Raw genomic sequence first — 72,089 nt, forward strand, 5'->3', positions numbered from 1 at the left:
CCGACGGATCAACCATCATGAGAGCAATGAACAATCCCGAAGCCGCTGGACGGATGGCCTTGTGGGCAATCGAGCCGAGCGAGTACGATATCCAATACCGGCCACGAACAGCCGTGAAAGGACAAATATTGGCGGACTTTATTGCGGAATTCACTACACATTTGAGGAGCGGGGGCAAAAGAGGAGCCCACATGGAGAATTCACACAGACGCATCCTCCAATAAGCACGCGGGAGGAGCCTGAGTTGTACTCCATACCCTGCATGAGATAAGATTGAATGTATGATCCGTCCGGAGTTCCCTACTACGAATAATGAAGCGAGTATGAGGCCCCGATGGCGGGATCGAGCTTGCAATAGCGGCCGGGGCCGGAAGGCAAGGGTATACTCCGATTCCCAAATCGTAGCTAGCCAAGTTAACGGGAGTTATGATTGCAGGAGTGAACGAATGAGAAAGTACTTGAGAAGTGAAGGGTCGAACTAATGACCTCCAATTCACAATAACTCAAATCCCGAGAGAAGAGAACCAAGAAGCGGATCGACTTGCAAAGGCCGCTCGGCCGAACCTATGGTTATCCTGCATCAGTATTATCCTTTGTCCAATATTCGTCGTTGCTAGATAACGTTCAGTGTGCAAGAGTTAACCATCAAGACGATTGGACGATTCCAATTGTGACATACCTCAAGGACGGGAAGCTTCCAGACGGAAGGAAGAAGCTAGAAACTGAAGGTTAGAGCTGCCCGATTCATACTAATCAAAGGCATCCTCTACAAAAGAGGATTCTCCCGACCATATCTAAGATGCCTAGGCCATGACGAAGCAGATTATGTAATGAGGGAAGTTCATGAAGGGATTTGTGGAAACCACTCAGGATCGAGGTCTCTGGTACACAAGCTACTCAGAGCTGGGTATTATTGGCCGACAATGCAGAAGGATGCCCATATTTACGTGAGAGCCTGCGATAAGTGTCAACGGTTCGGCAATCTTATTAGGCAGCCAACAGAGGAACTCACACCCATGACGGCCCCATGGCCGTTCGCACAATGGGGATTGGACATCATGGGTCCATTTCCAATGGCAAGAAGACAATCGAAGTTCCCGGTAGTAGGAATCGACTACTTCACCAAATGGGTGGAAGCAAGTGCTCTTCCGCTACAATCACGAGAAAAATATTCGCAACTTTGTATGGAGAAATATTATCTCGCCGATATGGGATCCCGAGAGTACTCGTGTCGGACAATGGGAAGCAATTCGACAACGATGCGTTCCGAGACTTTTGTTCTCGCCTAGAATCAAGAATCACTATTCGTCACCCGCTCATCCACAAAGCAATGGACAAGTCAAGTCACGAACCGGTCCTTGTTAAAGATCATCAAGACCCGGCTCGAGGGGGCAAAGGGCATATGGCCGACGAGTTACCAAGTGTCTTATGGCGGGCGTAACGACGGCAAGAAGAACGCCAACGGAGAAACACCGTTTCGATTGGCCGTTTGGTGCCGAAGCCCTCATACCGGCAGTAGGTTTGACGAGCTACCGCGTGGAAAGCTATGACGAGAATGAGAATGCCGAAGCATTACGTCTAGAGCTTGACCTTGTTGACGAAGTCGTGGCAACCCGGCGGCTCAAAGACCGGCGCTTACCAGGACATGATGGCAAAACACTACAATTCTAAGGTTCGGCAACCGTGACTTCAAAGCCTGAGATCTAGTGTTACGAAAAGTGCTTGGCGCTACGAAAGATGCATCCCCGGAAAGCCGGGTCCCCAACTCGGGAAGGCCCGTACCGAATCATTTCATGGCGCAGAAGGGAACGTACTACTTGGAGACATTAGACGGAAAGAAGCCGAGCCATCCTCGGAACACCTGAGCACCTGAAGAGGTACTACCAATAGTGCAGCAGTCATAATACCTAGGCTGCCTTACTTTTCAGTTTAGTTTTAGACAGTTGTAGTTTTTACTCTTTAAACAGCTTTTCTTTTTCATGAACAATTTGGTTTATTGAACTTATGGGAGGAATTTTTTAAATAAATGCATGCTGATGAAAATCTACGAGTCCACATAGTGGACGGATCCACGTAGTGGACGGATCCACGTAGTGGACGGATCACCCAAAGGGTGAAAAACCTACGAGTCCACATAGTGGACGGATCACCCAAAGGGTGAAGAACCTACACATCCACATAGTGGACGGATCACCCAAAGGGTGAAGAACCTACACATCCACATAGTGGACGGATCACCCAAAGGGTGAAGAACCTACGAGTCCACATAGTGGACGGATCACCCAAAGGGTGAAAAACCTACACATCCACATAGTGGACGGATCACCCAAAGGGTGAAAAACCTACGAGTCCACATAGTGGACGGATCACCCAAAGGGTGAAAAACCTACACATCTACATAGTGGACGGATCACCCAAAGGGTGAAAAACCTACGAGTCCACATAGTGGACGGATCACCCAAAGGGTGAAGAACCTACAAGTCCACATAGTGGACGGATCACCCAAAGGGTGAAGAACCTACACATCCACATAGTGGACGGATCACCCAAAGGGTGAAGAACCTTCAAGTCCACATAAGTGGACGGATCACCCAAAGGGTGAAAAACCTACGAGTCCACATAGTGGAAGGATCACCCACAGGTTGAAGAACACACCAGTACACATAGTGGAATGAACAACCAAAGGGTGAAGAACCTACACGTCCACATAGTGGACGGATCACCCAAAGGGTGAAGAGCCTACAAGTCCATAGTGACGGGTCACCCATAATACAACTTCATAAAATAAGGCAGACCACAAAAAGATTGGAAAATCGAGTTCATAAAGTGGACGGTTAGTTAAAATGGACGGGTTATCTCGAATATATGACGGATAATAAGTAAGCAACATACCATTTAAGGTTTGATAAGTCAAGTTTAAAAATTACAAATGACGGTTCAAACAAAAAGTTCACTAAACAAAGGATAAATTTTTACAAAAGGGAAAGTGTTCTATTTGTTCTTCGGAGATGAATTCCCGTCCAATGGACCGTCGTCTTGCCGAGTAGGAGGTTGAACTTCACCTTCATCGGCTGGAGCAGTGACGGCCAACACTTCATCTCGTACTCGACCGGACGGATTGCGCGAGTGTTTGCCCTTGAGCATCAATGTTGATGTGAGATAAGTCCAACTCGTGGTACGACGACTTAACCTCGGACGGATAGCGTCGTCGAACCCGTCCGCAAAGGAGTTTCCGAGCTCCGTTATAAGATTCTCGAATCACGGTATTCTTGGACTCGGCTATCTCCTTGGCATTGTCAAGCTTCGACATCGTCTCCGCTCGCCGTTTATCTTTATTATTCAAAAGTTCACGTAGATGCCCATTCTCTTTCTCCACTTCGCCTCTAACTGCTCCGAGCACTTGAGCTTTCGTCCATGTTAATCTTATAGGTCTTCACCATGTAACTCCTCCTCCATCGTCTTGTTTTTCCGTCTCGTACGGTCCATGGATGTCTCGTGGTTAAGGCAACGGCCAAAAAGCCCCTTCATCATCACCATAGCCTCGGAAACAAAAGAAGAACGATGTCAAGATAATAACGGGCATAAAGTAACTTAGCAACAATAGTAGACGGATCCAAAATTACCCGAGCAAGGGTGAAGAGTCCCGTTTCACCCATCGCTTCCGTCGAGTGGTTTCCAAGGTCCGCGTAGTCGTCGCGCCATCGCATGGACGACATCTTCTCGAGAGCATAGCTCGAGTCTTCTCGGAAGAGGACGGGTGGTTTCTCCCCTGAAGGTGTTGGACCCTTCATTAAACCCTTGCCTTTCCCGTGTTTGACGGGAGTTTTCTCAGCTTGTACGGCCACGACGGGTTCAACGGTAGTCCTTTGTTTCTTCGAGGACGGTCCGCCTTCTCATGTTGGATCTGCTTTGACGGCACCGTATGGGTCGTCCCCCTTTGCTCGACCCCCCGTCCCGTTTTTTCTTGTCGCTTGCCGTTTAATAAGGGCTCTCTCTCCCGGCGGCGTCCATTTCGCAAATCAAAGACTCGGACGAGAGAGGAAAGGTAAAAAAAAAAAAAAAAAAAAAAAAAAAAAATGAAAGACGGTATAGTTTTGACGAACTTACGTTTTCGAACTCTCGTTATCGTATGACGGGCAGCGGATGATGGTTCGGTCCGTCACAATACCAATTCAGAGTATCAAGCGTGACGAGTTGAGCCCAAGTTCTTTCCCCGCAGTTTTGTCTTGTTAAAAATTCTCTCCAAAAAACTCCACCGCTCCAAGTCAACCCGAGGACGGTCCCGAGCTGCAATAAAGGACTAGACTTAGAAAATAAATTAAATTGACTTTAAAGATTGGACGGAAGCAAAAAGGGGTACACATACCCGACGGAGGCATTATGCCCCATGTTGTGTCGACGGGCATGTTAGATACATCTCCCGGACCCGCACATCCATTCGTCCCCTTCTAAAAAGAAGTAACGACTCTTCCAAAGCCTCTATTCGAGTCCGGAGTGTCACCGACGAGCCTCAATAAGGGACTTCTAGCTACAAAGCTATACATCCCCTTGGACTTGACGATCTCTCGTTGACGGCACAATGGAAAAATTCTTCCACCGTCAACCTTCGGGCACCTTCAGACATCGCCCCATACAAAACCTCAACCCCAATGAACACTCTCCAGGCATTTGGGGAGATTTGGGTGACGGATAGTCCAAGGTATTGAAGAAGTCGACGGTGAAGAGAACTCAAGGGAAATCTGAGCCCCGCCTTTAAAGCTTGCTCGTAGATCCCAACACCGTCTACCCCCTTGTAGTAGCATTTCTCGGACTTGTTTGGAAGACGTAGACGGATCGACACTATCATTGACCCAGCTATGACGGTTGGGTGTTGCTTAACTCTAGCACTCTAGGGTTAAAGGAACAAGATTCTAACTTGACCTTCGGAGGGTATTCGGTCGACACCACACCGGTGCTCTCTTCTAGGTTCTTCGTTTTACTTTTGCAGGTGTTGCTTTCGTTTGAGGAGTGCTTGGAACTCACTGGTGATATTTTCGGCATCATCAGTTATTTGCTAAAATGTGCAAATGTGTTTTTGGGTGTCATGAGGTAGAGTATTTGGGCCATTTGGTCTCGGGTAATGGGGTTGGAACTAACCCTAGGAAGACAGAAGCTATGCAAAATTGGCCTACCCTTACCTCAGTTATAAGGCTCTCAAAGGTTTCCTTGGCTTAACAGGCTATTACAGTAAATTTATCAAGGATTATGGGGTCATTGCTCCATTGGTCCCTTGATCTTTATTGCACTCAAACATGCTGTCTCCAATCTACCAGTCCTAGCTCTATCAGATTTTTCAAAACCCTTTGTTGTTGAGTGTGATGCTTTCGGATATGGTTTGGGGGCTGTCTTAATGCAGGATAATAGACCCTTAGCTTTCCATAGTGAAGCTCTCAAAGGAAGATGTTTGCATCTATCTACTTATGAGAAGGAGCTCCTATCATTGGTGCAGTTATGAAAAGGAGACCATATTTGGTTGGAAATCTTTTTCTCATCAGAATTGATCAGCAGAGTCTCAATTTCATTCCTGAACAAAGAATTGGTACTCCACACAGCGGAAATGGATCACAAAGCTGTTGGGTTATTCATTTGTGGTGGAGTATAAAAAAGGAAGAGAAAATAAGGCTGTTGATACTCTTTGTAGAGTGGAATCCTCTGTTGATTGTCTTTATCAGACTGCATCACTTTATCTCATTTCATTTCCTTGTCCTTTATGGTTGGATTTGCTTAGGGATAGTTACAATTCTTATGATACTTATAAGAATTTACTCTCCAAGCTTGCTGCTGATCCCACATTCCCTCCAATTGGTTATTCCCTCCAGAATGGTTTAATTCTTTACAAGAAGAAGATCTTTCTCAGCCCTTCTTCTCCCTTGAAACCTTTGATTCTACAACATGTGCATAATAGCCTAATTGGTGGTCATTCTGGTTATCTAAAGCCCCTCCATCGGGTTAAGCAGGATTTTTATTGGCAGGGCATGAAATCTGATATTAAGTACCACATTAAGTGCTGTGAGGTTTGTCAAAGAACTAATGGTGACACTTCCAAACCTGCTGGCCTATTGCAGCCTCTTCCGATACTTGATAGACCTTGGTTGGATATTAGCATGGATTTTATTGAGGGGCTACCTAAATCACATGGTTATGATGTTATTTTAGTGGTGGTAAACAGGCTTACCAAGTTTGTGCATATCTTTTCTCTTCATCATCCATTCACTGCTGCTAAAGTTGCTGTTGTCTTCATGCAAGGAGTTTTAAAGTTACATGGCATGCCTAAGTCAATTGTCAGTGATAGGGGGGTTGTTTTTACTTCTGCTTTCTGGAGAGAATTGTTTAGGTTGCAGGGCACAGAGTTGGCTATGTCTTCAACTTACCATCCCCAAACTAATGGGTAGACTGAAGTTGTAAATCAGAGCTTGGAGAAGTACCTAAGGTCATTTGTGAGTGACAAACCACATACTTGGACTGATTGGTTGCATTTGGCAGAGTTCTGGTTCAATACAAATTACCATACCTCTACCAAAATGACTCCCTTTGAGGCCTTGTATGGTTACTCTCCACCTAGGCTTTTGGATTATGTTCTAGGTATCACTCAAGTGGAGGCAGTGGACAACTTCTTGCGCTCTAGACATGAGCTTATTCCTCTTTTGAAGCAGAACCTGATTTTAGCTCAAGCTAGGATGAAGCTTCTAGTTAATCAACACAGGTCAGATAAGTCCTTCAATGTTGGTGATTGGGTTGACCTCAAGCTTCATCCTTATAGATAGCTCTGTTTAAGGATGAAGGGTTTCAATAAGCTTTATCCTAGATTTTTTGGTCCATTTGAGATTGTTCAGCGTATTGGTGAGGTTGCTTACAAGTTGGCGTTCCCTGTGGACTGCCCAATTCATCCTGTATTCCATATCTCTTGTTGGAGACAGAAGTTGGGGGATCAGATTACTCCCCTTCCTACACTTCCCTCTTTGCCTTTTGAAGGTTCACTTTAGCTAGAACCTATTGCCATTTTACAGCGAAGGTCTAAGCAATTGAGGAATCGTAAAATTATTGAAGTCTTGGTTCAGTGGCAAGGGCAATCTGTTGAGAATGCATGTTGGGAGTCCCTTTATGCACTCCAACATTAATTCCCTCACCTTGTGGGCAAGGTTCCTTGAGATGGGGGAGTGTTTGGGCTATCTGAAACCTTAAGAACTATTTGGAAACTTGAGGACAAGGTTTTTTAAGGGGGATGGATTGATAGGAGCAATTGATTGAGTTAGTGACTTAGTGTTTAGTGTTTAGTATTGATTGAGTCAATGATTGATGGAGAAGTTAGTGAAAAAGTTAGTTAGGGTGACAGCTGTATACAGTAGTCAGGATGGCAACTAGGAATGAGCTAATGATTGTAACTAACTAGAAATGATTGTAACTAACTGAATGGTATATAGAGAACAGATGTGAGAATGGGAGGGATAATAAAAAATAACACAAGCACATTCTTTGTCTCTTTTTTTCTCTCTAATCTCTCTAATTCTTCTATTTCATATTCTCATTCATTAGGCGGCCAGTTCCCTCAAAGATCTGCTGAATAAAACCATCACCATTAAGGTGATTTCTATCATTTTAATAGAGGATTAGGAAATTTTTTGAAAAGTTAGGGGGGCCATGGCCCCCCCTGGCCCTTTCCTAGTTCCGCCACTGCTTATATAGGTTGCAATTCTTAAGTCAAAGTAAATTTCCAATGACATAAATTCAAAGTAACTTGATTTGAAGTGAGTTATTTCTAAATAGACTATTGTGAAGTGCATTGAAAGTAAGTAAATTAATTTGAAGTAAACTAGGGTTGATTAAATCTTAAGTCATGATTCTAACATCAAATTGATTAACGAGCATAATTCTAGATCAAACTCAGACTGTTCGTTTTTAGACCCCTTAAAATACAAGTTGTTTAACCTCGTTATTTAGCCAAGTGATTACTTAGTTAAATTATTCAGATCTAAGTTAAAACAATAACAATCATATCATGTAAAGTAGTGCAGAAAAGTAAATAACACATGATATGATAACCCAGGAAAACCAAATCAGTAAAAAACCTGGGGAGGATTTAACCTAGTTATCCTTAAGGTAAAACAGATCTACTATGAAAGAATTGAAGTTTTACAAAAGGACTTAGACCACTAACATCCTAATGCTATCTCAAGTAGAAAACTTACTACCATGACCACGTGACAGCTCTGAGTCCAAGACTACTTCTTTCTTAGATCCACAGTAGCCACAAGTACTCCCACTTGTGTTTTTCTTTAAACTCTTGAAAAAGCAACTAAAGAGATCATCAAGTTCTTAACACCAATCTTGATCTTGATAACCCTAAGTGTGTATGAAAGTAAACACCTCTAGTTTTCATAGAAGATTCATACACACAGCATATCAACAACCTCTAAAACGTGGCAAGGGTTTTCCTATTTATATGAGACATAAGACATAAAGCCCTATAAGTCAAACAGGCTTGGGCTGAGTTGGAAATTTTGCAGAAAAAACAATCTGCACGAGGTTCAATCGATCGAGTCTAATTTTCGATCGATAGAGCCTTGCAGATTTAGTCCAATAAATCTTGTAGTACACTTGATTCCAACTTTACAAATAAACACACTTTGAGCAACCTGAATCTAGACTCTAAGTTTTGATCATGGTTTGCCAACATTACACATTGAAGTTCTAATAAATTTAGATCCTAAAGTCTTAGAACCTAACACAGACTAACAATAAAATATTGCACTAAACTTGATTAAATAAGATCACAATTTACAAAGGAAGCATATACAAGCATAAATATCTACTTTGCAAATCATAGGAGCTAGAAGATCTCCTAAGAAACAAAGTATAAATGATCTCAATAAATTCTTTGGTGTGTTTGCAGTACCATTTTCTTGCAAAATGAGCCTCTATTTATACTTGAGGCTTTAATGGTGATCATTAGTTATAGTTTTCATGTGTTCCTTCCTTGTAGAATTTTTGTGCCCTATGTTGTACATCTAACAGATCTTAGTAACCTGTTATAACTGCTTTGAGGCAATTGTTCCCATGTTGCTTGTGTCTATTTGGCACATGCCTTTTCCTCCATCTATTTTCATAATCGTTCAAGGTTACCTTTAACTTCATATAAGTCTTGTATGCTTCAAGACCAAATGCTTCAACAAAAAGTGTCATGACTCTGCTCAACTGCAACCAAAGTATCACATGCACTCATTTAGTTTCACACTTGGTATGTATTCTCTTGCTTCTTGACTATACATTTCATCCGAAACTGGCAATTTTTTCAATCCACCCTACAGATAATTGTAGCTAAGTTAAATGAAAGTATATAATTTGTTTTGCACTTTCTCAATGATATAAGTTAACATCAGTCTAGGTTTTAAAGGATATCACTAATTTTTTTCAACCTATCGTAGACAAGTATCTATTAAATAAATATAACAATAACAATAAGAAGAAAAGGCATAATATCTCCCTGTTTGGAGCTTCTTAAAAGTAAAGTTATTGAAAATCCGCCAACAACAAATTATTTTGGATAATAAACCATAAAGTATAATCAAGAAACAAGGAAAGAAGTTCAAGTTCTCAAAGATACACACTAACATAAATTTTATATATATATATATATATATATATATATATATATATATATATATATAATTACAGTTTTAGCACCAAACTAACATGAAAAATCCAAAAGTTCACAAAAAAAGAAAGCAAAATACAATGAAATAAACTAAAATTTTATGAAGCATTTCATCAAACATCTTCGGTGCCCACCCAAAAAATAGCAAATCACATTAACTTCACCCTTAGCCAGGGGTGGCCCAACAATATATTTAAATGGAGATTTTTTGTTATCGCTTAAATAATATTTAACTAGTATTTAATATCATAATTTTTTTATAACAAAAATCTATTCCTTTTATTTTGTAATATGCTTTTTTTTTTTGGGGAAAAATGCTAATGCTATAACAAATTTTACTAAAAAAAATTTCAAACAATGTAGAAATCAATGCGATTAGTGACACTTCAAGAAGAAATAAACAAGTATTTTGTTAGGGACATTATTAATGTAATTGGCTAATTTTTTGACAAAACACACTTTACTTGTAATTGGATAAATCTAAGATAGTTTAAGACTTCAAGAAACATGTTGTTCAAGTCAAGTGTTAAAATCATGCAAATTTGTTCAAGAAACAAGTGAAGAAGTGATGTACATTAAAGCTTAACAGATGTCTCAACAGAAGCCTATCTATTGGGATTTAATGTTGAAGCTCAATAGAAGTTGTATTTGTCGAGAATTACGAAATTAGACTTTTCAAATTCGATTACACGCATATCCTTGAGTATTTGTGTAGGGTTTCTTTTCTCACAACCCTAGACATATATAAAGATTATTTTAAGGGCCGTCTCAAGTAATGAAAACAGAATACACGCATATTGTGACCGGAGACAAAAATTACCCTAATTTATCATTCTCTCTGTAAAAGCTACTGTGCCTTTGCGCCAAGGGTTTTGTGATCAAGGAGTTTCTTGACCTTCATGTTGATGAATTTAAGAACTTTGCAGCCAATATCTTCCTCAAGTTGGTGTGTTAGTCACGTATTAGGATTCATGCATCATTGGATAGTCATGTATTGAGATTCGTGCATTGAAAGGAGAAATTGGCAGTACAATACAAGTCCAATTGGGTATTGGGGTAAGGGTTCAACTGTAGGTTGATATTAAGTACTGGGATTTCTTTTACTTATAACCGCTTGTTTTGATAATAGTGGATTCTCGAGAGTGGTGACCTTAAATTCATCTGATGGGGTTTTGCCTCGGAGGTTTTCCCCATTCATAAACAAATCATTGTATCAAATTTATTTTCCATTGCATTTAGTTTAATTGGTGATTTGTTTGTGTTACCACACTATTGTATATTAAATTTACTTAATTAATTAACTTGGATAATTAATTAATTAATTATTTTGCCAAAGGGGTCAATACATTTTTGGCCTATCCTATTTGAATGAATGATGTTAGGGATATTATAAATTTTACAACATGAGGCTTACAAAGATGTATCACTAATCACAAAAAATAATTCAAAAATGCATTTAACAAGTTATTGACATTCACATATCATATTAATTGTCACATCAATTTGTAAAGTTTTCAAGTAAAATTAATAATATTTCTAGCATTTTCCTATCTGAATTATTTCTTGCGATTAGTGACACATATATTTGTAAGGGAAAATACTAGAGACACGAATCCTTTTACAAAAACTTTTACAAACTAATGATGTGGTGAATGATTATAAATAAATAAAAAAATGATGTTATCGGTGGGTCCAGATGAAAACCAGTAAGAATTTGGTTACAATAACAGTTTGTAAAAATGTTGTAAAATAATTTGTAACTATAGCGTTACTCTATTTGTAAGATCCATGTATTTAAAGTTGTATTATTTCCAGCATTACTCAATTCTTTGAAACTTCTTAAATGTAGATGAAGAATATAAAACTAATTTTTTTCCTATATCTCTATTTAAAAAATATATATATATATATATATATATATATATATATATCAAAATATATATGCCTGTTTGTGCATTGTTCAATGTGCCTGTTTGTTTCAACTTTCCCAGCCAAAAAAGCGCGTTTTGAAAACGCCCAGCCCAAAAGCCCGTTTGGTTAGGTTCAAAAAGCAACTTTTTGTTAAAAGCTGTGTTTTGGGTTTGTGAAGAAAATGTGCATTTGTAAAATAGAGCTCAGAGCTCCAGTTGCAAAACGTGTATAAACACGTTTACAGAACAGTAATATTACTGTTGGTGGGTTTTTTTTTTCCTAAATTGCCCATAGTTTTTTTTTTCTAGCTCCTTTATGCTGCTGTGCTGCGGCATCTCATCTTCTTCTTCCTCTTCTTCTTTTTTTGTGCTTCTTCTTCCTCTTCTCTTCTTCTCTATTTTTTTTTTATTTACATACATATCTAATCTAAAAAAAAAAAACTTTTGAATTTGGTAAGAGTTTTTGATAAATGGAACCTTTGGAGACATGGAGTAGAGAGAGGGAGCTTGAGAGAGAGCTCAGACTTCTTTGTGTGTCGGAGACATGGAGTAGAGAGGGAGCTCGAGAGAGAGCTCAAACTTCCTTGTGTGTGTGTGGGTGGGTGTGTGTGTGTGGAGGAAAGTAAAAGAAAAGGTAGATAAGAAAATAAGGATGAACTGAACGTGTGGATGAGAAAAAAGGGAAAGAAAAAAAAAAGTTTTTGGGTTTGGTTATTCAACGTGGAAGAAAATATAATAAGTAAGAACACAAATTATCTTACAACTTTTTTTTCATAACTGTGATGTTATAGAGTATGCAGTGGAGAAAAAATTGTGGGTACTAGAACAACTCATTTAAAAGATAAGTGTTAATAAAATTTTATTTTACAAAGATTAATTTTAAATTAGTATTGTGAAAATATTGTGACATTTTATTATATCTCTAAACTTTTTAACTTAGTTCTATTCTTTTTTAGAAAAAAATAGTACTAGTGACAGAATATTTTTATAACAATTTCATAATAAAGTTTATATAGTAATTTGTTATTAGTTCTCATCTAGACCTACTAGTGACATTTTTTTTTCCTACCATTAACAACTTGTTATATAGACTTTATTGTGAAATTTTTGTGAAAATATTGTGTTCATAACTTGCATTAAAAGAGATAATTAAAACAAAGAATTCTTTTTATATAGACATTATCATTTTTAGTAATTTACCTCTCAAACTGCCACTTTTATAAGTGCTAGCCAAACATTCAGCCTTCTAAAAAGCACTTTTTAACAGTTTTTACCAAACACTCAGTTTTTTGAAAAATTACTTTTTCATACGGCACTTTTTGAAAACTCCACTTTTTCAAAAAGTTTAGTTTCAAAAAGCTGAACCAACCATACCCTTACTCGAACCAACTTTATTCAACTTTAGCCGCTATCACTCTTAATCATGCTTTACTAGTAGAATAATTATTCTAACAAATAGTTCAAGGTACAGGTGCCACCTTAAATAAAGGAAAACGGCTCACTGTGATATTATACCAAAAACAAATACAAAAAATAAATGCAAAAATGTACTTCTTATCTTTACATTTTGGCCCGATTCTCATTTTGGTTCATACTTTTTATTTTTACCACATTTAGTCTTTATTTTGAAAAACACCATCTGTTTTAGTCTCTACCGTTAATTCCCTAACATAACTATCTTACTTGGCTAATGGTGTGCACTGTTAGTATTCAGAATACTTATGTGACCATTAAAATAATAATAAAAATTTAATTAACATTAAAAAAAGTCCATGTTAGCTTTTAAATAAATAAAAAAACATATTAGACATAAAAAAGCAAAATTGAAAATTTCTTATTAAAAAAAAAAATTAAATTATTTTTTTATTTCATTAATTAATTTTTTTTTGAAGAACATCATGTTCTTTGTATTCTTCCCCCAATAAATAACTTATATTCTTAGCAAATTAACCCTTATTTTCTTGTCTTTTATTTATTTATTTTTTTTGCTTTTCATTATTTTATTAAGTATTTTCTTGGCAACCAAACAAATTCTCATTCACAAACCCAGAAAATTCTCTCTCTCTCTCTCTCTCTCTCTGAAGAAAAACTTTAAAGTTTAAACCCAACACTTCCTTATCAAACTGGTCCCCCTACCCTTCTAAAACATTCTCAAACCTTCCTCTTTCTCTCTCTCTTCCAAAACTCTCACAAATATCTTTCGAACTCCATGGCTAGCCTCCTTCCCTCATCATTGTCGCCACCACCACAATTAGCAATGTTCTTTCTTTTCTTTCTCTGACTGACCCTCTTCTCTACAACTCTCAATTCGCTCAAACTCAGACTCAAATGGCTCAAGCTCATCATTTCTAGATTCTATCTCACAGATCGGTGTCTCTCTCTCTTAGATCGGTGTTTTTCTCTCTCAGATCGGTGGGTCTCTATCAAATTGGTGGGTCTTTCTCTTTCATCTCTCTCTCTCAGCTCGATGGTGGAGATCACCATTGAGATAGATGGTCGTGTATTCTGATGATCTGGGTTTGTGGCGGATTGGTGAGTGTGTGGGTTGTGATTCCGATGAGTGGGTTTTTAAGTTGGAGATCTGGGTTTGTGGCGAAATGGTGGGATCTAGACGATGGTGGAGATTAATGGGTTTTCGAGTTGGAGATCAATGGAGATTAGTGGGTTTGTGGGTTCAAATTTCTGGGTATGTAGATCGGTTTTTGGGTTTGATTTCTAGGTTTGACTTTGGTTGGTGAATGTTGATTTATGGATATTGGTGGGTGTATGGTATAAAGAAAGTACTAGAAAGACAAAGAAAAGAAAATAAAGATTAATTTACTAAAGATAGGAAGAACACAAAGAACATAAACACAGGCATGGGATGAACACAAAGAATATAAATATATGAATATGATCTTCCAACAAAATAATGAAAAGAAAAGAAAAGAAAATTTTACTTTAATTATTTAGTTATTTTTTAAATAATTAAATAATAACTAAAAATTTATTTTATTTTAAAATAATTAAAGAAAAGTAAAAAGAATGACGGGGCTTTTTTAAATATTAAAACGCTTACGTGGCATTATTTAAATCCCAAATTAAAGTTTATAATATTTTTACAACATTTTTATAATAAATTACATGTGATTAGTTGTTATTTGTTCAAATTTGAATTTAACACTAAGATGAATTTTTTGCCCCAACAATAACAACCAGTAACAATCTACCACTTAATATTTGTTGTAAAAATATTATAAAAATGTGATGACTCTTGTGTTATCCACTGCGTGACAACATGCATTTCGTTAGTTAAAAGGAGAATTGGCTAAAATGTAGTCACGAAAAATGTATTTCCGTCCAAAATAAACACAAAAAAACCAAACGTACAAAACAGTAAGAGAGGAGGGCACACAGGCATGAGCCGCCGGTGGCAGTGGCGTGGGATTCAATGGCTGCTAGCTGCAGCCATGGATGTCTAAGATAGAGTTGGTGGAATGGAAGAGAGAGACTGAAAATTTGAAACCAGAAAGTGAAGCGGAATCGCTGACGTGGCTTGAATGATGTGTCAATTTATGAAGCATTGGATTTAATAGATGGTTGAGATTTGAGTAATTCTCAATCCTTATCTTTCGGTGGCACTGGCAGACTGTGCGTAGCAGTGGAACTGAAACTCAGACGGTTTTCCTTGTAGCCAAATTGTTCCTGTAAGATCAAAAGCTTGTTTGAGTTTCTTAAAACTTAAATTCTCATCAGCCTCCTTTTGTTGTTGTTTACGCTTTTTGCAATGGTATTTTAACGAATGCGCAAATGGGTGTCTCTTAGTTTGAAAGAAATGGTATTTTTGCTTCGAATTGTACCTGGAATTCGTTTTCTTTCAATGGGGTTTTGATTCCTCGGAGACCCATCTTTCCTATTGGTCTAACTGTGAAGAAGGTCCATGTTTTTGGTGTTAAAGTACAAAACTATAGAGCAATTAATGCTTTGTTGGAGGGAGATTCTGATAACGATAATAGGTTGGTGGGTGGTGGGATTCTGGAGAAGGAGCCTCAGTTTAAGCCGTCCTTCAATGAGTATTTGAAGGCTATGGAGTCTGTTAGAGTTCGTAGGGAATGGAAGCACGCTGATAATAATAATAATAGTAACAGAAGCCCAATGATACAGAAAAGGGTCTTTTTAGGACACCAACAATGGAAGGAGATAAAGGAAACGTAGAAGTGAAGGAATTTGAGAAAAAGAAAAGTATTTTGGATCAAGAAAAGGTGTTAAAAGTTGTAAAATATGAAGGGTTATCTAAGAAGGATTATGGGATCACGAGCAAAGAAAGTCAGGTTAGAAGGGGTAAACTTGGTTACAAAGGGAAAGCAAGTAAAGAATTTGTCGATGAAATTGATGCCAACGAAGGCCATATAAGTGGAAAATTAATGAAGCAACATCAGACTAGTAGTATTCAACAGAAATTGGAGGACTCCAACTTGGGTAAAAGTACAAAGGCTTGGAGGGTACAAAAAGTGTCAAAGGCATCAGTTCCTGCTCAAAGACAGCGCCATAGTATCAAACTAGAAGGGGAAATTGTTAGTGATACAAGTTCCTGGGGGCATGTTGAGACAGAACAGGACTGATAATAGCCAGTGGGATGACAAATCAATCAATAAACGCTTGAAGGGAGAGAAAGTTGGTTCTGGAATTGATAGGCATGGCAGATAAGAGAGGAAGTACTTGAAGAAGTTGCTAATAATGATTTTGTGCATGAAAATGGAACACTAACCAGAAGAGGTCACTCTTTCTCTGAAAGAATTGATGGTAATGGCGTAGACGTGGAAAGAGCTGCCTTCAAGAATTTTGATGAATTCAGTGATGTTGTGGACAAGCCACGAGTTTCATGGATGGAGATGGAAGCGAGAATCCAGAAGCTAGCAAAGCAGTCTGTTGCTCTCCTTTTTTTTCCTCCTAGTGTCCCTAGTTTGGATGAATTTATTTCTATTTTGTTTTGTTTACGATATAATGTTTAACTCATAATTAGATGTAATATTAACAACTTTTGTTATGTCTTGCAGTTTGGTTTTAGTACCATCTAGTTGGATGTAGACCTGCATGCTCCAAAATATTGTAATGGGAATATAGTCTGGTCTTTTGTTAGATAATGAGGTCCATCATGTGTATCTTTATAAAGTTTTGATATGTTAGTGTCACTTGTATCATGTGAATCCATGAGCTTCCATATATAGACTGATTTACATATTATCTGTGAGTTCCTTGCGTCGTGAATTGGAATTTTTGTCAACTATATTATGGTGCCATTTTCCAGTTATGAATACTATAGTTATGGTGGACTGGTCAAGGGAACTTTTGTAATGTTGATATTATCTCACTAATTTTGGCAAACAAAATTTAGGTGTTATGAAGAGTTATGTATGTAATTTTATTTGGTAATGTGATCCATAATCTGAAATGATAAAACACTAAAATGAACTTTTTGGGTATTTGTTAAGATTTAGTACTTGTGTGGAGAAATTTTACTGCTATGAAGCTTGATTTTTCAGAAAGAAATCATTGTAATTTTTAAACAGTACTGTCTGCAGTTTGTACCCCCCAAAATGCATATTGATGACATTTGCTACTTTGCTTGTCATTTCTTGGATAAGTCTTATCTTTCTTTGATTTATGTACCAATCTAAATATCTCATTGTCTAATTCTAAGTTATCTTAAATATTGATTCTCATGATTTGGTTAATGTTAAAGTAGTTTATTTTAACAGTTTGAATGGTGCAGATGTAGACATGCCTGAATGGATGTTTACAAAGACAATGCGAAGTGCAAGGATCCGATTCTGTGATCATTCTATATTGAGGGTTATCCAGATATTGGGAAAACTAGGAAACTGGAGGCGGGTGCTACAAGTCATTGAGTGGCTTCAGATGCGTGAGCGCTTCAAATCCCACAGGCCCAGGTATCTTTTTCCTTTTTTTTTTTTTGTCTCTCTAATGAACATTACACATGTTTTGAAAGAGCATATTCTTTTCTTTTGTGTAATATTTTTTTTTTTGATACTCTTCTTTTCTGTAATTAGTATTATGAATATTAAGCATTTGAGTAATGAATTTTGTTAGGTTACATGTGTTTTGAAAGGGCATCACAATTTCATTGAGCTCAAAACTTTCTTTAAACAATCAAACTACATTGTTTGAGATTACTTATATTAAAAAAAGAACTACATTGTTTCAAGTCATTTTACAGGTTGTACATAAATGTCATGACAGAATTTCGAGAGAAACTGTTACAATTGGATGATTTAGCTCTAGCTATCTTAGAGAAAAGAGTCAAGCCTTTTATTCAATGCATCACAGGACATTAATACAAAGTTTTGAAGAACTACGTATTTGGATGAAGCGTTTGATTACAGAGCATGTTCTAAGGGGTTTAGAGTAGGTAGAATGGATTAAATTGGATCTGGTCAGGGTGGGATTGATGATCTTTTGTAGTTAGTTGCACTTTTTGTATTTCTGTCAACTGCATCAGAGCAGGCCATGGTAATTGTTGTCGTGGTGTTAGGATTTACTAACACTGGCCCTGGTTGATGATGTTACTGTAGCATAGAAGTTGCAATATTGATGGTGAAGGTGGTAGTGGCTTTGGTGGTAATGGTCCGCATGGATGTACCAATTAAAACTTGAATCTTCAGCAGTCATCTTTAGGAAGCTGCTTCTTCTTCTTTTTTTTTTTTTTTGGGATAAGTGTCATCTTTAGAAAGCTTTTTTTTTTTTTTTAGTTTCCCACAGTGTTTCTCAAAGTTTTCAACCAGAAACTAATCACTGTTTGCACTGGGTGGGCCCACGAAGGGGTAAAGTGTTGGCCCAGGAAATTCTTTTCAAAGTGCTGGTAGTAGGACTTGAACTAGGGAGCACATCCAGTCGAGCCCAGTACAAGCACCTTGAGATTGAGAGCCCAATCAACTCAGCCAACCCCTGGGTTATCATCTTTAGAAAGCTATTCCTTAGAGATTCCCTTTTATTAATGAAAATCTTTATTACTTATAAAAATATGGAGGTATCAATAGAATAAAGGTCCTGATGGAGGTCCTTACATATTTATGAGGAAAATCTGTTTTGAACTTGCTTCAACCAATTTTTGGCTTGTTTCAGTATTTAAAATTTCAAAGTAGTTAATCAATATTGTAGAAGCTCTAAAGTCATTGATCAAACAATACATATTTCAAAATATTTTATCCATTGTACTTATATATATATATATATATATATATAAATAATCTATGGTTCCGGAAATACTATTTGGCTCTAGTGACTTAAGACCATGGTTGTTGTATAGAAAGGGTCTTTTGACTACATTTCCTCGTCATTTTGTAGATTTATATACACGACTGCACTTGATGTACTTGGAAAGGCAAATAGACCTGTGGAGGCACTCAATGTCTTTCATTCAATGCAGGTATTATACATTTATTTTTATTGCATATAGCATGCTTTTTGCTTGTGCACTAAACCTTGCTAAGAGGAAAGAGAAAGCTTTGAGAGAAAATACAATTCTTTTATTTATTTTTGTTTAATTTCTCTCCAGCAACAAGTGTCTACATATCCTGATTTAGTTGCTTATCAATGTATTGCTGTCACTCTTGGAAAAGCGGTGTATTTGAAGGGACTTTTTGATGTAATTGATAGTATGCGATCTCCTCCCAAGAAGGAGTTCAAAACCGGGGTAAGTGGGAAGTGGAACCAAGAGTTGGAACCAGAAATCATGGTCTACAATGCGGTGAGTAATACTTGATTGAATTCAATCTGTAAAAGATAATGGTCTATATTTGCTTCACTGGTGTATTCCTGCATAATTGGATAGTTTCTATACCTGTTACATGACATACTTATGAAGATAGAAATTAAAAATTATAATTATTTTAGAAATGGTTAAATCTGTGAGCTGCAACTAAAGTATGACAGAATTCTTGAAATTGTCAGATGGTAATTTTATTTCATTGATTCTATACTTTCGAATGTGTAAGTGATTTTTTTTTTTTTTAATTTTATAGATAAAATAAATGATAATATATTGAGGCATAGCCCAAGTTTATAGGGAGTATAGTCAAGTTATACCCACAATTAAATTCTTAAAGTGCAATGATCCATCTGATCTGAGAGAGTAGAAAAAGACAACCAGCTGTATGCAACCATCCATTTAAATAAAGTTTGAAGAAACATCAACTTTAGATCCAATAGATTCCATTAGCAGCCCTCAAAACATTTGGAATTCGTCTCCCGCCAAAGACACCACATCAAATAATGAAGAATCGCCTTCCAAATTTCTATGCATTGATATTGCCACAACCCAACCTACCAACAAGCTAGCAGCTCTGTTACTCCTTTAGGCATTGCCCACTGAATTCAGAAGATGCTAAATTCCATAGACCACAACTCGCTAGCACTAGAAAATGTAACACTAAATGATCTACCATCTCGACACTCCTCTTACACATACAACACCAATTTATCACAAGAACATGTCTTTTCCTCATATTGTCTACGGTTAAAATCTGCAACAAAGCTGCAGTATACAAAGAGAATGCCACTCTTGATGGGACCTTAGAGCATCCACAGCAGTGGAGCTAAAAAATTAGCTTTTTAGCTTCACCAAAAGTTACTTTATCTATTTTACCTATACATATCTACACATATACTGCAGCAGTGGATCTATTTTAGCTTTCAATACAATAAAATAATATAAATATTACAATAAAATAATATATCTCCTACAATAAAATAATATATCCCACAACTCAAAAAACATTCCTAGCACCAACCACAACCACCTTTACCATCAGCCACAGTCACCACCACCACGACCACCACCACCAGCAGTCCACAGCAGCAAAAAAAAAAAAAAAAAAAAAAAAAAAAAAACAACCGAAATCTCCAATCTTTTTTCCTCAACCTAGACCAAACAAAATCACCAATTATAAACAAAATAAAAAATCACTAATCATAGAGCTGTGCTTCGGTGAGGAGGACAGTGTCGGTGTGGGTTTGATCGGCGGAAGAGAAGTGGATCTGAGGCGGAGGTCTGATCAGCGGATCGGCGGTGAATCAGCGTTGGGTGAGCATTGAGATGGTGGACTGGACAGAGGCGTGGGTTTGATTGGCGGATTGGTCTGATCGACGGAAGTGAAACAAAGAGGTGGGTCTGAGCTGATCAGCGGTAGGTCTGAGCTGATCGGCGGTGGGTCTGAGCTGAGAGGGTTGATTGGCGTGGGTCTGAGCTGAGAGGGCCGGTGGCGGTGAGCTTGAGAGAGTTGAGAGCTTGGACGGCGTGGGCTGAGGCTTGATCGGCGGTGAGCTTGAGAGAGTTGAGAGTTGAGAGCTTTGAGAGGGTTGATCGGCGTGGGCTGAGGCTTGATCGGCGATGAGCTTGAGAGAGTTGAGAGCTTTGAGAGGGTTGATTGGCGTGGGCTGAGGCTTGATCGGCGGTGAGCTTGAGAGAGTTGAGAGTTGAGAGCTTTGAGAGGGTTGATCGGCGTGGGTCTCAACTGATCGGCGTGGGTCTCAGCTGACGTTGAAGACTGCATCGGCGGCGGTGAGCTTGAGAGAGTGAACTTGAGAGACTTGAGAGTTCTGATCAGAGTGACTGTGAGAGAGAAAGAGAGAGGGGAGCGTGAATAAAAAAGAGTATTATTTTTTAATCCCAAACCTGAATAAAAAAATCTTTTTTTTTTTTATAGCTCTCAGCTACAGTGCTCATGTATTGATACATGAGCACTGTAGCACAAAGCTAAAAAATTTTAGCTTTGCCTCTACTGCAGCAGGAGGGTTTTTTGGGTTTGAGTGGAGCTAAAATAGCTATATAGCTATTTAGCTCCACTGCTGTGGATGCTCTTAGGCCTCCAAATGCTTCTCCAAGGGAAAACACACACCGCCATGTGGGGCTAGAACTTTGAAATAAGATTTAACCTCAGACCTCCTTTGTTTAGAAGGGGTTCAACACAATTTATCCTCTTCTTGGTCTATTACTTAGGTGACAAGGAAGGAGGTAATGACCTACTACCATGACCATTATTCCCCTCCTTGATATTTTAATTTTGTTGTTGTGTATTATGATGTCGTAGATTGAATTAGTTGAGTGTGTGTTTTGTGATTGAGTTTAAAGTCTCACATCAAGATTTATTGTGCTGATCTAGGTTTTATTGTCAACGTATATAGTATTGTGGGCTTTAGACCCAATTAGATTACTTGTAGAGCACACATTCTTGTACTACACTCTTATTTGTACTGTACTCATATGCCTTCTATATAAAGGCACTCATATATATTCTTTCACTGAGAAATACAATACAATTATTCAGTATTTCTAACATGGTATCGGAGCCACTGCTCTGACCTTAGCAGCCTTGTCTTTATTAGTGTTACTCCATTCTCAACATCGCTTCCGCTGTCATAACAGCTACTGTAGCCTTTCACCGTAGAACCTTCGACGCCTTCCAGCCGTTGTCCTTGGGTTCCGGGCTTGCAACCGCCGTCGTTGAGGAGTCCTGCACCACACAGACCACTGCACTTACTGTCTTCGTTGTGCATCTTGCTTTGATAAGTATTTTGTAGGTACCACAGTGATTGTCTCGCCTCAATCTACTCAATTGTGGAAGTCTCGTAGTCATTGGAGCTTGCACACTCTGCCAAAAGAAGCTGTGCCTCGGTTACGTGCTTCAAGCACCTCATGTGTCGGCCTCTGTTCTTGCTGACATCATTACTGTCACGTTAGCCCTAGCTGACGTCATCTTCCATTCACCTGCTGACGTCACCTGCAACGTCAGTTGACGTCATTGTTGACCGGACCGTTGGCCCACGTTGACCAGACTGTTGACCAGCATGACTAAACCGTTGACTTTGACTGAAGGTTGACTTTGACTGAAGGTTGACTTTGACTGAAGGTTGACTTTTCTCTAGATTATCATCACATTCTCTCCTTCGGTTCTGCCCGTTTCGTTCTTCTTTAACCACACGAGCATAACAAACTTGAGCCTCGGTCAAGGTTTTGTTGTTTTTTTGGCTATGGTGAAACTCAAAAGAGGTATCGGTGTTATGATCTTGTTTCTTATCATCTTCATATCTCCCGCAATATTGTCTTTTGGGAACATCGCCTTTTTGTTGAGCTCTCTCACTTCCGTGCCTCCTTATCTTCCTCCTCTATCTTAGATCTTTTTCCAAATGAGGCACATATTCCTTCTGTTGCTGCTCTTGATCTTCTATAGTTGCTTCTGATTCTCCTATAGACTTCTCTGTCCAACTACTAGATATCATTGATCCCTTTCCTAGTTCACCCTTTGATGAATAGGTGGAAGATGAATAGGTTGAAGACGAGCTACCCAACCTCAACCTTGAGCTTGGGTCCCCTGCTCCTACTTTGCCTGAAGATCTTGCACAAGACATTCCGCCTCATCACTCAACTCGGGTAAGATCCATTCCTGCACATTTACTTGATTATCATTGTTACACTACCCTTGCTATATTGCACGAGCCTCACACCTATCGTGAGGCTTCTACTAACCCTTTATGGCAGATTGTAATGAAAGAGGAACTTGATGCATTATTTAAAAATCATACTTGAGATTTGGTGACACTTCCCCCTAGGAATATGTGGTTTGTTGTAAGTGGATTTACAAGATTAAGACCCGCTCTTATGGGATCATTGAGCGCTACAAAGCTCGTCTTGTTGCAAAAGGTTTTACATAGGGGTATGAGATTGATTATGAAGAGCCTTTGGTCCAGTTGCTCGTATCTCATCTATTCGTGCCCCTCTTAGCTGTTGCTGCTGCCAGTAAATGAGACATTTTTCAGATGGATGTCAAAAATGCATTCCTTAATGGGGATTTAAGTGAGGAAGTTTATATGCAACCTCCTCCTGGTTTCTCTGTTGAATTAAACAAGGTTTGTCACATTTGACGTGCACTTTATAGCCATAAAAAGCTCCATGAGCTTGGTATACCAAATTCGGCTCTACCATCTCTTGCTTGGATTACATGGCCAGTTATTATGATTCTGCCTTATTTTTTCGTCGCACTGACAAAGACACTATTTTACTTCTCCTATATGTGGATGATATGATCATAATTGGTGATGACCTCAGTGACATTTAAGAACTCAAGGATTTTCTCAGTCAGCAGTTTGAGATGAAAGATCTTGGACATCTCAACTACTTCTTGGGTCTTGAAATCATTCATTCCACAGATGAACTTTATATTACTCAAGCTAAGTATGCATATGAACTCTTGTCTCAAGCTGGACTCACTGATAGCAAGACAATTTGACACTCTAGTTGAGCTTAATGTGCATCTAACTCCCTCAGGGGGGAAACCATTGTCTAATCCCTCTCTTTATAGATGCTTGGTTGGCAGCCTATTTTATCTCACTGTTACTTGTCTAGACATTTCCTATGCTGTTCACCAGGTGAGCCAGTATCCATCTACTCCACGATTGACTCACTATGCTACTGTTCTACGCATTCTTCGATACCTAAAGGGCACTCTCTTCCATGGTCTTTTCTACTCTGCTCAGTCTCCTTTTATTCTCCGTGCATTTTCTGATGTTGATTGGGCAAGAGATCCCACTGATCGCAGGTCCACCACTGGTTATTGCTTTCTTCTTGGTTCTTCTCTGATTTCTTAATAAAGCAAGAAACAAACTCATGTGGCCCGCTCTAGTATTGATGCAAAATATCATGCCTTTGCTGATACCACATCTGAGCTCCTTTGGCTACAATGGCTGCTCAAAGACTTAGGTGTGTTTACATCCTCTGCTACTCCTATTTATTGTGACAACCAAAGTGCCGTTCATATTGCTTACAATGATGTCTTTCATGAACGGACGAAACACATCGAGATCGATTGTCATTTTATCCGTTATCATTTTATCCATGGTGCTCTCAAGCTGATCTCAATCTCCTCTAAAAATCAACTTGCAGATGTCTTCACCAAGTCACATCTTAAGGGACGCCTTCGTACTTTGGTTGACAACCTCAAGTTGGTCTCATATCCACCTTGAGTTTGGGGGGCTATTAACGTGTATAGTGTTGTGGGCTTTAGGCCTAACTAGATTACTTGTATAATACACGTTCTTGTACTACACTCTTACTTGTATTGCACTCATATGTCTCATATATAAAGGCACTCATGTATATTCTTTCATTGAGAAATACAATACAATTATTCAGTATTTCTAACATATATAAACAACTACAAAGAGCTTCAAATGTTATTAGATTAGTCATTTTGAGGTATAGCATAAATGTGGTTACTGGTTAACGTTTTTCCTTAAATCATTACTAATGGTATCCGAACCAACTTAGTAATCTCTATGTGTGCCTTTTGTGTTTAGAGCTCTTTGCCTAAAATAACATATGTGTAATGTGGTTCCCCAAATTCATGAACGTTATCGTCTAAGATAGTGAATTTGGGCTCCCAATTTATATGTTGGTGGATTTCCTCACAGTCCTACTAGTTTTGCTTCAAACCTAGCCTAGACAGCCCAACCTTCAGTATTCTTGTGACCTTCAACCCAAACACTCTCTTCCCCTGACTTTTCTTCTTATTTTCTATGCTCTCTTTGTTCTTTCACCCCTTCTGTCTTTTTCTCCCTCTCTCTTTCTCCTCTTACTCTTCTCTCCCATCCTTGAAAAACCAACCCCCAAATCTATATGCCCTCACTTCTTTATATAATCTCCCCTCAGTGGGATTCAAATGATTACTCACCAGTTCCTATACAATCCCACTTTCACCCATAATCTCTAAGAAAATCATGTCTTTTGAAGATTCTCTCGAAACTTGTTCCTACCGCCAAATTGCGCTCGGCAGCGAACTCTCCAAAGGCATTACTAGCACTCGAGGCCAATCTGAATTTATCTATCTCTTCGTTGATTTCTCACCGTTTTATCAGTTATAATGGGTCGAGATCGGTCCAAACACTTAGCGAATTCTTTGAACAATGCTCTCTAGATCCTGATACACTTATTGTTGGGTCGAGCCCATTCCCATAGGGTTCGGGCTAGCTTTAATCCCCCGGTTTTGCCTTGACTAATCAAACCGCTCTCGGACCTAAGTTTGGTGGGCCGGTACTGATCATTTGAGCCCAATTCCCCTACACATAATATAACGGGAGCAAAAACATCTTTTTGGTCCCTATACATATTTTGGGGCTGTTTTTATTTTAGTTCTCATGTTTTTTACACTTTCAATTTAGTCTTTGAAATTTTGAACCTATATAAAGGTTCGTTTGAGATCTGCTTATTTTACTGAAACAGAAATTTTTTTTGTTGAAAGTACTGTAGATAATGGTAAATGTTAGTTGAAATAATACAGTGAGACTCATGAATAGTATCAAAAAGTGCAATGAGACCGATGAATAGTACCAAAAATAAGTTGAATAGTAAAATAAGTTGGCAAAAAATAAGCTAGCTAAACAGACACTAAGCCAGCATATGGGAGAGGATGTTTGCACGTTTTGCATTTGGGAGAGGCATTGTTAATGGAGCAGCCATGAAGTGAAAAGCCTAATAAGTTTTTAGCAACAGTGTTTTACCTTTTTAAAATTATTTTGCTACAGTATTTTCAATAATAATTTTCAGTTTTTAACAAAATAAACGATATCAAAACAAACCCTAAGTAAAAAAAAAAAAATTACCTGGCTACATACCGCACAATTGGCACATATCTGACTAATTCACGTAATAATTTATTTATTTATTTCAGCTTCTTGGCTACCGATTATACACTGCAAAAACCAAATCCAATCAAACCGTAAAGAAAAAACAAAACCAATTAAAGAAACCAAAAAAAAAATTAAACAATATAGAAAGACAAAAAGCGTGGGGTGAGGCAGATTTTTAACATCTGCCTTTGCTAACTTTGCCTTTTCTGACTCACGTCTGTCTGCTGGCTGTCTTCCTTTCAACTTGTTTCCTTTTCTTTCCATTTTAATAAAGTTTACTTTTAAATGAGCTTTTCCTATTTTGATACCAATCAAGCCCCACTGCGCCAAGTATCCAATGCTACAATAATTGAATAGCTTTGTGCATGAGCCCCACTGCACCAAGACTTGTGTTTGTATGTCTTAATTTTTTAACAAAAATAATTGGATTTTTGTTTACCGAGAAGAATATTAATTGTACGTATAATGATAATTTTCAACTTACATGGTTAACACTATTTCCTTTAATGGTAATTCTATTTACTTTTTTCAATTTTTATTACAAGTATGAAATAATTAAGTATTTTTGGTTATGAATATTTTCAAAGTTAGATTCGCAAAAATAATAATAATTAATGATGATTTTTGGCGGATTCCTTGATTTTGTAGTAATAGTGTTTGATGTAAACTTAAATTATATATTTTATCTCATATTTAGTAAATAAGCTACCAAATCATTACGTAATGCACAAAGTAAGGCATTAAGCCATTACGTGATAGACAAAAAAATATATATATATATATATATATATATTTTTTTTTTGATACATTTCGTAGTATTATTAAGCTAAAGGTATAAATTAATGATATCAACTAATAAAGTCATCTGATTTGTTGTTAAAAAATTCAGTTATGGTTTGATTGCAAATAAACAAACATGTTAGGGTACTTTTAAAGTTTAAAATTTGGTAGTTTATTAAATAATATATGAGATAAAATATATAAATTTTATTTTGTATCAAATATCAAAAGCTATCAAAGAATTATATATTTATGAAAAAAGGAATTTTTTTTATGAAAAAAGGAATTGATTTTTTATAATATAATTATCAACGAACGGTCCAAATGAAAAGTCATAAATAAAATAACTAAATTAATAATTAGTAAATAAGTTACCGAATTATTACAGGATAGACAAAGGGCATTTGGATTCAGATTATTTCCGCGTTCAAGTTTTGTTTTTTTTTTGTTTTTTTTGTTTTTTTTTTTTTTTGTTTCTGCTGCAGAGGGGGACATGTGCGCAGTGCGCGCACTGTGCGCGTACTGTGCGGCACTGTGCGCGTACTGTATGGCACTGTGTACGCACTGTTCATGTACTTTTTCATCAATTTTTTATGAAAAATGGGTCTCGCATCACTATTCACACATTTAAAAATTATTTTGCTACAGTATTTTCAGTTTTCAGTTTTTAATTTTCAGCAATAAGTTCTATCCAAACGGACCCAAAGTGGATGGTTATTATTATTATTATTATTATTATTATTAGCATGTAATTCATGCAAACGCATAGATGTATTTAAAATTTAACACAATTTTTATTATAAAAATATTAATAATTAGTCAAATTATTTTTAAAAAATAGCATATAACACATGCATTCGTATAGATACATTTAAAATTAAACACAATTTTTATAAATATAAATAATTTGTTAAATTATTTTTTTAAAAAAAAGTAAATGTAATTAGTCACATATTAGTTACATATTAAATATAATAGTTTTTTTTTCTAATTTTTAATAAGATAGAACGTGTGATGATCTTTGTTGTGGGATGATTTTTATCGAGTATATGTGATTGATTATAAATAAATAAATAAATAAATATATATATATATTTAATTCTTAGTATTTTGCATTCATTAACTCACTTGACACAGATTAAAAAACTTAAGTGCATACATGACATAAACTTAAGTGGATAATTATGGTGTGGTCTTCACATAAATTTAGATATACAGCACAAAATTATATTCTAATTTCAAATTTTAATTAAACTTTCTCTAAGTTTTACCTATTAGTAACATGTATATTAGTAACATGTATACATAGATAACTCCAAAATATAGTGGTAACAACACTATATACAAATAGATAACGAATTCAACAAACAGAGACCACTCCAAATCGGTAGCTGGGACAAAATATTTTGGTACCGGTATATAGTGGTGTTTTGGGTTAGGATTATCGCTCTATATTTACGTAAAAGAATTTGTTATGATGATCACAGTGAAGAACAAATTTTATTAAGCTTTCGGCCTTCTCTGCATGCTCTAAGAAGTTCAAGCAAAGAAGCCCATCAGACACAAATGTAAAAGACATAATTCTGGTAGTATTTTTAGATTAACAATACTAGAACGTGCTTATTTAATGCAATTGCATAATACATAACTTTGCAAGTCAAATAAAATTAATGATGTGAAAATAAATAATTGCAATAAATTCATGTTTTAATTATCCAAGATTTTGATTAGTTCATGCTTCTGCAGGTAGTGGTTTCCCATCAAGAAATGCCTTAAACAGAAGTAATGACCTCGCTGGTTGTGTGGCCGGAGCTGTGTGTGAAGCTCCTCTTATGCTGGCAAAGGATAGCTGATTGTTACCATATACTTGTGTCCATCCACCAACCTAAAGGAAAAAATAAATGAGGAAAAAGAATACCATTTGGCACCAATCGATAAAGAGACAAGAATATAAATATATTGACCTGTTTTCCCTCAAACCATGCTCTGTAAGGCACAGTTGAATTCAGTCCCAAGTCCTTTGCTAATCCACTTACCAGTGTTCGAGTCCCAGTAAATGGGATTATTCCATCTTGATCTCCACTGTCATAGTACATCAAAATCGACTAAATTGTAAGCAAGACCCTTTTCTGTCTTCTACAAATGTGATAAAAGATAGGAAGCAAAATAGTAAAGAGCTTTGTAAAGAGTTTATTACCATACCTGTAAACCAAGGATCGGATGCCAGACTTGACAAGTGAGCCCACGACACCAATTGTAGGTATCTCTCGGTTTTCATCATCATACCCCAGGACTCTGAGATTTAAATAGTAAAATAAGGAACCCCTAGAGTTGTGGTATTACCGAGAGGAAGAAATTCTAATTTATAAAAGCAAAACGAAAAAAAATTGATTTCTTTAGATCATGGATGGGACGCATTCTGAAACAAAAAAAGAACTTATGAAGAAAAATCATGAACTATTAATTGAGATTGCAAGAATCCTTTGCATTTTAATTACAAGTTACCATTTTAACATTGTGGCTATTAATTCTGTTTCATACTATTTGAGATGCTTATGATATATTAAATTGTTCTTGAAAAAAAAAAACTTAAAAACTTAAGTTAAAGATGGCACTAATTTATAAAATTTTCAAAAAAAAAAAAAGCTCATATCATTGCCTGCTGCATAAACTCCATTCCTTGATTCCAATGAGTTTGGCATGGAGAGCCGTCTGCACATCTTTTCTGTTTAAATACTTTTGTGTGTTATCTTGTGCACAGACATCTACCTCCTGTATACTTTCCTGTAAAGGCAAAGTCAAATGTGATCTCCATAAACAAAAGGTTGTGTTTTAAATCAAAAGAAGTAATGAGCACACATAACATGAGTTTTGACAAGGTATATAAACTTCACCTGCTGACTGAGGGCATCTGATTCTGAATTGAGAGATGTCAAATATTGAAATCTAGACCTGAGGGGCTGATAAAGCATGTCCATTTGTGATTGAACAGATGATAGACAAACGTCACCAATCACATTGTATCGGTCGATGTAGTCTGTAAGTTCTTTTGAAAGTTCAATATATACAGAAATGCAGGTAGAAGAAAGAAATCCTCTTATGGCACCTCTCATAATCTGAGAACTATTGCAACCTTTAGTGAGAAGTTCATAAACACCATCAGATATCAAGCCATGAGACCAATAATACTCATCTGGTGAGTTGAAATCAACCGCGAATTCCAGAAGAGGATTCCCTATCTGCATTATAAAATTTTGCTCACTAAATGTTATTTGGCATAGGCATAACAAAAAATAAATAGGAACATTTAAATTTAAAAACTCAAGTTTTCTTGAAGTCATATTTCCAAGTTATACTCACAGCTATTCCCTTTAAATTGAACTTCACTTTGGACTGAATAATGAGGTGGGCAAGTTGTGGCACATAGTGACCTATTAAAGAAATAATACCATGAATTTTATAAGGAATCTCTCTTTGATAAGAAATGAACAGATTTTTTTTTTTTGGCTACTTGAAAATGAAAAATATAATACACCTTTATTTTTGAACTAGGCCTATTATGGCTCCCTAATCATCATAATGAATTCAGTCTTCCCAATGATCCAATAATTTATCAATGTGATGTTGTAGACCAAAATATTGATTCTAATTCATGTTCTCTATCTCACTATCTCTCAACAATGTGTGCATGCACATGAACAGAAGATCTATAGTTGTATGCACCCCAAAAAAAAAAAAAAAAAAATTCTTCAATTAGAAGGGGAAAAAAAAACCTGCGTAGCTCTCTCCTGTAATAAAAAAATCTCTGTCTCGGTATTCTGGAAATTTTCCAAACCAGCGTTGCAGGAATGTAAGACTATCTCGTGCTTAAGAAAAAGCAAACGCAATGTCAGTTTCAAAAGGCCCATATATAAAACCATTATACAAAAGGCAATGCTATTTGAATGTAAAAGTTGTGCACTTTTAAACAAATTGCCTTTCGTTTTGTTTTCATTCTCAAATCACGGCTGTCACATTTGTAATTTATTTTTAAATCAGGTGAGGTAAATGTACATTCTATATGAATAAAGTACTAATTCAATACGTATAATGCTACAAAAGTATTGAAACAAATTCAGTAGGTAAAAAAAGTTTTGGCTGATTATAAAGGCTAGAGAAAATATACCTGCTATCTCGTCGTTCACATTATTGTAAAATGACTTATTAGCAGAGTAGGAGAAACCAACTCCTGCTGGTGATTCCAGATACAATATATTTGCTTCTGCAGCAAAGAGGAACTTAAAATGTAAATAACAACTATATATCCACTTCAATCTAGATTGTAACTCATACACAATAACTTAGAATGAAAATAACACACATATAAACATATACACATACATTTGTTTAAAGAGTAATACTACTAAATTTCCAAACAGCAATACATTTGTCATATTAGCAGTTGTCAAATATCCAAACCAGCGTTGCAGTTGTAGGAATGTAATTCAAATTTTCTATTAGACTTTGGCATGTTATAAATTTTAATTAGGTATCAAATTTATATATATAGGATTTTTTTTTTTGAGGATTGTACGAAAAATTATCATACAATATTAAAAATTTTAAATATATAACTTTATATTATTTCTTCTAAAAAAAAAACTTTATATTATAAAAAAAATTAATGTAAGTTAGAAATTTTGTATTATATATATAAATTAAAATTTTTTTTTTCTAAATGTTTTTTTTTTTAGAAACAAACACACACAAAAGAGAAAAAAAAAATTCTAATATAAAAGTACATCATAACTTTACTCAGAAACCATGAAAATGCTAAGCAGGCAAACAAAGCTTAGTGACTTTGCTTATCTATATAATATATTTATAGCTTTTTGAATGAAAATTATGACTTTGCTTATCTATATAATATGTTTATAGATTTCTTCTCATTTATTTATTAGATTATTTCATTTCAATTTAAAATATTTAATTTTTTTAGTGGGCTAGCCCATAAATATTTTAAGCATCAAAGTGAAAAAAAAATATATATATATATATATATATAAATACTGTTTTATTATATAAAGAGAATTATTCAATTTTCAGAATTCGTGGCCCCCATGACCCAGCATCTAGTTCGGAAGTTTCCGAACTTGAAATAATTGCCAAGTAGAAGAAAAGGAAATAGTAAGAGACAAGATTCACCGAATTATTCCCATGACTTTTTTGTCTAACATGCCGAGATTTTCACGGCAGAGATGGTGTGCGGGTCCTGCACGACTACTGAAATTAATGCATGTCAGTATCACACCCTTAAATTTCTAAGGATGTGTTTGGAAGCTGCGTTCAGGTTTGGACGCAAAACGCGTTTCAGTAATTTTTTTTTTGTTTCGGCTGCGGGGACAAAATCGTAGTGCGTGCACTATACGTGCACTATTCATGTACTTTTTAAAATTTTTTATTAAAAGTGGGTCTCACGATACTATTTACATATTAAAAAATTATTTTTCTACAGTATTTTTCAATTTTTAATTTCAGCTGCATCTAAAATTACTGTACTATTTACACATTAAATGGTTGTTATGCTTGTATCAGATTTTCTTAATCAGTCAGTCTTTAATATCGGAATTCTAACACCCAAGTTGTGTACATAAGTTCTTTAAATTTTTAAATGTTAAATTTTCATATAATTAAAAATTAATTTTTGTATTGTGAGACTTTATGGAAGAATTTTTTTTTCCCATAAATTAGTAACTAAAAGGACAGTGCAATCCAATTCTAATTCAATTTTTTTCTTAGATGTTATAACTTTAGGTTTTGTTTGGCTGGAGGATAGAAAATCTAAAGTTGGTAAAAAAAATGAGGGGATATAAGAGATTTAATTTCTCATGTGTGTTTGGTTTTGGGGTTGAAGTTTGAGTGATGAAAAACTCATTTATTTAGTTGAAAAGAAAATTTTAATTATACAAAATAGGGTTTGTATAAATTTACTTTCTTGCCTTTATTATATAACTTAAAAAAATATTTTATAAAAGAAAAAAAAAAGTATTGTTGGAATTAATAAATCACTAAATAAATAACCAAGTGTTTGTTTAATGAAGGAGGAAAAAAAAAATGTCACAAAGTTTTAATTGCGGGCGGTTGAACAACCTTCCCTTTTTCAATCCCCAAAATCACTACCCAAACCAAACATATACTTAAGTTTTAACGTTGTTTGAGTTTTTATTTTATTTTATTATCTATATACTATATCTTACATTAATTGATGATAACTAAGCAAACCAAATCATGTAGAAAAAGTGCATGGAAATTTACCCACCGCACACAGATAAAAAAGATACTTCAACAAAAAAATATAAGAATATATGCTCCAACAAAAAGTTGGATTCAAAATGAATATTTACCCACCGCACACAGATAAAAAAGATAAAGAGAAAGGATGTTGGAAAACCTTTATTCCAGCTATACTCATTCTTGACTAGATTGTCTCCACTCGGTTTAAAGGGTCCGTGCTCAACGAACGCTCCAGCACCAATAGATGAACAACCGGGCCCTACATGTAGACAAAAAGGCAATGGCATATTCATACACCAAAAAAAAAAAAGTAAAATGTTTCACAATTTTCATAGACTAAACCAAGTAAAAGTAAAATGGACATCAAAAACATTAGTTTTTAGGGAATGGAAAAAAGAATTTTTACCTCCATTTAACCAAAGAACAAGGGGCTTTGAATCAGGCTGTGCTTCGGCTTCAACAAAGTAGTAAAAAAGAGCTCTCTCTTGCTTTTCATCAATGGTGATGTAGCCAGAAAATTGTTGGAAACTGACTTTAGGTTGCCCTGGTAGACTTATGATTTTATCATCTATGGGAACAGACTCCACTGCCATGAAAATCTGCACCAAAGATGCACATATTATGGCCATCACCATCCATTGCTGCTGAGACTGAATCATTGAGCAAGATGAGGAGAGTGAGAACTTGAGCACTCAATTTGGTTTGAATAGAACTCCCCCCACGAAGTTGCCTTTTCTTATACGGTGAGGAATGCGCGTCCCATGTGGAAAATAAAAGTAGGATGGTGGTCCTAGTAAAGTTGATTAATTAACCAAGTAGACTTGACTTTAACAAAAATATGAAACTGAGCTATGATAAACGCAAACTCAATGAAGACTTTAATCTCTATCAAATTTAGTATGGTTATACTCATAGATTCTTATCAATTAATCAAGAGTAACCACACATGTTGTTCTATCTTATATATCTACAAAAATAAGTAAATAAATAAAGAAATTGTCTTGATTTTAACTTCGAGTTTTTAATTACTATTTCTTTGTATTTTTAGTGTTCGACTTATGTTTTTAAGTTATAAAGAATCATTCATCTAAAGTCACTGAGTTTTTCTTAGCCAACGTCCTTGGCACGACGCCCCCCTTTTGGGGTTAATACTTACTCCCTTCAAATAAGTTTATGCCAAAAACAAAACAAAAAAATCCATGATACAACAATCTTGATTGTACAACAGCATTTAAGGGGGGAAAGTCTAATACATTTTTTTTAGAGAGAAAAAAAGTTTAATACTATTGACAAACTTTGTATCATTGTGACTCTAAATAATTAAACATATACTTTACTTCATGAAGATAATTATTATATAAATGAAACTCCTAATTAATTAAGTTCATCCCAAATTTTTAATTAAATTAGAACAGGGTTAGAAATGAAAGGTCTTTTCTTTTATATGAAAATAACCCTAAAACCTCTAAAATGATCCAAATACCCCCTATAATCTCCACAATTATGAAAATAGCCCCAAAAAATTATTTTAAAAGGCCCTTAAAATGCCACAAATGATCAAAATACCCTTAGAACTTCCATTAGTTCTACATATTTTGATTATTTTGGTGGTTCAATTCTAGGGGTATATTGATCATTTTGGACATTTTTGGAGATAATTTGGTCATTTTGGTAATTTGAAAGTTTTTTATTTTTATTTTTATTTCAATAATTTTGGGAGTGTTTTGATTATTATCAAAATTCTTGAGGTATTTAGGATGTTTACTTTTTTTTTTCTTTTTTCTTTTCAAATAAAAAAACAGTGTATCTTACATCGCACCAAAACCCCTAAAAAAACAAAGAAAGTTTTCCGAACATTTTCAAGAAAGCAATTAAATACTGCAAAAAAAATTATTTTCTTTTAGATAAAACATCTTACATAACAAAAGTGAAGGGTTTATATAGACATGTGTTGCAAGATTAAAGGCCTGTTTGGTAAGATTGTTTGAAAAATAATTTTCGTTGTTTAAATAATATAACATGTATTTCTACAATATTTTTCATTCACATGTATTTCTACAATACTTAAACAACAATACTATAAATTTGTTACCAAATGGACCCTAACTTTACAAAAAAGGACACAAAAGTTATGAAGGCTAGCAGAAAAAGTACATTTTTACTTTTGACGTGTTGGAAGTTGGAACTCAATCATCTATATATATGGGAATTTCAAGTAGCGGTATCAGGAATGGAGTACATAGGGATGAAAATTTTGTCCCATCTCACTTGACCCACCCCTCCCCGCTTCACCCCACGCGGGTTTTTCTCGCCCCGCAAAGGTGGTGGGGTGAGAATGAGGCGAGATTTTAGCCTTGCACCGCGGGATGGGGCGAGGATGAGTTTAGACTTTTTAGATCTGCCCCTCCCCGCCCCGCCCCGCCCCGCATTGATAAATGTTAAATTGTAAATTTTTACATTCTAAAACTCTACTATTTAAACAAATATATCATCAACTTATTTTATTCTACCCAACAAGGCTTTCTGCCTCTTTTCTTTTGTCTTTATTATAAAATTTTTTATATACTATTGAATCATTTATTTTGTATTATGAGATTTTTGTTTTTGTTGTGATATTGTCTTATTAAATACTTTAATAATATTATTTAATTTTTGCCAAAAAATAGTTTAATTTGATAGGATAAATTTATTTGTGATTTCAATTATATTTTTATTAATGAAACAGGTTTTATTAAAAAATATTGTAATAATGGTGGGCAAATTAACAATAAGTAGAGTTTTACGGAGTGAGGCAGAGCTTTGTATGGCCCCAAGGGGCGGGGATGGGGCAAGAAAATTTTCCCATCATGCAGGGCGAGGCGGAGATGAGATAAGACAAAACCATGCAGAGCGGGGACGAAGACCTCATTCTTCAAACCCACTCCACCCCACCCCGGCCCGCCCCATTACCATCCTTAAGTACATTCTTAGGGCCCACGGGTAGGAGCTAAGGACAGAGTTCTTTCCAACCTAATCAAGCTGGATGAAAGGATTGGCGACAATTTCGCAGCCATTAGACAATAATTGCATTAATTCCATGTAAGTCACATTTGTCAAAGCCCTTTAAAAATTAATATTCTTAATCCTCCTCATCATCTTTGTGAAATATTTTAATCATCCAGAAAACACCATTTCTATTTTATATAAATACCCAGAAAACAGTATGGAGATAGTGATTACGTGCTAGAGATTTAATGAATGACAAGAATATCAAATTTGGCAAGGATTAGGGTTTAATTAGATGGTAACACTAAAGTGTAACACTAAAGTATAATACCTTAAATATTGTTTCTTAGATTCTACAAATTAAATAAAATTCACTGATGATGCCGAAGAATTCACCAGTAAGCTGCGAGTACTCCTCCGATTGAAGCAACACCTGCGAAGAGAAAGTAGATGATCGACAGAGAGCACCGGTGTGGTGCCGGCCAAAGACCCTCTGACGATCAAGTTAGAATCTTTGAAACAACCCTAGAGTGCCAGAGTTGAGGTAATTGTGCGTACCTTTTGTCATGAGGGTTTCTGGGGTTTATATAGTGGTGTAGAGCCGAAATAAATGCCTTGGCGAGGAAGTACTTTCCTTTTAGAAGAGCAATTCGCGGATCTTTGCATATCGTATAGAGCTCTTTTCCTTATAGGGATCTTTTTGACTAAGACCAAACGTGTAGCGAAAGAACTTTCCTTATATTCATGTATGTAGAAGTCAAGATAGATTAAGAATGGAGGTTGGATTACTCCTTCAGCTTTTTCCTGCCAAGGTCGTCAACCAATGTGCACCTCCTATACTGCCGTCAGCCTAGATACGTCTCCAAAGATATCGTCAGCTAAGGACCTTCACACCTGGGCCGTCAGTCTTGACTTCGCTATCTTGATCCTTTAGCCTAACGTCACCACGTAAGGGGTGTGGCCTTGAACGTCAAAAGAGGTGTCAATGACAATGGCTGACGGATAGTATATTTCCGTCAACTTCTTAATGTACCGTCAGCATGTAATAACGTCACTATCATTCACACAAAACTTCATTGACCAATGCAATATAAACAATTTATCTATTCCAATGACAATTCAGATTTAATTAAAATGAGTGTGATGATGCGAGAAATTAGTGGGCTGAATGTTCAAACCAAGCTGCAATGGAAGACCTGAAATGAAGCACAAAAAGTGCACCTGTATGATGCCCACCAAGGACTCTCTGATAGCCAAGTTAAAACTTTTTAAAAGATCTTCAAAAAATCTCAAAGTGTAAGAGTTAGGAAATTTTTTACGTCCTTCAAAAGTGGTGAAGTCTAGTCCTTATATAGGAGATCTTGAGTGGGTTTCCTTGTTTCATGCCACTCTTCCCATGAGAGACATGTTAGTTTAGTGGAGATAGTGGGAATGAGTTTTGACGAAACTGCTCTCATGTTCTGAAGTAGTGGGCTTATGTGATAAATCTCAATTCTAGCAAATATGGCTTAAATCTTTCCAAGTGTTGAATGTTGTATCTTCTAGACGAGTATGATGTTTGGATGACAATAATATTGAAGATGGCACATCCAAAGCTTGGATGACATTATAGACGATGCACTATTTTCAGTTCCATATCAGAGTCTATTTGGGAGCCATTATTAAATTATTGAGTGTTCCAAAAGCTAAAATTATTGAGATATGGTAAATTTAATAATTTAAAATTGATTTCTAACACCCCCTCACATGTGGGCTGAAAATACTTTTTTAATAGGTGAGACCCAACACGTAGGAATTTAAATAAAAGGTAGAGTGGAGGAGACAAGAATCGAACTCAGGACCTCTTGCTCTGATACTATGTTAAATTACCAATTGTCCCAAAAGTTTAAACGATTAGAATATGGTAAGTTTAATCACTAATTTTTAACCGTCATCATGATTTCTAGATTGGCAAGCATCTTGGGGTCTTGTATAAACTAAAATTTTACTAAAATTTAGTAAAACCCATATTATTTAATCAGAACACACCACTTTAATAAGTAACAACTTCTTTAGAAATATTGTGGAAAAAGGTGTGCCCTAGTCTTTATTTATTCATTTTTTTAAAAGCATTTGTGTTCATAGTGCTACTTACCAAATATTTGAACTTTATCTACATCAGGCATATTAGATTTATGGCAAAGTCAAAATTTTTAATAAAATGGAATCATTTAATACTTTTGAGGAGAGAGAGAGCAACAAGACAGAGCACAGAATTTTGATTGTCAATGGAATATCCTCCATGGATTGTTCTCTCTTCACATAAGAGTTAGTTGAAATTTGGAAAGGAGATGTGAATATGTTTGCAAGGAAAATTATTAGTTTGTATGAACAGTGAAATGTAAAGTGTACATTGTAAACAAAAGGATTGTACGCTTAAATTCCCTACCATATAAACTTTACATTCTACTATTCATGTAAACTAACGATTGTCCATGTTTGTAATAATTGCCATTGGAAAAGCTTTCACTACAACAATATTACTTAGCATTTTCACCCGGACTGTTTTTGCTTCTTCTTAATGAATTGCTAAGTTACCAAAAAAAGTGACACTCAAGATAGTAGTAGTGGACCTATATATAATGATAGCAACATAAAGTTGATTGATGGCAATGATGCTGCAACAAGGAGAATCCCCTTGGATTAGCTACTATTTTGTTTTATGCACTTTGGTATTTGTCTCATCAATCCTTCCACAAAGATCTATTATATATCTCGTCTCTTTGTTCTGTACTGGATTTTTATATGTATGTGTTGAATTGACTTTCAAATTTTTTTTTTTTTTGGTTGTGGCAGATTTTTTCTGCTTCAAGGTTGGATATACCCAATAGTTGGCAATTGCCACAGGTAATTTTTTCTTTTTTTTCAAGGTTGGATATATGAACTCTGTTGTACCTTTTTTGTTCTTTTTTGAAATTGTGGGTATCTTGAATTTGATATTGTGGAAAGGTGTGTAGATATATTTGCTGGGAAATTAACAAACTTTTGGTATCATTCTCTCTTTTTCAGAAACTTGAGGGCACCCATAATGGCTGAAATGTTCAATTGCACTAGTTGATAACTTCTTGCTTTGGAGACGATGATGAAGAATAAAATGTATCAAAACTTTTAAATCTTTGATAGATTTGGTTTTTGTACACAGTGTGGTTGTTGCTATCTTTTCTCTTAAACAATAATTGACATATTGACAGTTTGTATGCGGCCCCTTATCTGTTAAGTAATCTCAATATTGAAATTGATACACATCATAGGTGTTAATTTGTAGGTTTGAGTTTAGAGATCAAAGAAAGTGTAATTGTAGCAATATACCTTGATGAAGGGATTAGTGGTGTTTAAATATCTCTCTGTTTCAGATATATGGGGTCATTGATATCACTTTTGCTATACATCAATATCATGGCATATCATCTCAACAATTGTGAATTTTTGTGTGTGTGTCTATATATATTTATTTATGAAAGATCTGATTTGTATTTATGGTTTTAGACTTTGATCTGTTAGGGTTTTTCATGGTTCTATTTTTGGAGGGGTTAAAATAGTAGCAAGCTTAGACTCTGATATGATATGTTTTTTTATTTATTATTATTATGAAAATTTGATATGTATTTATGGTCTTGGACTCTAATCTATATTATTGAGCTGAATCTTTGTGCTTTGCATCACTCTTGTGATGGTTTCTATTCATGTTATGCTGTTCTACACTGCTTAAAGATTTAAACTATTTTTTTTATTGGGCCATGGTTTAGGCCACAGATTGGGCCTAAGGTGGCATGGTTGGGTGGGGCTTGACGGGGCGGGTTTGGGGTTAAAAAAAACCCGTTTATTAAACGGGACAAGTTCGGGTATAAAGAAACCTGTCTGAACCCGACCCATTGCCATTCCTATATGGGAGTACTGTTGCCATGCATGGGTCAATGTTGGAGAATAGCAACGTTTAAGAAAGATAATGCATAAGATTATTGTATATATTTATTTAAAAAAAACATAATTAAGAGTTTGACTTACTTTTAGTACTTTTTTAACTGGATATGTCCTTTTGTTTTAAATATACAATGACAAGTGGTAGTGAGTTTTAATCTTCACCTTTTATTAAGTTAGTGGGAGATGTGTCAATTTCTCATAAAAACAAAAAGAGATTCTAGTTAAAAAAAAAAGTATTGGAGGTAAGCCAATTATTAATAGCTTTGATCATTTAATATTTTAGGGCTACCAAAAAAATGTGACCCAATGAATTAAATGAAATCACTTGAGACAGACAAACTTGAAGAGCAAGAAACCGAGAATTGCGGTTGCGGTTTTAGTAAAATCTAGACCAAACTGCATCAAAACCATCTGAATATATATATATATATATATATATATATATATTTTTTTTTTTAATATTAGACATATAGAGAGGTGTTTACCTTAAGGAATGTAATAATAATCCCCGCATTTGAAAAAAAGAACTAAAAGAATTAATTTAAAAAACCACATACACCATTGACTCTATTACAAATACATAATTTCTAACCTATTGCAACGGATTACTTAGTAATGAGTAACTACTTGCTCGTAATGAGTAACTACTTGCTCACGAGAACAGATGAACAATACCATAATGTTTTTGATGCTTAGTTCCATAAAAATTTTTTATACAAGATAGAATTTCTACTCTACTCTAATTTAAGTGTATATGTGTGTGAAGCTCTCTCTTGGAGACTTGAATTCTAGCCCTTGCCCATCACACCTTACAAGTATTTATACCTTACGGAGTGACCACCGCACTAAGGGTGCACGGTGGCATGCATAGTTCCATAATGAAAGTCCCACCACCAAAAATCACTCAAATCATGCACAAAGCTTGTCATGTTTGCAACAGAGCTTGTCACACGATTTATACCTAAATACCACAATTAGTTCAATTTATCATGGTAAGACTAGGAATTCTCACATGGCTACTTTCATATTGGTCCATAATCATCTTCTAACCTAAATTTGTACCCTGATACTGGAGTCACAAACCATCTCATACCTGATATAAGCAATTTGAATATGCAATCTAAAGAGAGTACAATGGCAAGGATCAAGTACATAAGGGAGATGCACAAGTTTGACTATCACTCACATTGACATCGGCTCTTCCCTTACTTTTATTTTCAAATAAGAACTAGGAATATTCAATATTGGCCTTTACTCTTTCTTTTCATCATCTTCCACTCGTCGAACCTATACTTCTTATGTTGCTGCCGAATGAGCTTCACTCCCTGACTGGGATAATAGATTTGGACACCTAGCCATTCACATAATACATTGTGAATTAGGCTGCGTTTGGTTGGACAGTAAATAAGTTTCATAAAATATTTTACGCATTTGCGTGTGTTTGGCAACAACTGAAAATTTGGTCAAACTGAAAATCACTTCCATTGACCGTAAAATACACCTTCCCACCCGTAAAACAATTTCCCTTTCTATTTTACTTTCAATTCATTTCCATCTCTCATTTTCGCCTCTCACGCACTCTCGGCTTCTCGCACTCTCCCTCACTCCAGTCGAGCTCCACTCTCTGCCTCACGCCAGTCCGAGCTCAACCATCTCCCTCACGCCAATCCGAGCTTCACCCACAGTCCGACGAGCGCCGCCACTCTCCCATGGTGAGTTTCCTCCATTGTTTCTCTTCCTTTCACAGTCCGACCCAGCCTCTACAATAGCCGACCCACACACCTTCGACCCACTCTACAAAACCTGACCCACACACCTCTGACCCACACTCTACAAAGCCCAATCCACCCACCTCCGACCCACACACCTCCAACCCATTCTACAAAACCCAATCCACCCACCTCCAACCCACCCTCTACAAAACCCGATCCACACCTCCAACCCACCCTCTACAAATGCTACTCTCAGGGGTTGAACCGATCTATATATATATTAGATTATTTAATTAAATACATATATTAATTATTTATTTACTTTTTTTAATTATCTAGTTATTTATTTAATTATTGATTTCAGAAATTAAATTTTGCCAGTCTTACAATTATACAAAAATAGGAATGCAATGTGTTTTGTTGGTGTTAAAGTTCAATTAGTGCTTTTCTTGATGTCTTTGTTGATGGGTATTCTATTGTTTAGCCAGAAAATGTTTAGACACTTAAAATAGGGGTATGGTTAATATAGTAGATTATTATTTAAAGGGGAATTAAACATTTTATGCTTCTCCTAATGGTTTTGATCTCACTTGTCCAAAAAATAAAAAATAAATAAAAATACTACAGATTGCTTGAATGTTTAGGAATTGGTTGGTTTGTACACAATAAAATATTGAATGTGATGGTATTATGTTGTGTACCTTGTTGATGGCTTTGGCAATACAGAAATATATGTGCATAAATTTTGGTACTCGTTATGACTGTGATTTGTGAACAGGTTGATCAATGAATATGGCACCTTGTGAATATTATGGACAGCTTGCCACAATAGTTGTGTTTTTTTCCTTGATCTTGGATTGGGCTTGTTATAACATTTATTTGAATTTGGATTGTTTAACAAACTTTGAGCATGACTGTATATACTGATTGTGTTAGAGATCATGGGTGTTGTGTTGGTTGACAGGGTGTGCTCTGCTGTTTTACTGTTTGGCTGTTTTTATATCCTGTGTAATCAATATCATGCTTGTTTGCATACCTTTTAGACCACAGTGTTTGTGATATTTTAGATGAAGAAAAAAACCAAAGCAGTAGTTCTTGCCTCAGTTGCATCTGTCCTCCTTGTGGGGGTTGCATTGGTAAGGAAATTGCGACGTAGATGACTGCCTAGGGCGCCTTATGTTAATCATGCAGTCAAAAGAGAGCATTACATAAATAGTATTCTGCATGGAAGTGAGAGACTTTATGTTAGTCAAATTAGGATGAAGCCTATAGCTTTCCACCACTTATTTCACATCCTCACTGAGGGGGAGCACATATGCCCTACTACGCACATGTCCGTTACGGAGCAAGTGCTAATTTTTTTACACATTATTGGTCATAATGTGAAGTTTCGTGTAATTGGTAGTCGATTCCATAGATTGACTGAGACTGTCCATAGATACTTCAACGTCGTCTTTAGGGGGTCCTGAAATTATATAGAGCTCTAATAAGATTGTCTAGTGAAGATACACCCCCAGAGATAAGGGATAGCAGAAGGTTCTACCCATAATTTAAGGTAAATATTGCGACTTGTGTACATGTGTAAATTGTGAAGATTTGTGTAATTTCAAATCATTATGTTTGTCGAAATTAGGATTATGTTGGAGCGATAGATGGTACACATGTTCGTGCATCTGTGCCACCTGAGATACAAGGAAGGTTTTGTGGTCGCAAAGGTGGAACCACGCAAAATGTGTTAGTTGCCATTAGTTTTGACTTGAAGTTCACTTATGTATTGGCTGGATGGGAAGGCAGTGCACATGATTCACGTGTGTTAAATGATGCATTTGCTAGGCCAAGGGGATTTTCAATTCCCTCAAATATTATAGGATTATTTCACCTTTTGAGTTTATTATTTTAATAAATTTTGTACATTTTTCTAAGCATAGTAGTGATTTGGTTTTATTTTTGAACATATGTAGGTAAGTATTATCTTGGTGATGCTGGGTATGGTAATAAAAATGAAATTTTGTCACCCTATTGGAGTGTGCGACATCACTTGAAAGAGTTTAGTGATCGTCCTCCTGAGAATGAACAAGAATTGTTCAACCTCCGACACTCTTCCTTGAGAACTACCATTGAGTGAGGGTTTGGAGTGTTGAAGAAACGTTTTCGAGTGTTGGATGCAGAACCATTTTGGTCTTTTGAAACCCAAGTGAAAGTAGTGTTAGCATGTTGTGTGATTCATAATCACATTATGGGGGTTGATCCTGCTGACTATATTATGGAAGCTGCAATGAACCAAGTAAAGGGTAGTGGCTCTCAACAAGAAACACAGTCACGTTGGGACTCCGTTGAAGACAGTAGAGTGTGGAATGCTAAGAGAGATGAGATATGCTAAGCTATGTGGTTTGATTATACCAGGAGTGGAGAGTAGAACTTTATTTAGATTTATATGATTGTCATATGTACTGTATTCTTGTTTTCTATATGCTCAATCTATTTAATGTAGACTTCTGGTGGTGTAAGGATCATTATTTTCAACAATACATTGTTATTTCCAGTAGTTGTTTCGTTCTGTTGTACACATCTATAATCGTGATTGTATGTGTGTTTGATTTGTTGTTCATATGCACAGTAATTTGTAAATGCTCCTTGGATTGTTTAAATGCTAGTCTCACTATGCAATTATCATATGTAGTAATGTCGAAAGGGAAAGAAAATGTGGGTAGTAAGCAATTCCGATGGTTACCGCCAATGCACACGACGATGCTAACTGTACTTGCCGAAGAGGCCACGAAGGGCAACAAGCCCTCAAACACTTTTAAGCCCGGTTCCTTCGCTACTGTCGCCAAGGCGATATCTGAACAGTTTAGGGTCAAGTGCCACCCCTCGTATGTTGAGAATCGGTTGCGTACTTTGAGGACAATGTGGACTACCATTCAAACTCTTCAAAAGAAGAGTGGGTTCGATTGGGATGATAGCTTAAAAATGATCATGTGCGATGCGAAGACGTACCAAGAGGAAGTTATGGTATGGCTTTCAACTATATTTTCTTAATATAAATGATAATATATTTTTTTGGCTTTTATAATCTATGAATTGAGAACAAGACAAGGCTGACTTAGTACCCTCTTTATATAAAAATTATAGTGTCATTCTTTTTAGGATTCCATTGCTCTTCAAATTTAACTTTCATGTGAGGATCTATCGTAAAATCTAGTGTTAGCATTTGTGCATTGTATTTTCTATTGTTCTTATCCCATAAATCATGAATTATGTCTCTTGTGGTAATAATAGCTTCTTTATTTTTCTTTATCATTCACATAAATCATCTAATGACATCTATATTGAATTGAATATTGAATTTATGAGTGAAGTGATCATTGCATTGTTATTGTATGTTCCTTTCTCCCTTACAGGCGCATCGTAAGCATGCTGATTTTTTGAACAAGAAGATAGAGATGTATGATGAGTTGGCCATTGTAGTGGGTAAGGATTTGGCCACAGGAAGCTTTGCTAAGTCATATGTTGATATTGACATAGAGCAAGACAATGTAGAGAGCATTGAGATGGTGGCTGATAATGGGGAGGAGGGTGTGGTGGATAAGGGGAAGAATGTGGTAGAATCATCCACCACTGGGTCCACAATTTCGAAGTCCCGCAAAAGAGGTCGTGCACCTCCCTCTGATGATAGTGTTTGGACTGATTTGTCTAATCAGCTTAAGGAAATTGTTGTGGCCTTGAAAGAAATCAACCGGGGGCCCGTTGATTTTAATAGTCTTTACTCTGAGGTGATGGCTATAGCGGCGGATGGGTATAGTGAAGATATGCTCGCAACTGCCTTTGACCATCTGTGTGAAAATAAGAAGGCAGCTAGGGGATTTCTGGCCAAGAATGCTAAGCTGAGGAAGCTTTGGATGGATAGTTATTTGTTCACTCGACTTTGACTTGTCTGTTTAGTGTTGATTGTGATGGTAGCAGTTTTAGGGATTGTGTGTGATGTAGTACTAGTATGATCCTAACATTGTATTATATATGTGACAATTGTATTATCGGTAAGCAGCCTATGTATGTATTTGTAACCTGTAGGATGTGAACTCTTTTGTATTATTGGGACGATACAATTGCCCAAGTTATGTATGATGACTTTAAGCATGTAGGGCACATGTGTACTGTTCAGATACCACGTGTAGGTATCAATTTTGTACACCATGGACTTGTAATGCTAATGGTGAAAGTACATTATGTGCGTTTTGATATAAATATTATAGGTATATTCGGATGCTTTTTGTTGATGTTGAAGTCGATGATTATTTTTGTGATGCTTTTTGCAAATGTTGAAGTGGATGATTATTTTTGTGCTATTACAGGTTCATCTAGGCAATGCAGGTTTTTATTTGTAAAATGCATTTCATATTTTCCATAAAATGTGTGAACAAACCAAACATGGGAAAATGAATACAGTAAAACGAATTTCGAGGCAGCCAAACAGTGGAATTTGTTTTCTGCCTTATTTTCCATGGTGCAGCCAAACAGCCTGAGTACATTTTCTTTACGGGAAAATATTTTCCCTTGAAATGATTTTCCGTCCGGAATTGATTTACCGTCCAACCAAACGTAGCCTTAGTAATATTTCTTGATTCAAACTTCCTTTTGTCAGAAATGAAATACTTCCATTTTTTGTCGTTTGATTCTAAATCTAGATCTCCTTTGGAATTATTATTTGTTGATGGGAGGACCTTACCCAATTGCTCCAATAAATGGTTCATGCTATTATTTGAATTTTGTTGAAGATTTTAGTCAATTCATTTTGTCATGACCATGTAGTGAGTTGAGTTGTGAAATTATTTATAGGAATAGAAGGACAGTTGACTCTCATTATCCTGATAACCAATTATACGGTATGTTTGTTTTGCTGGAAAACTTTCTGTAAAGATAGTTTTCCACATTTTCCAGTGTTTGGTAGCACAAAAAAAAACTGATCAACGGAAAACTATCTTTAGTTAATGGAAAATCTAAATAAAAATAAGGCTTGTTTTTTATAGCTTGTTTTCCAAAAAAAATTTTGGAAAACAATCTCTATCTCACAGTACGCTCTCTCACTCTCACTCTTTCTCTTTTCCCTTTTCTTTTTCTTTCCTCACACCCTCACTATCACTCACTCTGGTCTCTCCTCTTCCATAGATCTCTCTCCCTCACTCTCTCTCCATATTTCTCTCCCCCTTTATAACACAGTTCTTTGAGTGAATTTTTTTCCCCTCATTGCTTAATAATTAGTGTACTAGCAAAAAGAGTAGACAATGAAAAATTATTGTTATTTTGTACTTATTAAAGATGTATTCTTCTGTCAATTTTATGTATATAGGCAAATGGTTTATATATATATATATATATATATATATATATAAATGTGTGTGTGTGTGTGTGTGTGTGTGGACGTTCCTGTCCATATATATATAAGTAAAATGAGTGGTAAAGATCATGAAAATTTGACAACTAATTTTTATTGTATCTATTGTCAAAATTTTTGTACGAAAACCAAATTCATCCTTGGTTTTTTTTTTTTTTTAATATTGATTACATTAGTTAGTTTACATAATACACATGTTTTAAATTACACAAGAAATATAAGAAATAAAAATAAAAATTTGCATACCAAACACCAGAAAACATTCTCAAACTCATTTTCAAGGTCGTTACCAAATACTGGAAAATGATATAGTTTTCTAGAAAATGCTCTTTGAAAAATGAACAATTTTTCAGAAAATGTTGATGCTGAAACAAACAGAGCGATAGTACAAACTGTAACGTCAACTATCACCTTTAGAAGCTTATAAATTTTGAAATTCATTTAAGCTTGAGGATCTAATTTCAAACTTTTCCCCCAATATGGCTTAATTTGAAAATTGAAACCACCTTATAGCCTTATAGGGTTTAAAATGTAATTTGCATAAAGAAAAAAAAATTATAGTACTATTTTTTTTCAATACCGTTGCAGAAAGATTTACTTTAAGCATTTTTTTATTTTAGATTACTCGAACCCCAGTCTCCTATTGAGACTTGAGAGCTCCACCAAGCATTAGGACTTCGAATTCCCCTAAAAATTTCAGATCGATTTCAAACTTTTTAAGGTCCCAAATATCTTTGTGACACTGTTCAATTGGAGGCAAGTGGGGTCCAATTCGAATAGGTTGTTGTTCGAGAAAGAGATCAATGGATCCGGAGGCTGCTCGAACGGCGAGGGAGTCACTCGACCTTGCATTCCACATGTCGAACATTCTCGACACTGGGCTCGACCGCCACACCCTCTCCGTCCTCATAGCTCTCTGCGACCTCGGTCTCAACCCGGAGTCACTCGCTGCCGTCGTCAAAGAACTCCGAACTGAGCCTCCGCCGACCTCTTCCGCAACCCCAACAACATCTACTGCTCCGTCGTTTCTTCCCTGAGCAGGTGCCTTATTTGCTCGGCGTGATAGCTTCTTTAGTTATTAGTGTGTTCGTTAAATGTTTGTTAAAATGCCTAGCAAGTCACGTAAATGACTTGGGCTTCATTGTCGTTGCTGAGTTCATTTAAGAATTTTACAGTAATAGATTCAAATCTTGAAGAGTACGAGAATTTGAGAATGCCATTCCAAAAATTGGCATGCTTGTTAAGAACTGAAGGGCAGCTGTTAATTTTTATGTCATGAGACTTGTTGCTTTTCCCACTAACCTCAATATGGTTTTAGTTTAGTGGTTCCTCGAATTCATGGGTTCTCAATATGGGGTCTTGAGTTTTGACCCTCCTCACTAGCATTTAACTCTCCCTTTGGTTCTACCCATTGGGATTTCTCACCTTTTCTTTTTATCAGATTGTATTTTTCTTTTTTCTCTTTTTATTAATGAGGTTGCCCATTGGAGTTTATCTGTATAATTGCCTGGGGAATGTGTGATGGGACTGCATATCTTGGGATCGATCATGCTCTCAAAGAACCTTGGACATCCTGTTGGAAAAAGAATAAAAGAAAAAAAAATAATGTCTTTGCATTCCTTGCAGACTTTGATTGGCATATTGTGCTTGAAGGTTTTGTAAGAGTGGTTTGGATTTTATTTGGGAACTATGTTTTTCCTATGTAGTATGTACAGTTTCACGATCTTTCCTTTGGCCTGAGTTACAATAATATTGTCATTTAACCTATCTCTGAACACTTTCTGTTGTAGATTCTTTACATGTTGTCACATTGTGCCTTGACTAAATTATGTTATGGTTTTACCCAGGCCATTTGGATATCAAAGATTGAATTAATCTCTTCAGAGAAAATGCAGTCTTCCATTTTTTGTAGTATGTAAGATCAGTTCAAATATGCCAAACCTTTCAGGTTAGAATTAGTAGTTCATATTGGCTTGTACATTTATGTTGGAAGTTTCAGGTTGATTATCTTTTGTTCAATGAAAAGCGCCTAATCATGGTTGGCATTGTTGTAACTATTCTTGAGGCTTGACATTTTGGTAGCTTTGTCTCTTGCATGATTTGTGAAACTCTTATTGGTCTAATTCTTAGTTTGTGAAAGAAATGCTTGTGAGATGGCAGAACCTCTTTTATGCAAAAAATCCATTTCATTCTTTAAAATATTAATGATCTTATTATGATTTTACCCTTTCATATGTAATAGTGTAAAAATAAAAAATGTAGATTTTTATTATTATTATTATTTTTTCAGATTGTTTACCTTTCACAGATTGGATTGATAATAGGTTGGATAACCTAATTAGGAGAAGAGGCTACATTAGATCATGTTTCTTTTAATAGCTTTTGCAGAATTTAGGACTTACCAGGTGCGGAGCTGTAGAACCTCTTTGAGATTTTTTAATTGCAACTTTGATGATTTACATTATCTGTGTGTTATTAGATATCAAATTTTGTAGAAGTACATAAGCAATGTGATACGATAGCTGTTATTTAGAACGCAGTAGACCAAACCTAGTCAAACTAACAAAGCACCCCGTTATCTTACAAACACAGCTTAACTGCTAAACTTATTTTCTTTTTGATAAGTGCTTTACTGCTAAATTTATGCAGCAGGGGATTGCCGACCACCTAATGAACCAGATGACTTTATTCTGAAATGAGCTCTTAAATTTCTTCTTTTGCAGTAGTCAATACATGACATCATTTGTAATTGTTTTCAAGATTTCTTCCTCTATCATTCTGTTCTCTCCACATATTGTAGAGAGTAGTTGCCGTTGCTAGTTTAGTGGTAATGCTCTTGACGCTTCCCCCTTCCAGTTTATCTATTTATAGTCCATTAAACTTCAGCATCCCTGTTCCCACTCTTCCTAGCACGCAAGCACATCTTTTGGAACTCTGCTCTATGTTGTGATCCAGAGAGTCGGTTTTGTTCTTGTAGTAGTGATAAAGACAACCTTTGTTGAATCCCCATTTGGCCAAGGAGGGGGAGGGCTTTGGAAAAGTGAAAACTGAAAGATAGGAGTTCTGTGGGGGGAAAAAAAAAGTAGCACAGATTCTATTTTTGTCTTTCAAATTCAAAAGGTTATATTCTCGTTCGTTGAAACTTTAAAATGTTCTACATTTTGGTCTTTCGTCAACTCCTATTAAGTTTCAGGGACAAAAACACAGGTATATTATTTCAGGTGAATTTTGTATTAGACCCGCCACCCAGAGAGCCAGTAGTTTTTTGGGTTCCAAACCTGCTACCCACCCTTCCACCTCGTCGAAACTGCTTGTCAACTTTCAGGTTGGGCCAGATCAGACATATGGATCGGTTTTGTGGATCTGTTGAGCACCCTAGGTGAAAATGACATTAATTCTTTTATGGAGAATTTTGTTTGAGTTTTTAAGTAAATACAAGCAGTAGCTACTGGGTTTTGTGAGTGAGAGCCGTTGACTATTGTTTAATTGGGTTAGTGTTGTTTGTTGGGCCTGGCAGTATGGGTTTCAGCTGAGGGGGTGAGTGGGTGAAATTCTGAGGAGGTTTGGTTTTTATGTTTGAAATTCACGGGTTTCAGCCAAGTGTGGGTTTTGATGCTTAGTAAGCTGTGTGGGCAAGTGGGAGCAATTGTGTTGTGTCCATGTAAATGATGATGTTTGGATAATTTTTGGTGGCTTGGATGGGTTCTGGATTGTGGTTATGGGATTAGATTTGAGTAGTATTGTCAGTATGGTTGGATATAGAGATTTTTGTAACATTTTGGTAGCAACGGGAGCTTTGTTAATGGCCGGTGGCTTAGGCTCATTCCCTCTTTTGCTTCATAGCACTCTCCTATAGTATTTAAACACTGAAACGGAACAAGCGGTAGTTCCTCGTCCTTTTAATTGGGATGTGGATTAGAGATGATACTAGTCTTCTAGTAGTAAAACAAGGAAATCACAGTGCAAGGTTCTCCAAAATTTAGACTATGAAAGAAAATAGCTTGAAAAACAGCCTTGAAAACTTGGAACAAGGACACTATTTTGGCAACCTGCAAACATGAAAAAGTACTTGGGAATAAGGGTCAGCAATGGGCCGGGCTTCTTTTTACTTGGCCCATGTGCCTAGTGGGCTATTGACTATAGGCTGGAAGTGAAAATCCGTACCCATGGACCTGTGGCAATACCTAATTTGTTTATTTTTAGCGGGCTGGGCCTTATTGGTCGGATCTAATGGGCTATCCGTGAGTTTTTAACGAGGCTTCAATAGCTTATAAAATTTAATTATAAACTATAGTAATATTGTAAAGAAATGTGATCCACAATATTTTTACAACAAATCCTAAATGGCAGGTTATTACTGGTTGTTATTGGTGGGTAAAAAAGTAATTTTAATGATAAATTCAAATTATAACCAATAATTAAGGCTGAGCATAGACCCAGCCAACCCGAAGGGTCTTGGGCAGGTTGAATGGATGCTTGGGTTGGGTTTGTGTCCATTATTCGGGTCTATCTTGGGTTCGGGTCGGTTTCGGGTCCAACCGACTGATCTTTTAAAAAAAAAAAAACACAACTAATGTATCAGACAAGCACGAAACTATGGTTGAGAATCTTGTACTATATTTAGTAACAATATGACACAGACCCAAGAGAGGGAGATTCCCCTCAAAAAAGAAGAGAGAGAGAGAGATATGTAAATGTGTCTGATTCTCTAGGCTACTCTATATGTATAGGTCATGTTTAGTGTGGTGTTTTTTTTTTTGGTTATGCTAGAGAAAATAGGACTGTATTTATGATGATAGAAACAAATGAGAAAATGATAAAGAAAATAATACATATTCCACTATTCCATACTCGTTTGTCAGACTTAGCACCTAATTGGGTAATGGAATTTAATATTCTTAATTTATTGTTTAAAGGGTGTTTTCAACAGTTTTTAATGAGTTTCCATATATAAACTCTACTATTTAATATTTTTAATAGATATTTTTTTTGTAATTTTCAATGTCAAGTGTTGACTTTATATATTGTTTTTATTTAAATAGCAATGTTCTTTTGTTGCAATATTTCCAAATATAATTTTTAACAAAATTACAAAGCTCTTAATGACTTTCAATATATATTAGTATATGCATGAGATAAAAATAAATTGAATTTGACTTAGCTTATGTTTTTTTTTAGAGAGTTTCAACCTATGGCGTCCGCTCCTGATAATAGCTCTTTATTATCAGACCAAAACACCAATCAGTTTTTGGTGTAGGCAGGGATTAAACCTCAGATCTCTTATACAACCATCAGAGATTTTACCAGCTGAGTTAACTGGAACCCACAACTTAGCTTATGTTTTAGATCAACTAAATTTGTAAAGCTAGAGAAAATAAGACATTAATTTGTAAAGCAAGTCGTTACAACTTATTAATATTTTGTGTTTGCCACGGAATGTACTAATGTTGCATCAAACTAACCTATTTGCTTCTATTCTTAGATAAGACTAGAATACATACAAAGTTAGTCAATTCCCTTCATTTCACCAAATGACACTTTTTTGCCTAATCAAGAAATTGTAAAAGTTATATTTAAATACAAACTAACCTATTTGATATTTTCCTGAAACTTTCAAATGTTGTTTTTATATATTGCTTTTATTTAAATAGTAATGGTCTTTTCTTGCAATATTTCCAAATATAATTTTTAGCATAATTTAGTTTATTGTAGCATAATTTTCTAATGACAATACTTTCCATCCAAATGAAGGTTAAAATGATAATAAAATAATTGGAATTTACAAAAAGGAGTAACTCTTAACAATAATATTTTCCATAGGGAAAGTCAAATTGTTGTTTAAAAAATATTTTCAGTCCTAATTATATCGAAGATTTTGTTTCTTATTGGAAAGTATATTTCCAAACTAAGCCTAGTGCTGATGTAAACAAAAATGGTAAATTTTATTTTTTTTCATTCAATGAGGAGCGGGTCAAGATGTACACAAGGAAAAAAATTGAAAAAGTTTGTTGCTTAATCAAGAAATCACGACCATTAAGCCTATACAACAATAAATAAATTATTGAATTTAATTTTTCACATTAATGTAAATCACTAAATTAGTAAAATAATTTCAATAAAATACTGCCTAAACAGACATGCATTAACTTGATAAAGAAGGGAAATGTTAATGAATGCTTTTAGGGCATTGGTTAATAATCCATTTAAAGAAAGTTTTTATGGGAAAAGAAAATAAAACAATTAATGTTTTAACAGTTTTTTTCATTTCTCATAAAAATGGTGTCAAAACTTTCCTAAATTGTATTGTTAACCAATGCCTTAAGGACATTTGTTAGCATGACCCGATAAAGAAAAAGGAATTAACATTTAATATCATAAAAAGTGGAGATCCTTCAAACATGGAAGTTTAAAAATAAAAATAAAACCATGACAACAAGTATGAGTAATAGGGTAAGTAATTTTTGTCCCCATTAATAGCTCATTAAAGTGGTGGCTATTTCAATGTTTCTTTAGGCCTTTCACAGTTTCATCTTCACAAAATTTGGGGAAAAAAAGAAGAAAAGAAAAGATAGACCTGACCCAATACCCGACCACCCAACCCGACTTGAGACCTGTACTTTTTGGGTTGGGTCGAGTTTCTCCCTGATAAACCCGATTGTTATCGGGTCGAGTTGCGGGTGGCAGTAAAACCGATTCAACCCGATATCAATCCTATAAATAATAACTAACCACATTTGTTTGTGAAAATGTTGTAGATGTAATACTTTTCTATATATTTTTTTTAGAAGAAAACTTCTCTATATTGTATTACAAAACACAAATCACAAATTGTCACATTGATCAATTAAATATACTTTAAAAAAAACTATTGATTATTGGTTGAAAATAAAGACTATTGATTAACTTGTATTGATTGGAATAAATAAGTAAATTGATGTATTTATGAATATATATATTATAAAAAATATTAGAGTGAGGGTAGTTGCATCATTACAAAATGTCTAAATCTCAACTTGAAAAAAACAAATTGAATTCCTAGTTGTATCATTATTAAGAAAATAATTAATTTATTTTGTTTAAAATATTAGAGTGAGGATAGTTGCTTCACAATAAAATGTCTACATCCCAACTTGAAAAAAAATCTGAATTCCTTTGGCCATTAGTGGAGCATAGCCAACAGTAAAATATTTTTCTAAGAAAAGAATCATTTTTTCTTTCTTTTATAGGTGGGAATCAATGTTTTTTTAATAGAAAGAATTAAAGCTTATTTACATCTTTTTTTACGATCAAAATCTATTTAATTTTTCAAATTAAAGGTTTATCTATTTCTTTTCTACATTTTAATTAAAAAAATGTCCAAATGTTATTATTATTATTTTTAAACAAATCAAAGTTACTTGACTACTAGGAAAATATATATTTCATAAGCATAATTTAATACATTTACTTCAAGTATTCTAGTGATTAAGTGTGGGATTTTAAAGTTTTTCTCTCATATTTCAAATTTGACTGTGATTCTTCCAAATTATCTTGTTATAAATTCTGAGTTATTGGGTTGGCCCATGGCCTGCTCCATTAAGCTAGTAGGCTACTTATGTGCCTCAACAATACTGGGTTAGGTTGACAATTAGCCTGGTGGGCCAGTAGGCTACCGGGCCAAGCCATGAGCTATTACAGGTGACCCTTATTTGAAAACAGTTAGATATCATTCAAAGAGAAGACCCAACGCCACAAAATTAGGCTGAAGAAGCTTACATATGTAAAGAGCTTCATGAGTTTCTTTATAGAGGAGCAATTTCAGAAACTCAAAACCAAAATTCTCTGGTTAACAAGCCCAAAATTCAGAAGGAAGTATAAAATGGGAAAAATAAAATGAAGGAGTCATATATAGATGATTCTCAAAAAAAAAAAAAAAAAGTCATATATAGATAAAATAAGGAGAAATAATATTTAAGAACTAAGGATATACAATTGTGCACTTTTGACGCTATGGTAACTTTGTAAGTATTAAGTGCTAATGGGATGGGGTGGTGGTAGTAGTGATGGAGGGAGGGGTAAGAACAAGGGTTCAAGTCTCTAGAAGGGAGTTTCACATGCATATATACTTAGATTAAGTTAGAGTAGAATCTTTATCATACATTACTCTTCAAGTTTTGCTTGCATTATCTTGGATGAGGCTAGGTTGCAGTTTTTGTTCGTAGTTTCTATTTGTTTTTGCAATAAAAGTTTCTTCTCTTTAAAATAATAATAATAATAATAAAACGCCACCTTGGAAAATGATTAGCATAGTTGACTTTGTCAAGAAACCAAGCCCCCGCCGCCTTACCCCAAAAAAAGGCATAGATTTTTTGTTACCTGAGGAAGGAGAGGCATATCATGGATAGATTTTTTTGTGAATAACTAATGGAATTATTTGTTTCTTCCAAACATCTCTTTGTCTGATAACTATTTGGCTCTCTCATGAAAATGATGGATTACCAACTCCACGCAAGTGAGAGCTACTCAGAACTTGACTCTCATCAAAGGCGCAATTTTTTGTTTTTCCCAATTGTATGAACACTCACTCGTTCAAAGCTATAGTTGTCATTCTTTATAAAAATAAAAATAAAAATTAAAAGTTTTTTTTTTATTTAATTATACACACACACATACATATGTTGAAATCATCCAAAGCTATGGTTATACCATGGTTTTTAAACCGGGTTGGCCCGTCCGACTGGATTAACTGTGAACCGGTAATAAATTCGGTTTTTTAACTATGAGAACCAAGTATTCATGAATTTTGAGAGAACCATATGAATCAGGGTTCAACCCTTATAACCGTTTGAACCGTAGGCCGGTTCATAGAATAGAACTTATTTGGAAATTAAAATTAAAGAAAAATGTTCTTACCAGGCTCCGAATCTAAGCTCTCTCACCATGTAAGCACTAAGACTGAAGCCATGACAAACGGACCAAGTGCCCTTTTTGGGAGCTAATATGCAGTATTATCAAATTTATATTAAATTTACATGGTTTATAGTTTCTAAACATCTATGTCATCTTTGTAAAACATATTAAATATTACTAAATTTTTTTTCATTGCTAAATTAACTTTTTATTTAAGAATAATACCTATGCAATTTATGAATTTATTTTAAAAGCTTGAAATGATTTCTCTTGAAGGATTATTATAAAAATTTCTTTTTATGCTTATTTATGTTTACTATTTTTTATTAACCTTATAATGTATTATTTTATGTTAACCTCATAATATCATGAAAATTTAAGTGAAATTTGTTTCAATATTTAAGATATTTTTAGTAAATTTTGCTAATATTTAAAAATTTAATACTTTTATTTTATTTTAATTAATTAATAAATTAATTATGATATCATCACAGTTCGACTTCAGTTGAACCTCAGTCCATTCTTAAAAACCTTGAACCTCTTCATTTACCAGTTCTTTGAATGGTCCGAGTTTGAAAACTATGGCTTATAAATGTATAAGTTTATGAAAGAGCAAATTCAAGGTAGAAAACCAGAAGTGCAACCCAAAAGGGAAAATGGAGACAAAAATCATCTCAAGAAAGTTCGTTAAACCATTAATCCCAACTCCTCAGCAACAAAGAACCTTAAGGCTCTCTCTTTTGGACCAAATCGTTCCACCATTATATAGTTCAACCATTTTCTTCTACCCCTCAAAGCCCAATGAAAAAGGAAGTATCACCTCTCAAGTCTTGGAACGATCTTTTCGCCTACAAAACTATCTAAAACCTTGGTTCACTTCTATCCAATGGCTGGCTGTCTCAAAGACGTTGCCACCATTGAGTGCAATGACCAAGGGACTTATTTTGTGGAAGCTCAAGTTAGCTGCCCACTTGTGGACTTCCTTATCCAACCTAATATTGAGTTGCTAAGTCATTTTAGTTCCATCATTGATCCTTATACCACACCATTAGCCTTGGATTCTATGTTGCTTATTCAACTCACTGCCTTTAGCTGTGAAGGAATTGCCATGGCTGTATGCCCTTCACACAAGATCATCGACGCAACATCTCTCTTCACATTTCTCCAAAGTTGGACAGCCATTAGTCGTGGATATGGTGAAGTAGCGCTCTCGAAATTCATTGGAGGTTCTTTGTTGCCATCTAGAGATTTGCCCATCAAGCCTAAGTCCAACGTGAATTCCCTGGCTCAAAAATGCACCACATGGAGGTTTGTCTTTGATGCCACAAAGATAGCTAGCCTTAAGGCCAAAACTGCTGGTGCAATTGGGCAATAGCCACCCACAAACGCAGAGATAGTGTTGGCACTCATCTTGAAATGTGTTATAGCTGCTTCTAAGCCAATATCAGGAGGTTTAGGACCATTGGTATTGTCCCAAGCAGTGAACTTGCGCAAAAGAATGGTGCCACCCTTGCCGGAAAACAGCATAGGGAGTTTCATTTGGGAATTCTTGGTGTTTTCTAAGGATAGTGAGATAGAATTACATGAATTAGTAGCTAAGATGAGAAAAGGGTTGATAGACTTTTGCAATGAGATGGCCAATAAATTCAAAGGCAATGAAGGTTTGCAAATGGTTTGTGAGTCACTCAAGGAGCGGGGTGAAATAATGAACAGAACGGACATTACCATTTATAGGTGTACAAGCTTGTGCAAGTTGCCTCTGTATGAATTTGATTTTGGGTGGGGAAAGCCTATGTGGATCACTAACAATTCAAGAAATTACTTCAAGAACTTAATTGTCTTGATGGATACAAAAATAGTTGGTGGCATAGAAGCTTCGGTGACATTGGAGGAACGAGAGATGAAAATGTTTGAACATAGGACCTATGTGCTTTTGTCTCCCATTTCCATCTACCTCCATAAAGTAAGAACTAAATTCCACATCCTCTTCATGCATCCTATCAAAGGCTGTTTCAAACTTCTCGGCTGCCTCTAACATAAAATATCTGGAATTCCATCTAGTAGGGACATCAAGAGATAACAAACTCTTAGAATGGATTTTTTCATCCTCTACAGCTTCCTTGAACGTATCTATCCTTTTTGGAGATAATTTAACATACCGCACTGCAGTCCTCACCTTAACAATTGAGTTATGAATGCCTTTCAATTCCTCTTGCACAATGAGATTCAATATATGAGCAGTACATCTCATGTGCAAGAACCGGCCTCCCAACATACAACCATACTTCATCTCTAACTTCTTCAAATAATCAAAAGCCACATCATTGGATTTAGCATTATCAATTGTGACAGTTATCATTATTTTGATACCCCAATCATTCAAGCACCTTTCAATAGTTTTCCCAATTGTCTCCCCTTTATGATTTGGAACTATACAAAAGTTCAAAATCCTTTTTTGATAGGTCCAATCATCATCAATATAGTGGCAAGTGAGACACATGTTGTTGAGGTTTTAAATGGAAGTCCATGTGTCAGTAGTCAAAGACAACCTTTGGCCCAATTTCAAATAGCTTATCAACTTCTCCCTTTCCCCAAACCAAAGTTTAATACAATCCCTTACCATCGTGAGACAAGAAGGCACAAGAAACCTAGGCTCAACCACCCCCATAAAGTATATAAAACCATCATGCTCAACAAATCTAAAAGGTAGTTTATCCACTATAATCATCCTCGCAAGAGCCATTCGAATTCTCTCAATAGAAAATTTAGCAATAACAAGCTCATTACTAAACTCTCCCTCAACACCACCAGTTTTTTTTTGCTTGGAAACTCAAAGTGGTTTAGCTCGTGTCAATGACACCCAGAATCTTCTTACATTTTAGCAAATGAGCCCGCATGGGTGAGGTCCCATTCCTCCTATCAGTATTGTATTGCTTCTTACAATAATTGCATTCTAACTTTTCATGATTTTGTAACCTAACAAAATGCTCCCAAACATCAAATGGCTCTCTGGTGGATTGATTCTCATTAACTCTAGCTTTTTTTGGTAGGGGTTCATCATCCACAATCAAAGGGTCATTAGGGCCATTTGGTGTTCGTGGATTTGGATTTGAGGGAACATTCATCTAGGGCCATTGAAAAAACAAACAAACAAGCGCGCGCGCGCACACAGTTTAGAAAAGGAGTTTTGCATGAGGTTAAGGCAAATATATATATATATATATATATATATATATATATATATATATATATATATTATTGAATGTAATTGAACACACAGTTATTATGCCACATTTGTCTTTTCGGAAAGATAAAATAAAAAAATACTGAGGATGTGATTCCCATTCATTGGGGCGGGGGCAGAGACCAAATCTCCAAAAATAGAACTTGCCACAAATATGACAGAAAGAAAAATGACATAGTAGGCTTTATGAATCCTTTTTTCCTTCACAAACAAAACAACATAGTGAACAGGTAAACGAATAATAAGAATCTTGAGAGAGGTAACTTAGGTTCTAACCCAAAGACAACAGTATGTAAGGCAAGATTAAAAAACAAATTAAAAATCTCTATTAGATGCAATGAATGTGACTCATTAGAAAATCTCAAAGTTTAAACTACAATAATTTAAAATCCCCAATATAAAAGCAAGAACAAGAGTGAATTGATAGAAATTAGGATGAGAAAAACTTCAAGAGAGAAAAGCATTGCCTTTTCTTATAAAAAATAAAAAAAAATAAAATAAAGGCATTGCTGTTTTTGACATTACAAACAGTGAATAAATTCTCACTTCGTTGCCACTTGCCAGAGATTATATAAAATAACAAATTCCTTGAAGATGGAAGTTGATCACAGCCTATAAATTCTAGTTAAACATATATCATGTGTCCCTGCTAATTCTTTCCTAGTGAAACTAAGAAAGAGAAATCAAGTCTCAATCTGCCTTTTCCTAGTGAAATATATATCAGATATCACATTCTATCATAGCTTCCCAATCTACCTTTTCCTCTCATTCCTTCTAAGCAAAAAACAAAGTATATATACATATATATACCCAGCTTCAGTGCCAAACAAAAACAAAGACAACTCACAAAAATCAAACTTAAATATTTAACATAGGACCCATCAATAAAAAAAAATATCTAACTTAAATATCTAACATAGGAAGTTCAGTATACCAAGCAACACAACAATCAATAAAAAAAAAAAAATATCTAACTTAAATATCTAAGTGCCAGTATGCCGACGGCAACACAACAATCAATAAAAAATATATATATATATATATATATATATATATATATATATATATATATATAATTAACAATTTTACCAACACCGGTTGCTTCTACTATTATACTATTAAATTTTAACAACACCGGTTGCTTCTACTATTATACTATTAACTTTTATATATATAATTTTACCAACACCGGTTGCTTCTACTATTATACTATTAACTTTTACCAACACCGGTTGCTTCTACTATTATACTATTAACTTTTATATATATATATATATATATATATATATATATATATATATATATATATATATTTTATTATTGATTGTTGTGTTGCCGTCGGCATACTGGCACTTAGATATTTAAGTTAGATATATATATATTTTTTATTGATTGTTGTGTTGCTTGGTATACACCGTGTAGGTGGGAGTGTGGCGGTTAGGGTCTGACGTAGTTACAAGTGGGGGGCTTTAAGCAGTGGCTGGCCAATAGGTTCAGCCGGCACTGTTGACTCAGTTTTTATCAGAATTCTTAGTTGAATTGAGTTGTAAGTTTTTGTGAGTGTTTGGATTCACGTTTTCATGTCTGAGTTTTGCGTTTTCAAATTTTCTTCTTTTTTTTTTTTTTTTTTTTTTTCTGCTTCACGCGTTTCAGAGGAGACAGTTTTCACTGTTGATGTACTGTTATGTACTGCTCACAGCGGTGGATTTAGACTTTTTGCGTGAACAGTGCATTCTGCACTATTCATGGGACCTATAAATATCACTTTTCAGTCACTTTTTCATTAAAAATGAGTCCCATGGTACTATTTACACATTTAAAAATTATTTTGTTATAGTGTTTTCAGTTTTCAGTTTTCAGCAATAAGTTCTATTCAAACATATGTTTGAGTCAAGCCAAGAAGATTTGAGTTGAGTTGATTATAGTTTCAAACGTGTCTTTTTCTTCTTATTTATTTATTTATTTTTTTTTTGTTTTTTGTTTTTACTAAGGACCATTAAACCTGTCTTATCATTTTCGGAGTCAGAGTTTTTATTTATTTATTTTTTTTATAATCATTTTCAAAAGGCCTCTTTTTGCTCACAGGACTGTTCCAACTCTATAAGAAGAAGCACCAATCAAGCAAGCCTTCTGTCACAAACCAAAGAGCGCTTGTTCTTAATCCCTTCTTCTCAGTCAATCATGCAGTTTCATCAGGAATGGATGGTCATAGGCATAATATGTGCATCCTTGGTGCAGATTTTTATGACTGTGGAGTCTTTTCGCATAGATGATAAAATCACAAGTCTGCCGGGGCAACCACAAGTCAGTTTCCAACAATTTTCCGGCTACATCTCCGTTGATGAAAAACAAAACAGAGCTCTTTTCTACTACTTTGTTGAAGCTGAATCACAGCCAGGTTCAAAGCCTCTTGTTCTCTGGCTAAATGGAGGTAGAATTACAGTATCAGCTTTGATTATATCACCTAGATCACTGAATGAACTCTTAACTCTAATTTTTTTTTCTATTTATGGTATGCATTTTACTTCTTTTTGGTGTCTGACCATGTGCTTCTTCTCTTTTCTTAGGGCCTGGTTGTTCGTCTGTTGAATCGGCTTTCCTTGAGCATGGCCCCTTTAAAGTGAGAGGAGACAATCTGGTCAGGAATGAGTACAACTGGAATAAAGGTATTCCTTTTCTCCAAGTCCATGAGAACTCTTGTTTATCTTGTTTCATTTCCTTTTTAACTGGCTATGATTAATGTTTTACTTTGTTTATAGGTGCGTCTGACTATTCCCAGACTAAACCTGCTTATTTATATATTTATCAAGGATTAATGAAAGACCAGATTTAAGTGAATTTATAAAAATTATTTAAACCTCAAAGGGTTGACTCAATAGTCCCTAAAATCTCATAATATTTATGAGATTTTGAATTCGAAACTTCTTCCTCCATATTGGGTCACCTCTAAAAGATCCCTCTTTATAATAACTTGTTACATGGACCGGGAACTACACACCTTCGAGGAAATAGTCAAATAGGTCAAGATACTCTTGTTTGGCAAAAAAACTTACTTCTTCATTTAATCTTTGTTTCAGAAGCAAATATGTTGTACCTCGAGTCACCGGCAGGAGTTGGTTTCTCTTACTCGGCTGATAAATCATTTTACACCCATGTGAATGATGAGATTACAGGTATATTTATAATAACTTGGTACGTCGATGGGGAACTAATACACCTCCGAGGAAATAGTCAAATAGGTCAAGATACTCTTGTTTGGCAAAAAAACTTACTTCTTCATTTAATCTTTGTTTCAGAAGAAAATATGTTGTACCTCGAGTCACCAGCAGGAGTTGGTTTCTCTGACACGGCTAATAAATCATCTTACACCCATGTGAACGATGAGATTACAGGTATATGTTATTTGGCCTTGTTTCCTATTATTCAAAAACATACCAATCAGTCAAACTTTTTCCTAATTAATTGATTTTAAGTACTTCTGTCATATTATTCACAGTGAATACTATATGCTGTAGTTTGTGCCCTTGCCTTCTTGCCAATGATTTTAAAGACAAAATACAGATGTGACAACCGCGATTTGAGAACAAAGATAAACAAAACGCAATTTACATAAATTACAACTTACATTTAGGGTCCGTTTGGATAGAGCTTATTGCTGAAAACTGAAAACTGAAAACACTGTACCAAAATAATTTTTAAATGTGTGAATAGTGCCGTGGGACCCATTTTTAATAAAAAAAAATTCTGTAAAGTGAAGTTTGTGGGTCCCGTGAACAGTACACGGGACCCACTATGCTGAAAAGTCAGCGAAATGCGGCTACTGTTCATGCACAGTAACATGAATAGTAGCCTTTGTCCCCCTGACCCGTGCTGCAGCAGAAGAAGAAAAAAAAAAAAAAACAGAAAACGCAGCAGACCCGGACGTTATATAAGCTGTATCCAAACTCAGCCTTAAAAGTCAATATTCGTTGTGTCTCCGTTTGGATAGAGATTAAAAATGAAAATTATTTTGCTATTCATCTTATTTTTGCTACTATTTATGGGTCTCATTATATTTTTTGGCACTATTTATAGACCCACTATACTATTTCAACTAATTTTTACTTTTATCTATAGTAGTACTTTCAGCAATAATTTTTCGATTTCAATAAAATAAGCGGTATTTAAAACAACAATAATTTTTCAATTTCAGTAAAATAAGGGTATTTAAACAAACCCTATCTGTGGATTTTTTTTTTTCCACGCAAGATGTTTATATAAGCAATCATTTTATATATGGAGATTTTGAAACTGACGACGTGTCTACTTTTGCTAAGCACGAGACAATCTTATATTTCTGCAACGCTGGTTTGCCAAATATCCAGAATACCGAGACACAGATTTTTTTATCGCAGGAGTGAGTTACGCAGGTAATTTTTCCATTTTAAACGAAGGTTATCAGTTTTGGTTCAAATTAACAACAGTAAGGTTTTGTGTTCATGCCCCCATACACATGTTGCTGAGAGGTCTGATAGAGAGCATGGACTAGAATCCGATATTGTGGTGTATATTGAATAAATAAGATTCATTTCAACATGATGAAAAGAAATTCTTATAGTGTTAATTAGTCTAGTATTCAAAAATAAAAAAATAGATTCATCCTTCTACAAATTCGAGAGAGATTTCTTATACATACCATGGTCTTTTTTTCTTTTCCTTTTTTCTTTTTTTGTAATAGGTCACTATGTGCCTCAACTCGCCCAGCTCATTATTCAGTCCAATTTGAAGATCAATTTGAAGGGGATAGCTGTGAGTAGAACATAGAAATATAACCTCTGAAATAGCTTGAAAAAATAAATTTTCCGTGTCAGATAATATTGATCAATCAAAATTTTTATTAATTTATACTATTTTGCAGGTAGGGAATCCTCTTCTGGATTTCACCGTTGATTTAAACTGGCCATACGAGTATTACTGGTCTCACGGCTTGATATCAGATGACATTTATCAACATGTCACTAAAGTTTGTAATGGTTCAGCTCAGTTCATGAGAGGAATCATAAACCAAGAAGGAAGTGAATCAGCTTGTATTGCTGTAACTTTACAAATCCAACAACTTACTGACACCATCGACCCTTTCGATGTCACCGGTGACATTTGTCCATCACCTGTTAAGTCACAAAATGACATGCAATATAAGGCCTTCTTGTCTAAATTTCGAACTTTGCCACCTCTCCATTCAAAACTAGATGCTTTCAGTCAGCAGTTAAAGTTTTTACACGCCCTATCAAAACTCTTATATAATGCGACTTGTTTTTGTTAGAGATTATCACATTTTTATATTTCAAACAGGGTAAAAATTAGATACAATTTCTTAGGAGCTATATATTGGGTTTCTTAATTATGTTCAGACACATAGTTTCATTGAATCTAATGGTCCTTTGAAAGGATAATTCAATTTATAATTTATTGGTCAATATAACCATGTGTTTGTATTTAATTGAACAACACATAAAAAACTGTATATAAATTTTATCCTTCAAATTGCAACATTTTCTTCATGTAGATTTCAATTGAGAATTGCTTTATTCATCTGCCCTCTGCTTACAGCAAGCTGAAAATAAGGAACTTGTCTGTGGACAAGGTATCACAGAAAAGTATTTAAACAGGAAAGACGTGCAGAAGGCTCTCCATGCCCAACTCGTTGGAATCAAAGAATGGGGTTTCTGCCAAGAGTAATGATCGATCGATAATCACTGTTTTTTAAAATCATAGTAATTATTTGCATCTTTAATTAAATTTAAGTACTTTTCTTGCAAGAACAATTTAATATCATCAGCATGCAAAGACAATTAGGAAACAAAACTAATCATTAAACCATGAGGCTTTTCATAACAAGTCCCAATAGTGGTGCAAAGAAATCGAGTATTTGTTTTGTTTTAATAAATTATAAACCTTCCTCTTGCTGACATTGTAATTTTGGGGTTCTTTCTTTACAATTTTAGTGTCGAAGTTCTACAATATGATACGACAAATTTAGGAATACCTACAATTGGTGTCTTAGGCTCACTTGTGAAGTCCGGCATCCGGGCCTTTGTTTACAGGTATAGTGATACAATCTCTTTAAGCTCTTTGCTATTTAATTACTTCATATCTTTTATCACATTTGAAGAACAGAAAAAGGTCCTGCTTATAATTGATTTGATTTTGATGTAATTTGATAGTGGAGATCAAGATTCAAGAATTCCATTTACCGGGTCTCGAACACATGTAGATAAATTAGCAAAGGAGCTGGGTCTGAAAACAACTGTGCCATACAGAGCATGGTTCGAGGGAAAACAGGTAGACATGCTCATATAGCTTTCAGTTGAATGGTTGGTGCTAAATGGTATTCTTTTTCCTGATTTATTTGTCACTGCAGGTTGGTGGATGGACGCAAGTATATGGTGAAACCCAGCTATCTTTTGCCATCATAAGAGGAGCTTCACACTTAGCTCCATTAACGCAACCAGCGAGATCATTTTCTTTGTTTAAGGCATTTCTTGCAGGAAAACCACTGCCAAATGCATGAGGCCATGAACTTATCAAAATCATGAATAAAATAAGACTGTACCATACTACTGTTAGAAATCAAGCACCACCTCTCTCTCTTTCTCTAGAAAATTATCTTGCATTCCGAAAATTTCTCTATGATGCTCTTTCCGGATTTCTCTATGAGATATCTCTAGAGACTTCTATGTAGCAGTAAAACTCAACCACAAAATTGTTTTAATTGTCTAGCGGCTGTCATGGGTTGGATATTAAGGGTCATTGGGTAGAGGAGTTTGAGTAATGTTGTTTATAATTTTTTGAAATATAGGTGAAAAAGTGTGAAAATGTTATTTAAAAACTGAAAATGTGGATTCTAATCAATCTACCAAATAGGGTCTAAAATAATAATAAAATAAAGCCCAGAACTACTAGAAGTGAACCAAAGTCAACAAAGGAGAGCTATAGTTTCACTAGGTGTGCATGTGTATTTGGTGAAGTGAGTGTATGTAATAGTGCCGTGTGTGTATGGATGGAATAACAATGCTTGTAAAATGTTGTAATTCAAGGAGTCTAGTTTTTAAATAAAAGATCTTTGTTTAGTCTTTTGTTTAACAATCTAGTGTCAGAGTTTCCACTAACTCAATAACTATATTGTTGAGGCGTACAATTGTATTTGACTAGCAAAGGCATGTCTTCATGCAATTGCTTTAAATAAAAATGTACTAGTATTATTAATCTGAAAGAAAATTATTACCTTACCTTCTACTATTAAGATAAGATTTGCTTTGTAGACTAAACAAATATCTACAATATTTTACTCTATTTGTAAATGTTTGTAAATGTGTACAAATAAATATGTACAACATTGTACACATACCTTATAATGAGAAAAAATTTATAAATAACTAATAATAATTTAAAATAGAATATAATTTGATTTAAATAAAATTTTAAGGTATAGAACAATAGAATTTGTTTTATTAAAAGTTGTTAGGATGTGTGCTCTTAAATCCTATTATATGATGTTATGTATGACATTATATTTAACTTAATGTTGTAATTAATAAAGTTGTTTTATTATAATCTAAAATAATGGTAACATGAATATTGGATATTATCATATAGTCTATAAGATGCATAGTATGTGATTTATGTGAAAAGTTACAAAAGATATAAATTACAAGTTCTTTGTAAACTCAGAATTATAGTTCGTAGTCAATGATGAAATTTGACATTTCATTGCGAAGGCTATAACATATCAACTAAGATGATTTGTTTTAATCATGGAAGTAGAGACTTCTAGTTGGTATGTTGATATGTTTTAAGAGTTAAGACATATTGAACTGGACCGCTATGAGATTTATTATTTTCCTAACAACTGTCAAATGAATAATAAATTTCACGATTTCTATTTACATGAACTCTTAATCCTAAAAGGATAATGGATCTAATCATGAAATGTAGGTTGTTTTGATATATCAGGAGTGAGATTTAGAGACACGATCAAAACCTCAATATGTTTGGCAGCCGCATTTAGTGTTGATGGAACATATATTCTCAAGATGAAATTCATAGTTTCTTAACGAAGATACAAAATATTCCCTTGAGATGAGTTTAATATGTTTGGTTATTCAGAGTGTTAGGCCTAACCACTTCAGGAAGGACTTACTAAAGTATACGTTTATGAAATTGAATTTCTTAAATATATGATGAATAACATAGAGAATTAAACCAAGTACTCAAGGATTAAGATGTAGTAATTTACAAATTGACAGCTTACATTCATGACTTTGTATTATTACGAATATTTTATGAAGGAGTTGCATGTATGATAAATTCTTATGATATAATTTATAAATAAGGCCTAAAGTGTAACTATATTTATATAGTGATATTAAATATAGTTAATGGTAACTTTGGACTTGTCAAGAGTTGACAAGAAAGGCCAAGGCTCATTGAAGCTAGTGTTTTATTGGTCCCTTTTTGTCCCACTCCAAGCCACACATTAAAGCCCAATTGGAAAGACCCAAGAAGCTAGCCCAATTAGATAATCAGTTAGATACAAAAGGGAGAAACATACAAAATTTTGAGAGAGAGTGACATCATTGTAAAATGGTGAGTATGTGAGGGTGAGACACTCTCTTATTCTTCATTTGAAAACTAATTGAGAGACCACACTTCTTGGGTGTAAAGTGGAATTGAACTGAAGATTAAAAGTGTTTCCGAGTACTTTTGATCTTTTGTTTTGAATTTCACCGTACCAAGGTACGCTCTCTTGTTCTTGAATTCTGAAATTTGTATAATACATGTTAACAATTGCGAATGAAGTAGATCCGTTAATTTTCTACTGCATATGTTTTGTATGTGATACAAACAATTATTTAACCAATAAAAGTAATTTTGCAATTTTACTAAACTAGTCGCAGACCCACACGATGCGTGGGAATAAATAATTATTTTGTATTGTAATATAATGTATATTTTTTTCTCTAAAATTTTTTTAAAGATAATTTGTTCTCTCTAAAAACTAAACAATTTTTATTCAATCCAATTAGGTCTATTTCAGTCCCATTTAGTCCAATTTGATCAAATTAGGTCTACTTCGATCCAATTCAATCCACTTAGTTCAATTCGATCTGCTCAGTTAATTTCCATTTCCCTTCAATCCATTTAAGACTAATTGGGTCTTAAATTGATTTTTTTTTTTTAGGTTTTTCTTTTCAAGTTTAGCTCAAAAATTCATTTTTTTCCCTTAAATTTTGGGTTGAAAAGTATGAAATTCTATTATATTTGGGCTAAACTCTTTAGTTTTTAGTTTAAAAAAAAAAAAACTAAAGTAGACATTAAAAATTAGAAATATGAGCCCTAACAATGCAATTAATATGATATTCAAAAGTCTTATTCAGTCCACATTAGTTCTATTTGGTCCATTCTGTCCTCTTCGGTCCAATTCGGTCTGTTCGATCCGTTCTGTCCACTAAAGTTCTATTCGGTCCATTAGGTCTTATTTAGTCTAATTAGGTCTACATTGGCCCTATTCGGTCCATATTGGTCCTATTCTGTTCACTTCGGTCTTATTTGGTCTATTCTGTCAGTTTGGTCTTTTTCGTCCATTCTGTCTACTTTGGCTCAATTTGGTCCTATTCTTTCCTTGTTGTTCACTTTGATCCACTTTAGTCCTATTCAGTCCACTTTGGTCTTATTCTGTCCAATTTGGTCTTGTCTGGTCCATTCTGACCACTTCAGTCCTATTTGGTACATTCGGTCCATGATGTTCTGATTCGGTCCATTCGGTCATATTCTATCCATTTGGTCCACTTTATTCTATTTGGGCCAATTTAATCCATTCGATATTCAATCTCACTATTGACAGCTTCTTTCTAGAAAGGCGCCTCAGGTATAGAGATAGCTTCCTTAAAGTTTTGAGGTTCATCTTCTAACATATAAGTTAGAAAATCCAGACCAAACAATTTTGACGTTTTAGCCCTCTTACTATGTCTAAGCTCAACCTCATTCCTCTCTTCTATTAACTCTTGATCATGAGAGGTACTAGATATAGACTCAAAGTTCCTCTTAAGAGAACTTGATACTTGTGTGGATTTGTAAGGAAATATTTCTTCAAAAAATATTGCATTCCTTGATTCAATAATGGTATTCACATTCATGTCAAGAACGTCAAATTTATGAATTAGAAACCGATATGCACTGCTGTTATGAGCATAACCAATGAAAACACAATTCACTGATTTTGATCCTATCTTTATCATTTTAGGAATTGGGACAGCCACCATTGCCAAACACCCCCACACCTTTAAGAATTGATAGGAAGGCTTTTTACCTTTCCATAATTCATATGGCATCTTCTTGGTTTTCTTTCTAGGCAATTTATTAAAAATATAATTAGCGGAAAAAATAACTTCCACCGCATAAGTTCTGCGGTAAACCGGAACTTATCAACATCGCATTCATCATTTCTTTTAAGGTTCTATTTTTCCTTGAAGCAATTCCATTTTGCTGAAGTGAATAAGGTGCATTGGTTTGATGAACAATACCATGCTGTAAATAGAAATCACCAAAAGGTGATTCATATTCCCTACCTTTATCACTCCTTAGAACCTTAATATTTTTGTTAAGTTGATTCTCAACCTCATTTTTATATTGCATGAATGCCTCAATTGCCTTATCCTTGCTCCTTAGCAAGTACACATAACAATATCTAGTGTAATCATCTATGAAAGTGATGAAATATTTCATACTACCTCTAGTTTGTATAGATTTCATGTCACATACATCATTATGTATTAAATCTAGAGGTTCAGTACTTCTTTTAACTGATTTAAAAGATGCTCTAGTCATCTTAGCTTCCACACAAGTTTCACATTTAAGATCAAAATCAATTTCAAATTTAGGCAATCAATTTAAATTTATTAGTCTATGTAAAGTATGATAATTAACATGATCCAATCTACCATGCCATACATTAGATGACTCAAGCATGTAAACATAAGATGCACCTTTATTATTATCAATAGCAGTCATTACATTTATCTTAAACAAGTCATTACTCAGATATCCTTTACCCACATACATTCCACTCTTAAAGAGTGAAAATTTATCAGACTCAAAAACCAACTTAAAACCATTTTTGCTTAACAATGAGCTAGATACAAGATTCTTTTGAATTTCTGACATATGTAGTACATCTTTCAAAGTGAGAAACTTGCTCGTAGCCATTTTAAGTACAACCTTTCCAATTCCTTCAATCTTAGAGGTTGAGGAATTTCCTATGAAAATTTTTTCTCCATTACCTACAGGATTATATGTAGAAAACATTTTCTTTTCTGAACATGCATGGCAAGTATCCCTAGCGTCTACCCACCATTCCTTGGTATTTCCTCTTATCAAGTTCATTTCAGAAATCACAACAAAAAGGTTCATGTTAGTTTGAGCAACAACTGGATTCACAACAATTTTGTTTGACATCTGTGTTCAACAAGATTCAAATAAATTGAATCCTCAAAACCAACCAGGTTTAAGAAATCAATATAAAAATTAACTTCCAAATGTTATTGTGCAAAAAGGAAAGTCAAGCCAACTATTTTTTTTTCTTTCAACACCGAATTGCAGAAATAGAGCAGCACAATACACATAAACTAAACAATAGAATCTAAATAATGCCCAACCAAGCAAATAACACAAAAAAGTTTAATATCATATAATAATTATAAGCCAAAAGATATTTAATAGTGAAAATATTCTACACAATATGAAAGAAACACAATCAAAAGTCAAAAGAAAATGATCCTGCACTAAAAACACACCCAATATTAATTACACTAAAAAAGCCCAAGTTTGCCCAAAATCAAAGAGACACTTACATACCAACCGTACAAAGGACAAAAACTTTTATATATAGGCACACATACCATGGCAATATTAGCAACAGTACACGTTTACCATTCAAGATTATCAATCAAACCTGTCGTCTAATCACATTAAGTGCAACTTGCAATAGTTAAAGATTAAACACCGTTTTTGAAAAATGTATCATATCAAAACAATCTCGCATGGTCATGATACATTACGCAAAACTACCCAGAACTCAAAGATATTAAATTGCATAGTAAAACATGCCGATACACACAGTAATCACAAATATAAATTAAAGAAATAAAAAATCGGATTCAAGCCTGTTGGATATATTTCAACAATTTATTTTTGTGATAAAGCAAAGGGAACAATACACGGATCTAAGAATAAGCAATAACACAAATAGATGTGATAGACAAAAACTATAAACAAATACTGAATATATATAAGAAAAAATGTGCAAATAATTAAAAACTCACAAACCAAATGCATGAAGGATGAATGATTCAAATCAAATCTTATGTTTGACACAATCTCCTTAAAGCAAATTTCGCCCCTCACACAATCACTGTGGTTCTTTGAGACTCACGGACATCTGCATCCTAGGATAAAATGACCTACAACACGAAAACAAAGCACATAATGTCGTGCTCTACAAACTACTCAATGTCTCTTTCTCTCTCTTTGATACAAA

At 35.0% G+C, this 72,089-nt stretch overlaps 5 protein-coding genes and 1 pseudogene across 7 annotated transcripts; 5 read left to right on the forward strand and 1 right to left on the reverse strand.

Moving 5' to 3' along the window:
- Positions 1 to 14,938: 14,938 nt before the first annotated feature.
- On the forward strand, positions 14,939 to 19,497 carry LOC142609992 (uncharacterized; annotated as a pseudogene).
- A 9,144-nt stretch (positions 19,498 to 28,641) lies between these two features.
- On the reverse strand, positions 28,642 to 34,129 carry LOC142610912 (serine carboxypeptidase-like 45). 2 transcript variants are annotated; one of them, XM_075782897.1, is made up of 10 exons: positions 33,740 to 34,129; positions 33,491 to 33,592; positions 31,226 to 31,321; positions 30,834 to 30,926; positions 30,421 to 30,491; positions 29,955 to 30,299; positions 29,720 to 29,844; positions 29,263 to 29,355; positions 29,025 to 29,142; positions 28,642 to 28,945 (listed from the first exon to the last, which is right to left on the reverse strand). In XM_075782897.1, the coding sequence occupies exons 1-10, from the start codon at positions 33,990 to 33,992 to the stop codon at positions 28,793 to 28,795; spliced, it is 1,449 nt and encodes a 482-aa protein (XP_075639012.1). In that variant the 5' UTR covers positions 33,993 to 34,129; the 3' UTR covers positions 28,642 to 28,792. The 2 variants fall into 2 exon arrangements, with proteins under 2 accessions (XP_075639012.1, XP_075639013.1); XM_075782898.1 differs by having other exon boundaries at positions 29,097 to 29,142; positions 33,740 to 34,114.
- A 10,097-nt stretch (positions 34,130 to 44,226) lies between these two features.
- On the forward strand, positions 44,227 to 45,919 carry LOC142609150 (uncharacterized). The gene is made up of 4 exons (XM_075780769.1): positions 44,227 to 44,337; positions 44,482 to 44,551; positions 44,671 to 45,002; positions 45,392 to 45,919. Exons 1-4 carry the CDS (start codon positions 44,227 to 44,229, stop codon positions 45,917 to 45,919), a joined length of 1,041 nt encoding a protein of 346 aa, XP_075636884.1.
- A 2,114-nt stretch (positions 45,920 to 48,033) lies between these two features.
- On the forward strand, positions 48,034 to 49,429 carry LOC142609800 (mitotic-spindle organizing protein 1B-like). Its single transcript, XM_075781522.1, has 2 exons — positions 48,034 to 48,423; positions 49,230 to 49,429. Exon 1 carries the CDS (start codon positions 48,186 to 48,188, stop codon positions 48,417 to 48,419), a length of 234 nt encoding a protein of 77 aa, XP_075637637.1. The 5' UTR covers positions 48,034 to 48,185; the 3' UTR covers positions 48,420 to 48,423; positions 49,230 to 49,429.
- Positions 49,430 to 57,157: 7,728 nt separating this feature from the next.
- Positions 57,158 to 57,646, forward strand: LOC142609151 (limonoid 21-O-acetyltransferse-like). The gene has a single exon (XM_075780770.1). The coding sequence runs from the start codon at positions 57,158 to 57,160 to the stop codon at positions 57,644 to 57,646; it is 489 nt and encodes a 162-aa protein (XP_075636885.1).
- Positions 57,647 to 61,620: 3,974 nt separating this feature from the next.
- Positions 61,621 to 66,157, forward strand: LOC142610909 (serine carboxypeptidase-like 46). 2 transcript variants are annotated; one of them, XM_075782890.1, is made up of 11 exons: positions 61,621 to 61,946; positions 62,083 to 62,181; positions 62,593 to 62,688; positions 62,812 to 62,907; positions 63,832 to 63,924; positions 64,233 to 64,303; positions 64,413 to 64,664; positions 65,105 to 65,229; positions 65,500 to 65,598; positions 65,719 to 65,836; positions 65,916 to 66,157. In XM_075782890.1, the coding sequence occupies exons 1-11, from the start codon at positions 61,697 to 61,699 to the stop codon at positions 66,063 to 66,065; spliced, it is 1,449 nt and encodes a 482-aa protein (XP_075639005.1). In that variant the 5' UTR covers positions 61,621 to 61,696; the 3' UTR covers positions 66,066 to 66,157. The 2 variants fall into 2 exon arrangements, with proteins under 2 accessions (XP_075639005.1, XP_075639006.1); XM_075782891.1 differs by having other exon boundaries at positions 62,815 to 62,907.
- The last annotated feature ends 5,932 nt before the right edge of the window (positions 66,158 to 72,089 follow it).

Source organism: Castanea sativa, chromosome 9, assembly GCF_040712315.1.
Source record: "Castanea sativa cultivar Marrone di Chiusa Pesio chromosome 9, ASM4071231v1".
Taxonomy (NCBI): domain Eukaryota; kingdom Viridiplantae; phylum Streptophyta; class Magnoliopsida; order Fagales; family Fagaceae; genus Castanea; species Castanea sativa.

Coding starts and splice junctions, on each gene's coding strand:
- LOC142610912 (XM_075782897.1), bottom strand. CDS start 33,992: ATGATTCAGTCTCAGCAGCAATGGATGGTGATGGCCATAATATGTGCA. Junction 30,300..30,420: donor TCAATTTAAAGGGAATAGCT/GTGAGTATAACT, acceptor TTTATAATGCAG/ATAGGGAATCCTCTTCTGGA. Junction 29,356..29,719: donor GAATGGAGTTTATGCAGCAG/GCAATGATATGA, acceptor TTTAAATCTCAG/AGTCCTGGGGTATGATGATG.
- LOC142610909 (XM_075782890.1), top strand. CDS start 61,697: ATGCAGTTTCATCAGGAATGGATGGTCATAGGCATAATATGTGCATCC. Junction 63,925..64,232: donor CGCAGGAGTGAGTTACGCAG/GTAATTTTTCCA, acceptor TTTTTGTAATAG/GTCACTATGTGCCTCAACTC. Junction 65,230..65,499: donor GAATGGGGTTTCTGCCAAGA/GTAATGATCGAT, acceptor TTACAATTTTAG/TGTCGAAGTTCTACAATATG.
- LOC142609800 (XM_075781522.1), top strand. CDS start 48,186: ATGGATCCGGAGGCTGCTCGAACGGCGAGGGAGTCACTCGACCTTGCA.
- LOC142609151 (XM_075780770.1), top strand. CDS start 57,158: ATGGCTGGCTGTCTCAAAGACGTTGCCACCATTGAGTGCAATGACCAA.
- LOC142609150 (XM_075780769.1), top strand. CDS start 44,227: ATGGGGGTTGATCCTGCTGACTATATTATGGAAGCTGCAATGAACCAA. Junction 44,338..44,481: donor ACTCCGTTGAAGACAGTAGA/GTGTGGAATGCT, acceptor TATTTAATGTAG/ACTTCTGGTGGTGTAAGGAT. Junction 44,552..44,670: donor AGTAGTTGTTTCGTTCTGTT/GTACACATCTAT, acceptor TATCATATGTAG/TAATGTCGAAAGGGAAAGAA.